At 33.7% G+C, this 61,295-nt stretch overlaps 7 protein-coding genes and 1 long non-coding RNA gene across 13 annotated transcripts; 6 read left to right on the top strand and 2 right to left on the bottom strand.

Annotated features, from left to right (window-relative positions):
* The first annotated feature begins 8,910 nt into the window (after positions 1–8,910).
* Positions 8,911–10,056, top strand: LOC106310094 (probable inactive receptor kinase At1g27190). The gene has a single exon (XM_013747298.1). It carries the CDS (start codon positions 9,036–9,038, stop codon positions 9,864–9,866), a length of 831 nt encoding a protein of 276 aa, XP_013602752.1. The 5' UTR covers positions 8,911–9,035; the 3' UTR covers positions 9,867–10,056.
* A 3,835-nt stretch (positions 10,057–13,891) lies between these two features.
* Positions 13,892–15,578, top strand: LOC106309046. Its single transcript, XM_013746129.1, has 3 exons — positions 13,892–14,473; positions 14,537–14,832; positions 15,026–15,578. Exons 1-3 carry the CDS (start codon positions 13,892–13,894, stop codon positions 15,576–15,578), a joined length of 1,431 nt encoding a protein of 476 aa, XP_013601583.1.
* A 3,915-nt stretch (positions 15,579–19,493) lies between these two features.
* On the top strand, positions 19,494–25,250 carry LOC106309045 (pentatricopeptide repeat-containing protein At3g49730-like). Its single transcript, XM_013746128.1, has 14 exons — positions 19,494–21,423; positions 22,309–22,729; positions 22,847–22,911; positions 23,012–23,074; positions 23,165–23,254; positions 23,334–23,446; positions 23,546–23,617; positions 23,702–23,846; positions 23,932–23,987; positions 24,064–24,114; positions 24,200–24,254; positions 24,341–24,397; positions 24,491–24,610; positions 24,692–25,250. The coding sequence occupies exons 1-14, from the start codon at positions 19,510–19,512 to the stop codon at positions 25,163–25,165; spliced, it is 3,696 nt and encodes a 1,231-aa protein (XP_013601582.1). The 5' UTR covers positions 19,494–19,509; the 3' UTR covers positions 25,166–25,250.
* A 2,344-nt stretch (positions 25,251–27,594) lies between these two features.
* Positions 27,595–29,613, top strand: LOC106312142 (uncharacterized protein At3g49720). The gene is made up of 7 exons (XM_013749541.1): positions 27,595–27,723; positions 28,093–28,244; positions 28,345–28,384; positions 28,467–28,505; positions 28,616–28,990; positions 29,081–29,136; positions 29,271–29,613. Exons 2-7 carry the CDS (start codon positions 28,122–28,124, stop codon positions 29,421–29,423), a joined length of 786 nt encoding a protein of 261 aa, XP_013604995.1. The 5' UTR covers positions 27,595–27,723; positions 28,093–28,121; the 3' UTR covers positions 29,424–29,613.
* LOC106312141 (pentatricopeptide repeat-containing protein At3g49710) lies at positions 29,529–31,965 on the bottom strand. Its single transcript, XM_013749540.1, has one exon. The coding sequence runs from the start codon at positions 31,770–31,772 to the stop codon at positions 29,607–29,609; it is 2,166 nt and encodes a 721-aa protein (XP_013604994.1). The 5' UTR covers positions 31,773–31,965; the 3' UTR covers positions 29,529–29,606.
* Positions 31,966–38,294: 6,329 nt separating this feature from the next.
* On the top strand, positions 38,295–40,037 carry LOC106310902 (1-aminocyclopropane-1-carboxylate synthase 9). The gene is made up of 4 exons (XM_013748129.1): positions 38,295–38,516; positions 38,603–38,734; positions 38,811–38,971; positions 39,065–40,037. The coding sequence occupies exons 1-4, from the start codon at positions 38,370–38,372 to the stop codon at positions 40,035–40,037; spliced, it is 1,413 nt and encodes a 470-aa protein (XP_013603583.1). The 5' UTR covers positions 38,295–38,369.
* A 1,427-nt stretch (positions 40,038–41,464) lies between these two features.
* Positions 41,465–43,581, top strand: LOC106308305. Of its 6 annotated transcripts, XR_001263557.1 has the most exons (5): positions 41,465–41,799; positions 42,117–42,208; positions 42,285–42,543; positions 42,631–43,018; positions 43,108–43,581. It is a non-coding gene; the product is annotated as an uncharacterized LOC106308305 (long non-coding RNA). The 6 variants fall into 6 exon arrangements; XR_001263558.1 differs by lacking the exon at positions 42,117–42,208 and having other exon boundaries at positions 41,466–41,814; positions 43,108–43,536; XR_001263559.1 differs by lacking the exon at positions 42,117–42,208 and having other exon boundaries at positions 41,467–41,799; positions 43,113–43,536.
* A 6,338-nt stretch (positions 43,582–49,919) lies between these two features.
* On the bottom strand, positions 49,920–51,485 carry LOC106309044. The gene is made up of 3 exons (XM_013746127.1): positions 51,464–51,485; positions 50,633–51,351; positions 49,920–50,537 (listed from the first exon to the last, which is right to left on the bottom strand). Exons 1-3 carry the CDS (start codon positions 51,483–51,485, stop codon positions 49,920–49,922), a joined length of 1,359 nt encoding a protein of 452 aa, XP_013601581.1.
* Positions 51,486–61,295: the final 9,810 nt, after the last annotated feature.

Genomic DNA, 61,295 nt, shown 5'->3' with positions numbered 1-61,295 from the left:
AATTTGATAGAAGATACATTTTTTTATCAGATCTTTGTTATTCAAAATTATTAATTGTCATATATACTTTATCCACATTAGGCAATTCCGTAGTCTTTATTTAAGGAAATAATAAATGACATTAATAATGAATTTATGGTTAGTTTAATAAAAAGCTTATTATATAATTAGATGGACCAACCTATTTCTCTAATAATTCTAAGAATCATCCTAACGATGACATGTGGATACAAAAAAAAGTCGTAATGTTTAACAAATAATATATAGGGGATAGTTAAGGTTTTCGTATGCATTGAATTTAGGGGAGAAAAAGGCCTTATCATGTTGCTACATATGTATAATTTAGCAACGTGCATGAAACAAAAAAATCAATACGCAAAGATTAAATGGTTTTTAGAACAAGTACAAATGTAGTTCAAACGATCATCCATAATCAACAGAAACATAATACATACAACAACAGTTTAACTGCAACTGTTGAGTCAGGCCCGTCTTACTATAACGCAAGTAAACCACATGCTTTAGGCCACAAGATATATAACAAATTTTAGGATCACATTTTTATTACAGATTCAGCCATATTCAATGATTTTAAGCACTTTTGTGTTGTTTGCATTACTATTTTTCATTAGTATTTATATAAAAGACCACATAATTTTTATTGTGCTTTAGCCCACATCAAATTTTGGGACGGCACTGTGTTGAGTGCTGAAGAATCTATCAACAAAAAAGTTTATTTGAGTTTTTCTTTAACTTTGTAATTTTATTGGCCGTCTCTTTTGATCTTTTCTCTTTGGAGGAAGAAAAGAAAGATTAAAAGTGTGAAAAATCTGATTTTGATCTTTAGATATTTTACTTACGACAACTTTGGTACCTTTTTCATGATCTTGTAATTTTATGACAGATGGAAAATCAAAAACTAGAAAATTCATCAATTCGATTTTTTTTAAGTTCATGATAAGATGCTTTATTACGCATGATATAGTCACATATAAGAAACATATAAAAATAGAATAGAAGTGAAATAAACATCTTAGTATTGAATATATATAATAATTGAAAAAAATGTCCCTAACACAATGAGCTTTAAGAAACTAGAGAGTTACACTATGTTTAACGGTGATCCTTAATGGGATCCTTAACATAATTTGGTGATTTAATTAAATGAAAACAAAATTAAAGGGGGAAAGTCGATCCTAATGGATAGTTTTTGTGACCGATTATTAGGATAGTTTTTAGACCACGTGTCCGGCCCACAATTTTTCTATTTTTTTTTTCTTCTTCTTTTATTTCTTTCTTTCGTTTTCTCACCGTTTCGTTTTCTTGTGTTCTCCGTCAGAGGAGAACGATCCAAACCGACGACAGACGCGACTTCATCGGTCCGTCTCGATCCTCACCGTCGTGTTCTCTCGTCTTCTCCGTCACGAGTGAATCGAAACCCACCACAGACGAAGACTCTCTCGTTCCTCACGGCATCTTCTCTCGTCGCGATCGTCCGAAGAAGGATCGAAATCCACGACTTGCGTCTCCTCCGTCGGTCCTAATGGAGACTCCTCCGTCTTCTCTTGTCTCCTCCGTTAGACGAGTGTCTTGGTCCTGTTTGCGTCTCCTCCGTCATCTCTTGTCAAACCCGTTAGAAGAAGGACCGAAACCCACCACAATCGACGAGTCTCTCAGTCCTCACCGCCTCTCCACCTTCGATTCTCGTCTTCTCCGAGTGAAGAATGATGCTAACCCACCACAATCGACGGCGTCTCTTCCGTCGGTATCGATGCCTTCGGTTTGGTGATCACTTCTTCAAGGTAAAGACGATCATTTTTTTGTCTTAGTATAAAAATTTAGACTTTGCCTCTGTAATTTAGCTCTGAATTTAAGCTAAGTGATTGTGTTAATTAGCCATGTGATTTGAGATCTAATTTAGTTCATTGTTTTGTTAAGTGATTGTGTTGAAAAGCTAAGTGATTGTGTTGAAAAGAGATCTAATTTAGTTCATTGTTTTGTTAATTATCCATGTGATTTGAGCTCGCGACTGAAGGTCCTCCTACTGAAGTCACAACCCGAAGGAGTTCATCGAGAAGCAAACACCACTTCACACTGTCGATGAGGTTAGTCTGCAAAACTCGATTAATTTTTTTTGCTTTCGTTGTGGATAGTTGGTAGGTTATTGAATGCGAGTGATGAATGATTTTTAGAGTTAGTGAATGCTTGTTTTAGTTGTTAGAGTTAGTGAATGCTTGTGATGAATGCTTGGTGCAGTGTGTCATTAGGATGTGGTTAGGTAATAAATATGTAGTTACATGTCTACTCAGCTCAACTCTACTCAAATCAAAGAGTAAATACAATTACTCTTCCCTATCTAACAACATCTTCTGCTCTTTTCATCTATAAAACCAGATCTTGTTCTCTTTCTTTTCATCTTCCAACGAAATCTCATTCTGTCTGCTATCTCTTTTCTTCTTCTTTCTCTCTGCTTTTCCGTATTTACATATGGATTCTTCTAATTTTGTTGACCTTCTCAACAAATTTCATTCCTCAACCCTTTCCTTACGAGAGCTTTTCACATGGTGGGAAAATCGGATCATCACAACTCCCTGTGCTCAGTACGCAATGTACACAAATCGGATCATCACAACTCCCTTTTCTTCTTTTTTCTCTATGTTTTAAATGTTATCTTTTAATATGTTTGAATTAATAAATAAATTTTATCTTTAAAAGAAAATTTTAAATTTTTTTTTCTTAAGAACTCCTAATTAAGAAACTCCAATTGGAGCGCTCCAAATGAGAGTTTCTTAACTATGGTTCTTAACCCAACTTAAGTACAATTAAATTATTAAATAATCACTAAGAAACACATGCTCTTAAGGTTATTCTTTCTTGTAGACAGTTAGACACAACCTTGTCATCGTCAATTATTGTTACATCGGCTGAATTATGCTTCTTCTTTTTTTTGATAAATCGGCTGAACGCTTTTTCATCCCAATTAAAAAAAAAGGATGATATTGATCTCTTATTGTATTTCTTGCTTTCTTTTGAAACTTATATTTCTTGTTTTTTTACTATTCATTATTTAAGATTTCACAAACGAGGAAGATCTAACCAGTCGTTTTGATAACGGATATGGTGGTGGCAAATTAGGTAGAAATGGTGGTACCACCATTTTACTATCGATATTTGACGTCATGATGTCTATCTCTAATTCATATTATAGTAAATATGATGATGAATCTTGAGGCGATTGACAAACACCAAATTTAGTGAACGTGGATGGGTCTGGATGGACAATGGAGGAAACGTTCAATTGATGGGGACAAGAAATTACACTCGACGCGAATCAGCTTTGCATTCAGAAGTAGAAGTTCTGCAGTGGGCAATGGAGAACATGCTTCAACACTCAACTTGCTAGAGCTTTGAGACAGACTGTAAGGAGCTTATAGCAATGATAAAGGAACCTCATATCTGGCCAAGCTTTGCGACAGAATTGGAAAGGATAGAGACGCTGCTAATATGCTTTCCGGATTTCAACATCATTCATGTTCCACGAGCGCGCAATCAGTTTTCAGACTTTTTAGCTAAGACTGCTATCCTTCCATAAGGAGTTACGTTTTATTGGTTGTTCTATTTCGGTCTGGTTACCCAGACCACCTCAAGTTTGAGTAATAGAATGGCCGTTTGACGTAAAAAAAAAAAAAAAAAGACAAACACCAACTTTTAAGAGAAAACATGATTGTATTTCATTTTAAAATAGATAATTTGATGAGAAACGATAACAAAATTTTAAATTTTGGAAAAATAGAGAGCTTAGTAGATTTGCAAAATTTATATACCAATAATACCATATATGATAGTTTCAAAAAAAAATACCATATATGATTTCACGGTCTTATTAGGTTTCGAATGGAGGTCTGGTTGAAACATGACAAAAGCATGAACAATATAGCAAAAACAGTTAAGGAAGAGGAGTGGAGGACATGTTTGTTAATTAGCTTTATGCTTATTGAAATAATGTTTCGAATGGAGGTCTGGGTTTCATTGGTTTAAGCTCATCTTCCCAGCATTAGAGTCAGTTGTTAACGTTCTGCCTTCTAGTGGTTGGGCTATTCTGGCTAGCTGTGAGGATGTGGTGTGGAGGTTGCTGCTGCCTTCAGCGCGTTTTGAATAGGTTTTTGGCGTGTAGTTGTTTGGTGGCCGTCCGTCCGAATAATAATGCTTGATTTTGTTGTTGTGGGGGGTGCTAGGCTTCTTGCTTGGATGTCTTTGTGTAGGCAGATGCTAAGGAAGTCTTCTTCGAGCTGTTTTGGCCGGGTCAAGTTTTAAAGAGCGGATCATCGAAGAGGTCAAAATTAATAGATTCTTTTATTGTGGCTGAACTTTTTGTGGCAAACGGTAAGTGGGGATTGGTTGAGGCCTTTCACTAGCGGTTCAGTTGGTTGTGTACATTCATGCTTTGTCTAGATCAAATTATTGTTTAGATTTTATTTTTCCTTGCTCTACTTTTTGTTGTCATCGTATTTCTGTCAAAAATCTTGAAAATGATAATAATATCTTTATATTTTTACAAAAAAAAAATACAGACATGCATGCATGGATAGGGATTTCCTATTCACATCAAAATCATATATTTCCCTAAGTTGAGGCTGACACAATATTAAACTAACTCTTTTTGGGAGAACAGATCAATCTCAACAAAAAATTATATATGCGATCTCTTAGATTCATAATAAGTCATTTAAGAGTTTTATCTATCAAGCCAACTATCATATCATGAGTAAATACACAATTTGTAAAATATAATTAGAAGTACGCCACTGTCAAAGCGAGCAATGCATGTACCAATGAAATGTAAAACATCTACAAATATTTGAAATTGAAAATCTTATTGACCCTTGCGATTAACATGACGGACTGTATATTACTGCAGAGGGATTTAATTGGAAGAATTTCGTGTTTACCACTTTCATGGTACCATTATTCATCTTTATCATCAATAAAGAGATATTTTCAAAAATATCTTATTCATTAAATGACAAAATATTATTATACCATTGTTTTCTGTATATATAATAAATAATTATTTAAATAAAAAATTAATTTATTTTATATTTCGAATTATACTTTTTCAAATTCGAACTTTTCTGAATTTGTTTTTTTTTAATTCGATTTTTTTTTTCAAAATTCTTTTTGAAAAAAAAAATTATGTTTGAAATTGTTTTAATTTTTTTAAAAATATTTTTAAAGTATGTATTTATATATTTATTAGAATTCTAAATTTCACATTCCAAAAATTATACTCACCCCTCAACTTTAAACTTTAAGTTTAGATTAGTTAATAGAAATATAAATATATTTTACCATTTACTAAAAGTGAAAGTAAAAATGGCTAATGTAATTATGTAAATATGAAAAAAAAAGTATTATGAATGCCGTATTCGTGGCAATTTTCCGATTTAATTCCACTCAATTTCCACCAGACCTAATTAGAGAAGAAGAAAAAACGATCGTAGATGTGTGATCAAGAGCTAGGCCCAAATCTCATATGACCTATAAATTTTAACCGAGCTTGATAAAAGCTTTAAATGGGCTAAAAATAGGCCAAGATGAAAAACGATGTTAAGTGGTTCATATACATCTTCAAATACTTGTGTTAATGTCAACCACTGGATATAGGCTATATAACAAATGATTTTTTTTTAAACATAATTTCAACCTACTATTAAATATCATTGGAAACGTTAAACTTGTTAATAAAAATGAAATAGTGTGAACCACTAAAAGGATCACCTGACGCAACAATAGGTGAAAGTGCTTTAGCAGGGCCAATTTCAATTAGCAATCAGGGGCGGATCCGGAAAAAATATTGGTATGTGGCACAAATATTTTTTTTTATCATAATGAAAAATCCAAACTAATAGCTTACTAATACTTCTTTTGTTTCAAAATATATGAAGTTTAGGTTAATGCACAATTATTAAATTTTTGATTTTAACCTAAAAAGTATATTAAAATATAAATTAAAAATTATTTAATCAATTACAAAATAAACTAGAAAATATTATTGGTGACAAAGTTTTTTACAAAGTTAAAAATTATATTAAAATATGAAATCATCATATATTTGAATCACCAAAAACTTTCTTAATTAAATATCATCTATTATAAAACGGATGTAATATATTTTAGAATGTGATTATGGAACAATATCGTTTTGTTAGCGCACAAAAAAAAAGCTTTCAAACTTAAGTATTATTGATTTTTATTTTCAAAAATTATTGTTAATCTACTGGTAATATTGTTAAAGTATGAGTGTCATTCCAGGATTCCAATGTTTTTAATTATAGGATTCCAATGTTTTAATTATTATTTTGATTTTTATGATCATTCAAGGATTTCTATTTCTTGTGGCCTTTATAGAAAAATCTAAACAATAATTGGATACAAAAAATACAGACGAATAAAATACGGCTTACAATCGGTCATAAAGAAAATTAAACACACAACTACTTTACAAAGGAGTAGAAAAGGAAATTAGATATTTTGAGCAATAAATAGACATGGAAAATAAAAAGAAAACGAAAAAGTTAAAATGAAAAAAAGAAGGTGCAGAGAACATCAAAACCATGCATTACCGTAAAAACAGATTACATGGAGCACGATCTATAGGAAGCTTAACAAGTAAATCCATAACACATCAACCAATTAAAAATTTTCTAACATAGTATGGGGCACGTGCCCCACCTACCATGGCCGTAGATCCGCCCCTGTTAGCAATACCTTAACTCTAGTCTTTTTTTTTTGTCCTGGAAAAATTCCATTAAGAAATAAGTCAACCGACTTATGAAGTAACAAAGTCAAGATAGGAAAATAAACATCAGTACGGGAAGCAATTAAAAAACTAGAGAAAGACATCAGTAGCATGTTTTAGTAGGGCCATTTTCAATTAGCAATACCTTAACTCTAGTCTGTACACATGTTTTGAAATCAGTGGACTAAAAACTATAACACAAAATATTTAATAGAAAAACTAAGTGAATGGTTGTCGTGATATTCCTTTCGGGTGATGATTATTTGTGGTTTTTTAGTTTTAGTTTTTTTTTTTGTTCAAAAACCATTTTTTCTACAATTAAGTTTAATTTCTAGTTTTTGTTTTTTTTTGTAGAAACCATTTAATTTACCAATCAAGCTTTTTAACAAATAAATTTCCTAAAATCGAAGGAAACTAGTTTTTCAAAGTTTTAACTAGTTTATGAAGAAAAACCAAAAACCAACTTTAATGGGGTTTTATAGTAAAATGAATTTCGTTTCTTTTTGAAGAAAATATTACAATTTAATTAAATATATTGTATTAAATTTTAAAATAAAAATACCAATTTAAGTTTAAAAAAATAAAAATAATTTATATATAAAAATTTATAAATAGTTTCAAAATTTAGTACTTTAATTTTGTATAATTTATAGATATTTTATTTAATATTTTAATATAATACTTAAAAATAAAACAATTTTAACACATGTTCTAACATATTTTTTATTTTCAAAGAAAAATCACTATAATTTGATATATCTTAATGGTAACTTCTAAATATGTTATTGCTATTTTTGTCTTATTGTTTACAAGAAAGTATCCACTATTTTTTAAGAACAAAAACTATAGCAAAACCAAAAACCAAAAATCAAAATCAAAAAACTAAAAACCAAAATCTAAAAACCAAAAACTAGAAATAAAAACTAGTTCGAACAATCAGTACCACAATCCATTTTAATTATTTATACAACTCTATAATTTAATTTTAATCTATCACTCCAACTTGTCGTGGAAAAAGATACAATCTACTTCAGTATTATTAAACTAATTTTAAAGATATACTTTCATTCTAAGTTCTTTAACAATATACTTACTAAGAGCATCTCTAAAAAAAACTCTATAAATTCAAATATACAGTTTTTTACTCTCCAAAAAAGAACTTCAAATTTGGAGTTCTACAGAGTGAAACTTTAAATTTGAAGTTTCATATTTTATTTGCAATTTAGTCCGTATAATTAATTACACATCACATTTATGATTTTTAAGTATTTTATCATTTATTTTTTTAATCCTTAAAAAATTTATATGTCATAAATATTTCAGATTTATTTTTATAAATTCAAATTCTACACATTAAATTAAATAAAAATTTTAAAATAAGATTTATAATATTTTAAAACTTGAATTAGACAACAAGAATATTACAAAAGAAACTTAATAAAAAAATTTAAAAAAATACACGAAAACAAAATTATTACACAAATTTTAATATTACAACAACACTAATAGTCCAATAAATTTTCTCTGGAACCTCCAAAATCTCTAAATATTGTCCAATAAAATTTTGTGTAACCGAAAATAAAGCATTACGGAAATCATTTTAAGGAATAATATGGTATTTTGCTTGTAGTTTACTATTTAATTATGTATTTTTATTTATAATTTTATATTTTGCTGTAATATTTTATATGTGCTAGTTATTTATATAAGTTTTATGGATTTATATTAATTATGACAATATAAAAACTATAATGTAAAATATAAATAATTTTGAAGTTAGGTTTGAAGTTTTAATTTTGGAGTGGAATACATTGAGACTTTAAATATAGAGTTTTACGAACTCTAAAATAAAGAGTTTTTAGAGATGCTCTAAAGAAGACCCAGAACCATTCTAAAACTCATGAATGAATAATTGTCTATGTTGGTCGGATCTTCACACTATGTAAAGAAGATGGATGGCATGATTAATATTTAAGCATGAGCGTTTGGTATACACATTTAAAGAATAATTAAAGTTGTAATTAACAAAAAAAAGGTTGTAGTTAACATCAGACACCTGAGACTCAACATAAAATTAATTCAATTTAATCCCACAACAAATATTCAACCTCTTAAGCACACAGTTGCTACCACGCGCTGTAACCGTTTCCTTTTTGGTTGCACTTTCTTCTTATTAGTCAGTCTCCGTGAAATCTCTCTGAAGGCGACGGAGGTAGACATAGAGAGAGATTAATCGATGGCGAGGAATCACCGGTTTAGATACCGGTTACTACTCCTTCTTATAGCTTTCGAAACGACACGGCGTTTGACTTCGGCTGATCCAAACGACGAGGCGTGTTTAAAGAATCTCCGACAAAACTTAGAAGATCCAGCGAGTAATCTCCGGAACTGGACGAGCTCCGTCTTCTCCAACCCTTGCTCCGGCTTCACCTCGTATCTCCCTGGTGCTACTTGTAACAATGGCAGAATCTATAAACTCTCTCTCACTAGCCTCTCCCTTCGCGGCTCTATCTCTCCGTTTCTCTCCAACTGCACCAACCTCCAGTCCTTGGACTTATCCTCGAACCAAATCTCCGGCGAAATCCCGCCGGATATTCAGTTTCTCGTGAACCTCGCCGTACTCAACCTCTCGTCTAACCGTCTCTCCGGCGAAATCCCTCCGCAGCTCGCTCTATGCGCCTACCTAAACGTCATCGACCTCCACGATAACCAGCTCTCCGGTCCAATCCCTCAGCAGCTAGGACTCTTGGCGAGGCTATCGGCGTTTGATGTGTCGAACAACAAACTCTCCGGTCAGATTCCGACATACTTGTCGAACAGGACGGGGACTTTTCCGAGGTTTAACGCGAGCTCGTTCGTGGGGAACAGAGGGTTGTATGGTTATCCGTTGCAGGAGATGATGAAGGGCAAGGGGCTGTCGGTGATGGCGATCGTGGGGATAGGGCTTGGAAGTGGAGTGGCGAGCTTGATGATTAGTTTCACAAGTGTTTGTATTTGGTTGAGGATCACTGAGAAGAAGATGGCTGAGGAAGAAGGCAAGATTAGTCAATCGATGCCTGATTATTAAAATTTTAAATTTTAAACTGAATTACGGCTGTTTTTGAGACGAGAAAAGGAAAGATTCAAGGTTCTTGGTTTGTGCGAGTTTTTGGTCTATTCGGATTTTGGGATTAAAAAAAAAATTTACTAATGCTTTTTCATATTGTTAGCTCATTGTATTTCACTTCTAATTTAATACAACAGATTCTGTAAATAGAATATAAAGCAGAAACTAATTTAGCAAATTCAGTTGTTTGAAGAGAAAAGAAAAACAATTGAGAATAATCTACTGTTCTATAAAAATGCATAGGGGATATTATGTTTCATTAGTGTGTAATAATAATATTGAGAAATATTTGTAAGAAACATTTGTAAGGCTTCAAAAAAAGAAATCAGAGTTTAGAAAATAAAATAAAAACAAAAAACAATCTAAAAGAAATCAGGGATACCGCGGTGGCTGGTGACTGGTGAGAGACAAGTGGATCCGATGATCATCATCCCCACACTCTGCATAACACCAGAAGAGTCTCATGATTATGTTTCTTTTTTCAAACATGGTATATATTTAATACTAGATTAAGATCCGCGCCTTGCGCGAGATAAACATTATATATAAAAATTATTTGGATGATATCAAGATCCTGAAAGAGAGTTTCACCCGATCAGAGCTTATCTATGTACCACGAACGCACAATTCAAAGGCGGATAGTCTAGCACGCAGTGCTAGAAAGCAATCGTCTTTCGTCGTTCACATGGATGAAGATTACCCGGTTTGGTTTACAGAGTCAGTATGAGTCTGTATTGTTGATGACAAAAAAAAAGTATTATATGTTCTTACATATTATGAAATAATAAATATATATTGAATAATTAAAAGTCAGTAACTATTACATATATAATTAAATTGGTGCGAACGTATAAATTAATTTTATTAATCCAAACAAATTTAAAAAAATTGATAGGATATGTAATTAAATTTAAATGATATTAACATACATAATATATTGTTACTATTAATGTCTATTAAATGATGCTTTCTACTCATATGTTTTTCTTATCATGCGTATCTTTAATAGCAAAAACTTTAAATTACTAATAACAAAATTTTCATTGTGAGATTAATAATTTTAGTAATTTATAATTTTAAAAAATTTATCAATGTTAGCTCAAAACTTTTATCAAAACAAATTATTCAAAGTAAATTTTGAAATTAAAATATTTATTTATTCAATATGGTTTATAGTTTAATTTAGAATGATACATATACATATATATTTTAAATCTTAATGATTAATTAAATTAGACTTTTATTTAAATGATTTTGTAATCATTTGTATTTTGTCATAACAAAAATTTTAAACCATGGATCAAAAATTTTGAATGTGAGACTTTTAACAGTTTTAGTAATTTATAGTCGTTTTTTAAAATTCAAAATATAACATATACAGAAAAATCTAAATTTTTATAATATGGTTATATTGATTTTTTAAATTATTTTAATAGTTTAAAATTAAACAAATTTGATAGAAGATACATTATTTTTTTATCAGATCTTTATTATTCAAAATCATTAATTGTCATATATATTTTAGCACATTAGGAAATTCCGTAATCTTTATTTAAGGAAATAATAAATGACATTAATAATGAATTTATGGTTAGTTTAATAAAAAAACTTATAATATAATTAGATGGACCAACATATTTCTCTAATAATTCTAAGAATCATCCTAGTGATGACACGTGGCTACAAAAAGAAGTTAATGTTTCACAAATAATATATAGGGGATACTATATTAACCGCCTACTATATTTATTCAAATACAAAATCATACAAATTAATAAACCGGGTCGACCGGTTACCACATAACCTTTTACAAGAATAAACCGGATTCGATCAAAAGCTCATCCAGCTGCAACCTCGTTGCTTTATAATTCAAGAGATTTTGTTTTATAGTCCGGCACAGTGCCGGTGTGGACTCAGATGGCGCCTAAAACTTGCCTTGTGCAAGTACTAGAGTTTTTTGACTTGTACTGATTCCATCAAGTACTTAGCTAGTCAAGTACTTATCTATATTTTAAATACTTGCCAGTTACTTGGTAATACTTGAAACTTGTTTATTTAGGTATAAAATTTTAAAACAAATGTATCCAAACTTATAAGTACAGTTAAACGTGAAACAAATACATTTGTTTTTCATATACTTGTTATTCTATTTAATCCGTTCAAGTCATTTGATTTAGTACGTGTATATGACTCATTTGAAATAAGTACATATTAAATCAAATACCTAAAAACTAATATACTTTTTGATTTTTATTAAATATTAGTAGTAAGACAAGTATTTAACTGGTAATACAATATTTTTAGAACCAATAACAAGTAATCAAATAAGTAATGGATCGTGTATTAAAAAAAATCATGATGTGTTAATTTGACTTGTACTTGCAAGCAATAAAAATTGCATACTTATTACTTGACTTGACAACGCTAAATACTCGACTTTTCAAATCGAGTACGAGTCAAATAGCAAGTATTGACCGAGTAACAAGTATCAATGCCCAGTCCGTCTTAAAACGTATAAAAAATGATGCCCTTATTAATGAATGTTTAATCACGTTTAAAATACATAATGAAAATATAAAATATTTAAATTTTTGACAAATGTAGTAAAAATATAGATGATTCTTTATAGATTTCAATTTAATAAAAAACAGCAACTAAAATAGAACTCTTCGTAATAAAGAATCAAGCATCTTTTTGTTTAGATAATAAATATTATTTTTTTAGAAAATATAATATTTTAACCGTCTCGTAATTTTCTCTGGCAACATTCTTAACTATTAAAGTTCTATAAAAAGATGCTTTCATCCATTTCTGAAGAACAATTATATATATTTTAAATTAGCTTAACTTTAACTTGTAAACAAGTACTAATTATTATATTGAAATACATTGTAATGAGAGCATTCAAAATAGATAATGCAACCAAACATCCAGCTTTCATGACAACCGAGGGCACTTGCTTACCAAAATCCAAAGAACCAAGGTAAGTTGGTAACACATACTCAAAACAGTAGCGAATCCAAACCTGTCATGTCGAACACTACATTTGTGCATTTCTTGAAACAACTAGATACTCGTTCCATGATAAGTTGATAACCACTTTCTTTGCAACCAGTGATCATTGTTGGATAACCAGTGATCATTGTTGGATAATTTCAAACTCGTGGAAATTTAACATATTATTAGATGTTTAATATGTTAAGATAAACACAATAAGAAAACCTAGAAATAGGAAAATAAAATTTCTATTTAGGTTAGGTTTGTGTTTTCCATATCTCACATGTTAAAGGGAATTGTCTTTCATATAAATAGAGATCTTATGGAGAGGTGTTCCATAAGGGATCTAAGAGAAACATTGAGAGCTTTAGTTTTGAGTAGTTTCTAAAGCTAATAAAGAAAAAGTGTTCTTTATAATTCTTTTGTTTCTAGAGATCTTTGAGATTTGAATTGGTATCAGAGCCTCAGGTAGGAGACTCGATCTAAGTTTAAGTTATAGCTTAAGATCCTGGTGCTTGTGAACAAGAGATCGCGTAAGCAAGATGGCGGACGTGACTAGGGCTCCACACACAAAGGACTTTGGATCTACATCCATCCAATGTCAGATGTTGACTTCGACAAACTACACAGTTTGGTCAATGAGGATGAAGGTTCTACTACGTGTTCATGAAGTGTGGGACACGATCGAACCCGGTTCAGATGATCAAAAGAAGAACGATGTTGCGATAGCTCTTTTGTTTCAATCTGTTCCAGAGACTTTGATTCTCTAGGTGGGAGAACAAACCGCATCAAAAGAGATCTGGAAGGAATGCCATCAAGTCGCGACACCTAGGAGCTGATCGTGTAAGGGAGACGAGACTTCAGATGTTGATGACAAAGTTTGATATGTTGAAGATGGATGATAACGATACAGTCGATGACTTCGCGGGGAAGATATCGGCCTATCATCCAAAGCAACCTCATTGGGAGAGAACATAGAAGAATCCAAGATGGTCAAGAAGTTCTTGAAGGGTCTTCCGAGACACAAGTATATCCAGATCGTAGCATCACTTGAGCAAGTCCTAGATCTCAACCCGACGGGGTTTGAAGACATAGTTGGAAGGTTTAAGGCGTACGAGGAGCGTGTAGGAGAAGAAACTCAGAAAGAAGACCAAGGGAAGCTGATGTTTTCGAACAATGAAGAGCATAGTCAGAGGGGCTATGAGAATTCCTGTGGTAGAGGAAGAGGACGGAACGGTAGAGGCAGAGGTCAAGGTATGTCACACAACCAAAATTTTGCGTCACACACTGAAGATAATAACTCAAAGAAGAATCGTTCAAAGCTGATATGTTGGAGATGTGACAAGCTTGGTCACTACGCAACTGTCTATCCCGAGAAGACAAAGAAGAATCAAGAAACCAACCTAAACGAGACAGAAGAGGCTGATGCACTCTATGTACATGAGGTGGTGTTTTTGAACGAGGATAAGGTGATTCCGAAGAATCTTGATATCGACAAAGGCAATGCAAGTGTCTGGTATTTGGATAATGGAGCGAGTAATCACACGACGGGAACAAGGAGTTCTTTTCGAGTTTGAATCTCAACACCAAAGGGTAGGTGAAGTTTGGTGATGGATCGTGTGTTGAAATTGTAGGAAGGGGTGTGGTTACCTTTGTGTGCAAGACTGGAGAGAAGAATGCACTCAAAGACATACTACATACTCGACCTGAAGCACAATATATTGAGTCTTGGGCAAGCAACAGAGAACGGATGTGATGTTAACATGAAAGATGTCTACTTAACACTCACAGATTCACATGGAAGGTTGCTAGTTCGTGTGACAATATCTGGACATAAATGCTACATGGAGGTGGCATGCTCGGCTAGGACATATAAGCTATGGAGTGATGAACAACATGGTAAGGAAGGAGATGGTCGTAGGAATGTCGTGTGTAACACACGAAGAAAGCGTGTGTGACGCATGTCTCGCAGGGAAGAAGATCAGACAGTCATTCCCGACCAAAGCCTTGTTTCGTGCGACAAAGCCATTAGAGTTATTGCATTGAGATTTGTGTGGACCAATCACACCACCAACGCTAGCAAATAATAAGTATGTCTTTGTCTTGTTTGATGACTTCTCTAGGTATATGTGGCTTATGCTATTGAAGGAGAAGTTTGAGGTATTCAATCGATTCAAAAGGTTTAAAGAGAGTGTAGAGAAGCAGACAGGCTCAACCATCAAAACCTTTCGCACCGATAGAGGAGGAGAGTTTACCTCAGCTGAGTTCAATCTATTCTGTGAAGAGAATGGAGTTAAAAGGCACCTAACCGCGCCTTACACACCTCAACAAAACAGTGTTGTGGAGAGGAGAAACCGAACCTTGATGGGAATGACAAGAAGTATGCTGAAGGCAATGAAGATGCCGAACTACTTGTGGAGTGAAGCTGTACGACATTCAACTTACCTCATCAATAGAGTTCCTACAAAAGCCTTGGAGAATCAGACGCCATACGAGTGCCTCACGTCAAAGAAACCAAATATCAAGAACTTGAGGATATTCGGTTGTGTAGCTCATGCGAAAATTATTGGGCCATATCTGAAAAGTTGGATGAGAGATCAAAGAGTATGGTCAATCTTGGAACTGAGCCGGGTTCCAAAGCCTATAGACTCTATGATCCAGACACATGGAAGGTGATGGTGAGTAGAGATGTGATTTTTGATGAGGAGAAAGCTTGGGACTGGTCGTCTACAACAAACCAAGCTGATTGTGAACCGAGCATGCTTAAGCTTCCACATGAGGGTGATATAAAAGAAGGTAATGATCAAGGTGATGATCATGGACATGAAGCTATAAACCAAGATGATGAAGAAGAAGAAGATGCAGATCACAATGCAAACCAAGACGGTGGAGGACAACCGTTGGTGACTAGACAAGGCCGAACCATAACAAAACCAAGACATCTCGATGATTATGTGTTACTTGCATATCAAGAAAGTGTAATGCTGTTGCTCACAGTGGATGACGAGCCAGAGAACTATTTTGAAGCTGAACACGTACGAGAATGGGTTGAAGCGATGGTGTCCGAGTTGGAGTCTATCACAAGAAACAAGACATGGGAGCTTGTGGATAGACCGACTGGAGTGAAACCTATAGGGTTAAAGTGGATCTACAAGATAAAGAGAAAGGTGGATGGTACAGTGAGCAAGTATAAGGCGAGACTTGTGACAAAAGGCTATGTACAAAGAGAAGGAATAAATTTCGATGAAGTGTTTGCACCAGTGGCACGACTTGAAACTATTCGGCTCTTAATAGCACCCGCAACAACAAACAGTTGGGAGATACACATGGACGTGAAGACCGCTTTCTTGAATGGAGATCTAAAGGAGTTAGTGTATGTAACTCAACCCGAAGGTTTCGAAAAGAAAGGACAAGAGGATCGAGTTTATGTGTTACACAAGGCTTTGTATGGGTTACGCCAGACACCCATGGCATGGAATGTGAAACTCGATCAGGTTCTCAAGGAGATGAGATTTGAGAAGTGCACGAAGGAACCATCAGTGTACCGCAAGACTGAAGGAAAAGACGTCTTGATCATAGCCATCTACGTTGATGATCTATTTGTGACAGGAACTTCGCTTAAGGTGATTAGAAAATTCAAGGAGGAGATGTCTAAGAAGTTCGAGATGTCAGATCAAGGTAACCTAATGTACTACCTTGGCATAGAGGTGATTCAAGGAGCAGACAGAATCAGAATAAAACAAGAGAGGTATGCTCAAGGAATCTTGCGTGACACAAAGATGGAAGCGTGTAACACAACTCAAATTCCAATGTAGGCGAATTTGAAGATCTCAAAAGCTGAAGATGAACGAGAGATAGATGCTACAGAGTTCAGAAGAATCATAGGATGTTTGAGGTATCTGCTTCACACAAGACCCGACCTGTGTTACGCAGTAGGTCTTCTTAGCAGATACATGCACAATCCGAAAGACTCTCACGGACAAGCCATCAAACACATATTGAGGTATGTGAAAGGAACATCAAACTTCGGTCTGTTCTTCAAGAGAGATGGGTCAAGGAGTGTCGTTGGTTATAGTGACAACAGTCACAACGTTGATCTCGATGACGGGAGGAGCACGTCAGGACCTGCATTCTACTACGGTTCATCACTGATCACTTAGACATCGCAGAAGCAGCAGACGGGCATTGTCATCATGCAAAGCAGAGTTCATGGCAGCAACAAAAGCAGCGAAGCAAGCTATATGGATCAAGGAGTTGTTGAGTGAGATACTAAGCAAAGAAGGTGAGAAGGTTAAGCTTAGGATTGACAACAAATCAGCTATTTGTCTAACAAAGAATTCAGTTTTCCATGGAAGGAGTAAGCACGTACTCAAGAAGTATCACTTCATTCGTGAGTGTGTGGAGAACGGGCAGATCGAAGTGGAGCATGTGCTGGGTGTTGAGCACAAGGCCGACATCCTTACCAAGCCATTAGCAAGGATTATGTTCAAGCAAGTGAGGAGCTTAATCGGAGTTCAAAAAATTGATCTCCCTAATTCAAGTTGGAATTAAGGGGCTGAATGTTGGATAATTCCAAGCTCGTGGAAACTTAACATATTATTATATGTTTAATATGTTAAGATAAACACAATAAGGAAACCTATAAATAGGAAAATGAAGTTTCTATTTAGGTTAGGTTTGTGTTTTCCATATCCTACATGTTAAAGATAATTGTCTTTCATATAAATAGAGATCTTACGGAGAGGTGTTCCATAAGGGATCTAAGAGAAACATTGAGAGCTTTAGTTTTGAGTAGTTTCTAAAGCTAATAAAGAAAAGTTATTCTTTATAATTCTTGTGTTTCTAGAGATCTTTGAGATTTGAATCATAGCGTTCAAAACCGCTACATCATCTCTCTCTCAATCATTTTATCAAACAACTCAAAGGCATACCCGGTTCAGTCATCGATACGCTTCTTTGTCCAAGAATTGTTTTATTTAGTGTGAACTCATTAAGAAAAGGAGAAAGCCTTATAAGAAGAGAAGTAGAGGTGGACTTTCGGGTTCGGATTGGGTATTTTGGATATTCGGGTATTTTGGTATAGGAGTATAAAACCCGTTCGGGTATTTTCTAACTTCGGATCGGGTTCGGATATTTTCACTTCGGGTTCAGGTAATTTCGTATATATCCGAACTCGAGACATAAAAAAATTGAAATGAATGTTTTGTTATGTCTTCAAATCATTCCTAATAATAGAAATCCCTGTTCAAAAACGCGGCCGCCTAGCCGCCTAGGCGGCCGCTTAGGCGCAATTCGGACATCAGCCGCAGCGACTTTACCACAATCGGCCAACAAAATCGGAGACCAATTATGCGGCCCATTTAAACGATTAATCGGCCCATTAACCGATTAATCGGTCCATTAACCGATTAATCGGCCCAGTTGAGGATTAAACATGCCAAAAATTTTACTTATGAAAGTATTTATCGGGCTTCCAAAGATCAGGCAGCCCAACTACTTTACCTTTCTCCTACATGTTTGTATTCTATATATAGAGTGATATTTGGCCTCTCTTGTTGCATCTAAGCGATGTGGGACTTTTGTCTATTTTGATAGTAAGAAACGTAAGAAGGAGACGTCGAACCCGTGGGTTATTCAAAGAAACTGACATGCTTTGGCCACTAGGAGACATTGAATGCTTTGTACTTTTGCGCATATGTTAATATATATACATATATACGTATAATAAAAATTTAAAATCTAGATTAATTTGTGTTTTAATTGTATTGCTAACAATTAAATTTTTAAAATCAATAATTAATTTCAATAATAACATACAAAAACTATTAAATTCTAATATATTTATATTTTATATTTAGTTTAAATATTATAATAAAATAAAATAATAATTAAACTAGGCCCCGCGTATACTCCGATTAATCCCCGATTGTTTAGTAACTCGCTAGGTCCAGGGTTGCCGCCCGACTAGCGCCTAACGTAGTTTCGAACATGGATAGAAATAGTCTTAAAACACATGAAATGAGAACAAAACAACACTAATCTGTCCAAAAACATAGTGAAAACATCAACAAAGTTCATAGATTAAGCAAATAAACCGAAACAAGCTAAAAGAGTTTCTACTTCCAAACATAGCTAATAAATTAAATGATTAATAGATTTAAATATAAATTTAAAACTAAAAGAAAAGACACTAATTTGATTATTGTTTTGAAATTTTGAATACAATTTTTGTTAATGCACAAAACAAGAAGCTTGAAAAGTTTTTTAAGTGAGTAACAATCCATAATTATATGTATTTTATCTGATATTAAGCTATGTATAGCATTAATATAAATATTTTGAATACAATGAGAGAAGTAAACTAAAAATACAAGATTAATTATACATATGTTCGGTTATCTTCGGATATCCATTCGAATTCGGATATTACCCGTTTGGATTCGGATATCCAAACTTTCCCAACTCAATATCCGTTCGGATATTTTGCTACTTTGGTTCGGATTTTGGTTCGGGTTTTTCGGATCGGGTTCGGGTGCGGCCCAGGCCTAAAGAGAAGGAAGAAAGTGGATAAGACCGAACGACACAGTTTAGAGTGAGAAACAGAGAGATGCGTAGATTCTCAACCATACTCGATCTTTGCCTCAGCAGACGCCGTCTTCTCTTACCATTTTCTCAAGCACATTCGCGAATCGATCTCATCACCAAAAGGTTTCACATTTCCAGAGTTCTCAGACATGACTCTGGATTGGTTTCTCTAAAGAATAACCAATACGAAGGTAAGCACGAGGATGAACTCGCTGGAGACGTCGAGAAAATCTATAGAATATTACGAAACTACCATTCTAGGGTTCCGAAGTTGGAGCTTGCTCTCAACGAATCAAGTATCGATCTTCAACCCGGGCTAATCGCCCAAGTGCTGAATCGTTGCGGCGATGCTGGGAATCTAGGTTACAGATTCTTTATCTGGGCATCGAAGCAACCTGATTATCGCCACAGCTACCAAGTGTGCAAATCGATGGTGAAGATTCTCAGTAAAATGCGTCAATTCGGAGCTGTCTGGGCTTTGCTCGAAGAGATGAAGAACGAGAATCCTCACTTGATCGAGGCGGAGCTCTTCGTTGTACTGATGCGGAGGTTTGCTTCAGCTAACATGGCGAAGAAAGCAGTCGAGGTGCTCGACGAAATGCCCAAGTACGGGATTGAGCCTGATGAGTTCGTTTTCGGAAGCTTGTTAGATGCCTTGTGCAAGAACGGTAGTGTCAAGGATGCCTCGAAGCTGTGTGAAGATATGAAAGAGAGGTTTCCTCCGAATCTAAGGTGTTTCACTTCGTTGTTGTACGGTTGGTGTAGGGAAGGGAAGTTGATTGAAGCTAAGAATGTTTTGGTTCAGATGAAGGAAGCAGGGCTTGAGCCTGACATTGTTGTTTTCACTAACTTGCTTAGTGGCTATGCTCACGCTGGTAAAATGGCGGATGCGTATGATCTTATGAAGGATATGAGGAGGAGAGGGTTTGAGCCTAACGCGAATTGTTATACGGTTTTGATCCAGGCGTTGTGTAAGATGGAGAAGAGGATGGATGAGGCGATGCGGGTTTTTGTTGAGATGGAGAGGTATGGATGCGAGGCTGATATAGTGACTTACACTGCGTTGATTAGTGGGTTTTGTAAGTGGGGGATGATTGATAAGGGTTATAGTGTTTTAGATGATATGGGAAAGAAAGGAGTTGTGCCGTCGCAGGTAACGTATATGCAGATAATGGTGGCTCATGAGAAGAAGGAACAGTTTGAGGAGTGTTTGGAGTTGATTGAGAAGATGAAGGAGAGAGGTTGTCATCCTGATCTTCTTATCTACAATGTAGTGATCAGATTGGCGTGTAAGTTAGGAGAAGTGAAAGAAGCGGTTAGGTTATGGAATGAAATGGAAGCTACTAATGGTTTAAGCCCTGGAGCTGATACGTTTGTTATTATGATCAACGGGTTTACAAGCCAAGGTTATCTTGTTGAAGCATGCGATCACTTCAAAGAAATGGTAAGCCGAGGGATATTCTCTGCGCCTCAGTATGGAACGTTGAAGACACTGCTGAACACTCTTGTTAGAGATGATAGGGTGGAAATAGCGAAAGATGTTTGGAGTTGCATATCGAACAAAAGCTCTTCTTGTGAGCTGAATGTAGCGGCGTGGACAATATGGATCCATGCTTTGTTGGCGAGAGGTCACGTGAAGGAGGCGTGTTCGTATTGTCTGGATATGATGGAGATGGACTTGATGCCGCAGCCTGATACTTATGTGAAGCTCATGAAAGGGTTGAATAAACTGTACAATAGGACGATCGCGGCAGAGATAACAGAGAAGGTGATGAAGATGGCAAGTGAGAGAGAGATGAGTTTTAAGATGTATAAGAGGAGAGGTGAGGAGGATTTGATAGAGAAAGCTAAACCTAAAGGGAGTAAAGAAGGGAAGAAGAAAGGAACAGGTGATCGTCATAAGCATAAGTGGGGAGGTGAACGAAGTAGAGCTAAAGCATTTTGACATTATTACTTCAAGTTTCAAACGCAGTTCATGTTTATTTGCTTTGTTTCATTACATTACTTCGATTTTGTGCTTGTTTTGGTCTCTTTGCTAAGATATAAAGTTGCAGGTCTCTTTCTCCATAAACCTGAGTCAACACCGTTTTTAGTTTCTCGAGATGATCTAAGGCTTGACTGGTGAAGAGGTAGGGCTGGGATTCGACCGAACCAAACCAAATTTCGGTTTTTGGTTCATGTTCGTTTATTATGTTTGGTAGATTAAAAATGGTTTAGTTTGGTTTGGAAATCAGTTAATTTGGTTTTCCATAGTCTGAAGGATAATACCCATTTTAAGAAAAATTCAAATTGAACTTGCCAAATTTTAAACCAAAATAATGAAGTTCAATAAATTCAATAAAAGATCCTAAAATTTTAACGAAGATTAAACTGAAAACAAAACTTCCGTTAGTTTAATAAATTTTTAGTTAACAAATTAACCAAATACCAAACCCATTCTAACCGGATCCGCAAGCTGGGCAACCAAACGGAGATGACTAATTCATAGCCAAACCGAAATAAGTGTATATATAGCCCGGTCCGGTAAGTTTTGACCGAACCACTTGCAGTTATGTCATATGTCATGTGTGTAACGAGTAAACCGAAATCTTTGGTTTTATATGGATAAACAAAAAAGGGGAAAATATGAAGACAAACCAAATAACCGGCAGACGAGAAGAGAAGCACGGTTCTGTTCCGGCGACGATCAGATTTGATACTTCTGAATTAAGATAAAACACAGTAAGGTCTGTTTTTGAAATCGGTTAAGCTAGAGAAATTTCAAAAGCGTCAAAAATCTCCTTTTGCTTATTCTCTCTAATAACGTACCTTCTCCAGTTAACACAAGAGTATCGTCGTTTGGATCGCCTCTTTCTTGATGTTGAGGACACTGTCTCTAGCTCGGGACCGTCTTAGGTCCAACGCGCAAGTAACGTCGTCTCCTTCTACCATTCGTGTCCTCTCTTCTCCATTTTCTTTGAAGCGGCATGCGCCTAAGGCTACCGAAGAAGAAGCACCGGGTCTAAAAGAGTCCGTTCTGCTGTACCCGAAAGATCCGTCGAGCACACCCAAGCTATTCCTTGTCCAGCCTCGTCTAACTCCGCCTAAGTTTCTTCAGGCAAAGCTTAACGAAGCACTCTGCCTCGCGAACTCGCTTGAAGAACAGCGATATGGCTACTTCGAATCTGATTTCTTCGACAAGGAACTGCCTTCTCACGTTGTTGTCCAAAACCCTATTGCCAGGTCGTCTAAACCTCGCGTAGGTCCGTTTTAATTTTTCTTTTTGAAGCTTTCTAGATGTGTCATTCAAGAATAATGCCTTCCAAGTGTTCGATGATTTTCCTGTGAGACTGATGAGTAATGTGGTTTTCAATTGTTAGATACTTATTTCGGGCGTGGGACTGTAGACAACATCCAATGCCATCTTAATGCTGAAGATTCCAAGGCACTCAGCTAAATATCTCAATTGTTATCAGTCTCTGTTTTATTGCTTTATGTAATGAAAAGTTGGATCATGTTGTTACAATCTCTTGATGCTTGCTCAGGAAGAAGTTGATGCCGTTTTCATTAACGCCATTTTGTCAGCAATTCAGCAACGGAACTTGGAGGTAACCCCACCCCACAAGACCTCAAGTTTTTCTTTGTTTGTTTTCCTTCAGTTCAAGCTAATTGTTGTTTCTTTGTCTTTGATTCTTCAGAGAATATGGGGAAAACCAGTACTAGATCGTGTAGGCCTTATTATAGAAATATTCAACGCTCATGCGCATACCAAGGAAGCAAAACTCCAGGTACTTGTGACAATAAAGATCCTTCTTTTTACATACTAGGGTAGTTTGATTAACAACTATTTTTTTCGTCCATTCACAGGCTGAGTTAGCAGCTCTGATGTACAAAAAGAGCAGGCTGGTTCGAGTTCGTGGCACTGATGGACGTCAGACTTTTGGGCAGTTTGGGGAAGCTGAAGTTGTTAGTGCACGAGGGTGAGTTTTTTTAACTTGCTATTTTGTGTATCCCCTCTGCTTTTTTTTTTTGATTGTTGGTACGTTGATGAGATTGTTTTTTATGAAATCACTCTGCAGGAGAGCGGCAAGTAAGGGAACTGGTTTCGTCGGTGGTGCAGGAGAAACTGAGCTTCAGCTCCAACGCCGAAGGTTAACCGAACTCATATTACATTTATAATGTTTATGGCTCTCTGTTCTTACATTTATGGTCCTCACATAATCTTGATCTACCAGAATAGCAGACCGGAGGCTTCGCTTGTTATCCCAAATCAAAGAAGCCCAACGAACACGGCTATTGCAACGTGCTGCACGTAAGAGACAAAGTGGTCTAGAGGGTAAAAGTTTAGCCACCATTGCTGTCGTTGGTTACACAAATGCTGTAAGTGCTTTAATATTAAGGAATCTCAGCCACGACCTAACTGTTTTTAACGTACTTCCTAATCTTTTTTTTTCTTGCTTGTTAGGGAAAATCGACATTGACAAGTGCTTTAACAAGGACTGCTCTCTACTGCAATGAGCGGTATAATACAAATGCCTTCAAACTATCTTTTGAAACTGAACTCTTAGCTTTTGAATGTTTGGTCTGGCTTCTGCAGCTTGTTTGCAACTTTAGATCCGACACTCAAGAATGCCATCCTTCCTTCTGGGTAAGTTGGTTGATATGCGTCAAGGATCTTGTCTTTACGGTAATACTTGAACTACTACTGAAACGTATGAGTTGATATTATTCAGAAGGAAAGTGCTTTTTAGTGACACTGTTGGATTCATATCGGATCTGCCTATACAGGTAATAGATAGATACATACTTAAATTCCATCTTTCAGTTTAGAGTACTTTAACTTCTCTTTTCTTGGTCGTGCCTTTTTTTCGTAGTTGGTGGAAGCATTTCAGTCGACTCTGGAAGAAGTTGTAGAAGCTGATCTACTTCTGGTAAAAACTTGTTAAATAAATGTGGTCTTGAATTACATTTAAAAGTGGAGAACGGTAGAAATCTTGGCCTTAATGAACATTTGTTCCTTGCAGCATGTAGTTGATTCAACAGCTCCAAATATCGAGGAGCATCGTTCAACAGTCTTTCATGTCCTTAATCAAATTGGAGTACCAGAAGAGAAGCTTAAGAATATGATTGAAGTCTGGAACAAAGTAAGCTTTTTTTTCAATAAACCATCCATCTTAAGTATAAGGAAGCAACCGCCATTATTCACGCGGATTTTTTTTTGTCAGATTGATTATGAAGAAGAAGAAGAGGAAGACATGCATTATCTAGATGATGGTAAGGGAGAAGAAGAAGAAGAAGAAGAAGAAGAAGAAGAAGAAGCTGAGTTAAGCGAAGATTCAATAGCTGAAGAAACTTTGGAAGCATCTTCTGAAGCAACTGTCGATGAAGACCAAATCCAAAACCAAGAAGATGACTCTGATGAATGGCTACTGTCTGAAGATGAAAATGTCAGCGACTCTGAGTTATGGAAAGTTCCGGAAGAGGCTAAAGAAGATGCTGCACAGAAGAGTGGACCTGATGTCAGAGTTTCTGCATTGACAGGAGTCGGTCTGAAGGAGTTGATGTATCTCATTGATGAAAAATTGAGTGGTGAAGATGAGAAGCGCAAGTCTGGGACAATAGTCGAAAGGAACGATTTTCAGAGCCGTAAATGGAGACCATCTTTTAAAGATGGCGAAGAGTTTGCCGCTGGACAATAGTTTTGTCTGCGTCTCAAATTGTTCTGTGTTTTGCCTGGTTTCATAATACAATGGAAACTATGTAATAGAAACTTTATAATACAATTAATATTTTTAATAATAAAAAAAATTAGTCCTAAATTAGGCCAACTTGAAATATAATATGACATTCCCTCCGTTTCATAATAGATACGTTTTAGAAGATTTTTGTTGTTTCAAAATAGATGATTTTTTTGATATTTTTATGTCATTTTTAACTTTATTGAAAACTGTGTAACCAATTAGATGTTGTCGTCATTTTTGTAATTGGTTGGATGATTTTTAAATTATATTTTTAAAACTATTTTTAAAAAAAAAATAAATTTCTTAATGTTTGTGCACTAAATAACATCATGTATTGTGAAAAAGAGCGAGTACTAAATTTTGATATGTGCTTTCAAAATGCAGATATTTTCTGCTGAATTTATAACATTTATCAATAAAAAAAATTGTTTTGAATTTCAAGCATTGTTTCCATATCCGGTTCAGATCTGTGGTTGAACAGAAAACCCGACAATTCATATATAACCTGTATATAGTATATGTTAACATATATAATTTGTATATATTATAAATTTTCTAAATTTATATAAAGTTTTATATAAATATACATATATAAGAATAAAAATAGTATAATTTGTTTATTTAGACCCGTCTTCTATTAATTTAAAATGATTTTTAATATCTTAAACATGTATATAGTTTTTAATGATAAAAATATATTTGACTATTTTTCTTCAAATATAATTGTGTTCTCACAAATTTCCCAAAATTTTCTTGATGTGTTTAGTTAAAGGATTTTATAAAAATTAATAGATTTTTTATTGAGGTATTGTTTTTACTTATTCTGGTATTTATGACATCTTTATAATATCAATTATACATACTAAATTTTCATTTTCAAACATTTTAAACTTAATATTTTTTATTATTTTTAATAAAAATATATAATGTCATCAAAAACTTTAAATTGAAAAACAATATTATATAAAAAGTTATAGTGAATAAGTTTTTTTTTAAATACTGTAAATAATTTTTAGGATAATAAATATAGTGGTACATTTTAAAAAGACAATAATAAAAGAGAGAGAGAATTTAATTAATTTAATTGGTTTTTAAGTTTTGGAATATTTTCTAAATTAATTGGTTGATATTGACTAGTTAAGATATGCATAAATTTAGTAGTGGCATTCTCTTGTAAATAACTCTAAAAACTAAGGACAAAATCTTATTAGAATTTTGCTTTAATAGTGTAGATTTCCTTAAAACAATAAAATAATATTCCCTCCGTTTCCGAAAGTAAGATTTTCTAGAGTTTATTCTTGTTTCACAAAAATAGATTTTCTGTATTTTTAAGGTATTTTTTAGAAACATTAACTGTGAATATTTGAATTGATTAAATTTTATTGGTGGATGGTTATTTGAAAGTGTATTGAAAAATAAATTTTAAATTAAATTGTGAATATTTATTATATTTTTAATAAACGTGAAAACTCTAGAAAAATTTACTTTCGAAAACGGGGGGAGTAGATATTTAAAAGTTTTATATATAGTCATATTTGAGAATATAGATATAAATTATATATAATGTCACAAAACAGTACTAAAATATTTTAAAATAATAAAAATTTAAGATAAATTTTATTTTAAATAAAAATAAAATAAACAAAATAATATTTTATATATTTGCACTATTAATATATGGACAAATCTCCAAAATAGCACATTTCTAAGTTTATATCATAAAAATAGCACTCAAAAACTAAAATGACCAAAATAGCACCTTTCTAAGTTTATCCTTTGAAAATTTTAATTTTTTTATTTTTCAAAATTTGAAATCTTATCCCCAAAACCTCATTTCTCAACTCTAAACCCTAAACCCTAAACTCTAAACCCTAAACCCTAAACCTTAAACCCCACCCTTTAACTCTAAACCCTAAATTTGTGACTTTTGATAAAACATTAAGTGATATTTTTGTGACTTTTGACCTTGAGTGCTAGTTTGGGAACAAAAACTTGATTTAGTGCTATTTTTGTTTTTTTCTCTTAATATATTATGGTAAAAATATTGGAACAAAGAATTTCAATACACAAAACCACTAAATAATATGAAAAAAAATTCAAAATAATAATTTTAGAAAATAAAGAAAATTTTGAAATATTTTTTTTTTAAAATATAAATATTAAAAAAACACAATTTTATAAATAAATAAATAAAACTGTAGAGTTTCTCCATAAATGCAGAAGCGTGTGTGGTTTATGTCGTTTATGCATTGGAAAACAGCAAGAGGTTGGGTTAAAAGCTTTGTTAAATGGCCGTGACTACGACGTCGTTTTCAAGACAGCGCGTCATAGCCGTACGCGCTTTGAAGATGCGAGTATATATAAGTAGATAGCGAGATAGCAGTGACAATGTCACTTGCGAAGGTTCTTCTCCTCCTTCGGTAAATTGCAGTGAGGTGTTAAAGACGCATTTTCTCGGATCTGAGATCTTAGATCCCAAACACCATTGTTCGTCCTCTAACATATTGATCCAAGAGGTAGATTCATTTCTCCTTCTTCTTTGTAATCCTATTGATTTTCGTTCGTCTCGCGTTAATTCATTTTTTTTCCGTGCGAGTTGTTTGATGGATCTATCGGTAATTTGATTTGTTTCTATTCAAATTCGTTGTTTCTAAAAATGGGCAGCTAATTTTGTGGTGGAATCTGATGGATTTCAAGGTTATGTGTTGTTTTTTTTCTGTTTTGTTTGATGGATCTGTTCCTGCGTTGATACTTGTATCGGATCTCGAATTAGCTTAGATTGACTATTCGATTTCTGTGTGTGGGGTTGCTTATGCTATTCAATGTTGGAGATTGAGACTTGTTTCTATGTATTTTATTTATAGATTTTCTGTGTGCTTTTGTAGATTGAATAGCTTGAGCTTGCTAGCTAGTAATGGCGAGAAGGCAAGTAGGTTCAACACGGCGTGTAGGGGATGGTGGAAGCTTCCCTTTTGCCGGAGCTTTGCACTCCAAGTCTAGATCTTCTCCGTTACTATCTATTTGCCTTGTTCTTGTGGTATACTTCTCTTAATGCTTCATTCAAGTTCTTAAATGGAATTGTATACATTTTCTTAAATCTAAAAATCAATTCTTGTTCATCATTTGTCGATTTCCAGGGGGCTTGCCTACTCATAGGTTATGCTTACAGTGGTCCAGGTATCTGTATGATCATCTTAGTGTATAGATAAGTCTTTTTTTTTTTGCAGCTTGATTTTTCTCATTTTTTATTTAAATACAGGAATCTTTAAAAGTATCAAAGAAGTCAGCAAGGTTACAGGTAACCCTTGTTCTCATTTTTATTACATTTGCTTCGAGATGTTCTAAATGCCTTAGCGATCTTATCAGCTTTCTAAACCTGTGCACTCTGTTTTGTTATAAAATTCTCAGGTGACTATTCTTGCACAGCAGAAGTCCAAAGAGCCGTTTCTGTTCTGAAGATGGCTTATGGAGATGGGATGCGCAAGGTCTTGCACGTAGGCCCTGAGACGTGCTCTGTGGTTTCCACTCTCTTGAAAGAAGATGAGACTGAAGCATGGGGTGTCGAACCCTACGACATCGAGGATGCTGATTCTCACTGCAAGAGTCTTGTCAGCAAAGGCCTTGTACGTGTCGCTGATATCAAGTTCCCTCTGCCTTACCGCCCAAAATCCTTCTCTCTTGTTATCGTCTCAGATGCTCTGGATTATCTCTCTCCCAAGTACCTTAACAAGACCGTTCCTGAACTCGCAAGGGTTGCTTCAGATGGTGTCCTTCTTTTTGCAGGTATTGTAGCCTCAAAACTTGATTGAGAATAACTAATGTTTTCATTCTGAGTTTTTGTTTCTAACTCTTTTGAACTTACACTGTTTCTAGGTCTCCCTGGTCAGCAGAGAGCTAAAGTTGCCGAACTATCTAAATTCGGTCGTCCCGTAAGTTTACTTTACCCTGTTCTCCTTCCTCGTCTGTTTATAAGTACTATTAGCATAGTTCAAACACATTGACTTTGAAAGTTGCATTCAACAAGTATACAAACTTTATACCGGCACTATTTTTCCTACTACAGGCTAAAATGCGTAGCGCATCGTGGTGGAATCGGTTCTTCGTCCAGACATCCTTGGAAGAAAACGAAGGACCAAGCAAGAAGTTTGAACAGGCTGTTTCCAAAGGATTATACAAACCAGCCTGCCAAGTCTTCCACCTCAAGCCATTACATTAACCAAGCCACCACCAAGCTCCCACACTACAGCACATTCACACGTAGAGCCACTCCCGAAACAAGAACAACAAAAAATAGCGTAAGCGATATTCTCCTTGTATTTTGTAACAAGTCAGTTTTTTTTTTTGTCATGTTGTATCCATCAACACAGTTTTTTTTTTATTGAGTTTAAATCAATCATTATTACCAATAATCCCCACATGAACACTTGCCATCTTTAAAGCAATGGAACCTAAGGTTATCCCTTACAATGATCTCTCTACCCGCAACCTCCGACATGAACTTGATCGCATTGTGACAATCCCCACATATCCTCAGATTCTTCTTCACAACTATCTCCTCTCCATGTCCTGTCGACATCAACCCGAACGCCACGGCTAGCTTCTCGCTGTGATGTCCTAACCTCATCTCTTCTTCTCCTTCTCCCGCCTCATCCACCTTCACCATTGCCCATTTCTTATCCATCACATACCCAAGCTCCTTCATCTTCTTCATCATCTCCTCTAGGTACTCACACACATCACGTATCATTGGGTGAGACCAATCTTCCGCCACGAATACATGCTCCTTCTTCTTCACCTCTATCCAACTACACCCTGGTTTCTTCCTTATCCTTCTCGACCTCATTAGTTTCCTCACGGCCGCCATCTCTTCCCATCTTCCCGCATCCGTGTACATGTTTGCTAGCATCACATACGGCGTGTCAGCGTTAGGTTTCATCGCCATAAGCTCCTTAGCTGCTCTCTCGGCAAGCGCTATGTTTTTGTGTTTTCTACAAGCGTTGAGCAACGCGGCCCAAGCAACAGGGCCTGCCTTAAACGGCATCGAGTCTATGAATCTCTCCGCCTCTTCTAGCTTCCCTGCTCTTCCCAAAAGATCAATCATGCAAGAATAGTGCTCAGCCTCTGGCTCGATCTTAAACCTCTCCTTCATGGTGTTGAAATAGTTCTGACCCTCAGCGACTTTACCAGAGTGTACACAAGCTGAAAGAACGGCTACAAAGGTTATATTGTTAGGCGCAATACGCGAGTCCAGCATCCGTTGGTACAAGAGCAAAGCCTCTGTTACACGCCCGTGCTGTGCATAGCCTTTGATCATACAGTTGTACGTTACAGCATTAAGCTCTGGCATACGATCAAACACTCGCCTCGCGTCTTGAAGGTTCCCGTTCTCGTAATACATGGAGATCAACGAGTTGTTCACAGAGATTCGATTCGAAGGAATGTGTGACTTGACCGCCAAGCCATGTATCTGTTTACCTTGAGAAGTGGAGCAGAGATTCGAGCAAGCGCTTGTGACACAGACAAAACTGCAGTCGTCAGGTCTATGTCCTATACGTTGCATCTGTCTGAAACTCCTCACAGCTTCTTCAGCGAGTTCCTCGTTCATTGAATACCCTGAGATCATCGTGTTCCAGATAACTAAATCCGGCGATAGAATCTCTTGGAACACCTTCTCTGCATCAGACATACCGTTACGACCTCCACATTTCGAGTAGAAATCGATCAAACCACTTCCCACGTGTGAGTTTTGGTGAAATCCAGCCTTGATTAGCTTACCATGGAACTGACGTCCACCGATCAGATCATTCAAGCTCGTGAGAGCATTTAAAACACTTGCTAATGTGTACATATCGATCTTGAACCCTTTCAAGATCATGTCTCTATACAAAGCTAAGGCCTTTGCTCCTTCCTTGTGCTGCCCGTAAGCCACAATCATCGAGTTCCATGAAACTTCATCTCTTAACTCACCCATCCCATAAAACACCGACACCGCCTCTCTCAAAAGCCCTCCTTTACTGTAATACGAGACGAAAGCATTGTTCACAGAAGAGTAAGAATCAAACCCTCCCGACACAGCGAAACAATGAAGCTGCATTATCAACTCAACGCGGTCACAACAAGCTGCTATCAACCCTGATAAGGTAAAACCATCAACCTCAAAACCCAGCTCTCTCATCCTCTTGAACAAGATCATAGCCGGGACAGTTTCTCTAGCATCAGCGTACCCAGAGATTAGGGTGTTGTAAGAGACTGTATCTGGTTGAGGAATTTCGTCGAACAACTGTCGTGCAATGTGGATTTTCGAGTCTTTCGCGTAAGCTTTGACGATTACGTTGTAAGAGAAGACGTTGGGTTGTTCCGTGGAGTCGAAAGCGGCTCGTGCGGAGGTGAGGCGTCCACATTTGGAGTAGAGGTTTACGAAGTGGTTTGAGAGGTAAGTGGAAGAAGCTACGAGGGATTTCACGTAACGCGCGTGTAGGGTTTTCCCTGTGAAGAGATCTCTCTCCGCAACGCATTTCAGAAGAAGGTCTCGAAAAGATTTGAACGTCCATAGTGTCTGGTTCATCTAGTGATTACAAACTGAATCCCAGATATTGTATGTCTCTGTTCCTTGCATTTGCAGGTTCTGTGTTTTGTCTGAAGAAGTCAGCTACATAAGTCAAAGTTATCGTCTCTTATTTTCGGAATTGATTTGGGCTTGATCTTTATTTAAAGCCCACTTATATGTTTTCTGGACTCACTTAGGTATTTGATTGGTAGAGTTAATATAAAGCAGTTGCGATACGCCGTAGAAACTGTATATTTTTATTAATATATTTAACAAATTGATTGGTAAAGTAATAAATAATTATGTATAACACATTATCATAAAAATAGTATATGATGTATCATTTTTTATTTCTCAGTAATATAAATATATTTATTATATAAATTTTGTATTTTGTTATTGAAAATAATGAATAATTTTTAATTATTTTTTGGTTATTTTGTTTATTTTTAATGTATTTTGTATTTTGGTTATTTTTTTCCTCGATATCTATTTTTGTGACAAAAACTTAAAAATGCTATTTGAGAGAATTGTCCTTTTTTTATTTTAAAATTTTTCATTTTTTTTTATTTTAAAAAATTTGAAACCTTATTCCCAAAACTCCATCTCTTAATTCTAAACCCTAAGTTTAGATTACATTTTTACCCTTTAATAAAATTGATTTTGGTCATTTTTTACGAAAACTATTTTTGTGAAGATATTTTAAAAAGGAGTATCCTAGAGAACTTCTATATTTTCAATGTGAAATATATTTTAAGGTTAAAAATATTTCATGATAAACTTTATTTTTTTTTTAATTTTTGCATATAATATCAAATTTTATACTGGTAAATAAAATAAATAAAATATATATAATTATTTGCAATTTTATATATTTTAAATATAAATTCTCTACCAAAAACTCTATATAAAACCATTGAACAAAGGGGGTGATTGGTTGGGCCGTAGAAAGTGATTTTAACTTTAATTTTCATCTATAGCCTTAAATGCTACCATCATGTTTTATTTTGGTTTTTAAATCTACAACAAAAAAAAATGGTTGTAAAAATCTTATTTTCTAAAGTTATATCTTTTTAGCTGTAGAAAATTTTAAAGATACATCTCTTAAAGCTAAATAAAAAAATCCTACAGACAAAATAATAAAGTAAATTTTCTACGGTTACAGCCCAACCAATCACACCCAATGAATCTTCGAAGAATAGTTATATTATAAATGTTTTTTTTTAAATCTTTTAATAATTGTTTATGAATAATAAAAAAAACATCTATTCTATTTAAACAACAACCTAACCGGTTGATAAAATGTCATGTCCAACTATATAATTTCATATAACTGAAGCTAAAATTAATTATAAGTTCCATAATTTTTCTACAGGAAGCAGACCAATTGCATTTTATTTGTAACTGGCAGGACCCACTTTATTTTTTCTTTTCCTATTAATAGTCAAAATATCAATTATATTTTTTGTAACTGGCGGTACCCACTAGACCTGAGACTTTTATCCGAGATCCGGATTCGATCTGAGATTCGATCCGGATCCGATCTGAAAATCTGGATATCCGGAGAGGCCGAATCCGGATCCGAATAGTAAAATGTTGGATCCGTCAAAGCCAGATCCGGATCCGGATATCTTAATTTTTAAGTCCGGATATCCGGATCCGTAAGTTTTATAAATAAATATTTCAAAAATAGTAATATCTATATATAAAAATTAATTTTATTTAATATATTTTCATTTTTATAATAGTATATATAAATTTTATGTAAATTTTGTAATATTATACATAGAAATAATTAAAGACATTATATATATTTTTATTTTAAATTTATTGTTAATATTTTATATATATATTAATATTATTTTTTATTTATTTAAGGATCCAAATCCGGATCTGGATATCCGCCGGATATTACAATTTTTAGAAGGATATCCGACACCCGGATATCCGAGAACCCCGGATCCGGATAAGGATAGTAAAATTACGGATTCGCCGGATAAGGATCCGAATCTGGATACCTTAAAATTGCCCGGATACCCGATCCGTCTCAGGCCTAGTACCCACTGCACTCTAAGTATAAAATTTAATTATTATATTATACACACTTTATATTTGTTAATAAATACAAAATAAAACACTTATAGTAATTTCACTTTTTATTTTCAACCCTAATATTATGAAAGAAAATATATATTATTTTCACCGACTATTACATTATAATATTTAATTATAATAAACTTTGATATTTCTTTTCAAAAATCATTAGCACACTACAACAACATAACTTACATCTCAGCTTAAGAAATTAGAATTTATTCAACTATATATTAATTTATTCAAATTTGAATATTTTACATAGACATTATATTTATCAAGTAACAAAGCACATGATGTTAAAATAGGGTTTAACAAAGCAAAGTGGGCTTTTAATAGAAATAAATATTCATACAAACTCATTTAGGTTAACGGGTTTTAAATAATTTATTCGATCAAAAAATATTTATTAAATGTGATTTTACTTAAAGTCACGAAGACCATATTAACCTATTTGGTTGATGAACTAAATAGTTCATCATGTAGTTCAGAGTCAAATGAAAAGAATATCTATGTCCTCACTAAACATCAAGAATTACAACTTGAAATATTAAATTCCATTATATATATATATATATATATATATATATATTTAACAGAATATATTAAATTTATATTTTAAAATATTTTTCTAAAAATTGTTCGGTTTTTGGTGCGGGTTGAGTTTGATATTGGTTTTCGGATATAACACTTTAAGTGAGGGTTATTGGTTGTTGTATTTTAATGGATTAGAAAATCCGAACTAAATCTAGTGTTATTGGTTCTATGATTTCAAATTTGTATTAAAATCATGTGTTATTGGTTTAATGATTTATAAATTCTATATCAAATCAAGTGTTATTCAATCATACGAATTTACTATTAAATTTGATTTTACAATGGATTTGAATGGATTTGAATGGATTTTTTGGATTTTTATGTTAAAATACAAATACTCAAATCCGAGAGAAAACCTCCGGATTTGTAAATACTAACCCGAAAAATTTTAAAAATCTGCATATTTTACTTGGATTTATAAATACTACATGAATTTCTAAATCAATCAAAATATATAAACTAATAACACCTCCTTAGAACCGTTCGAATATATAAGCCATGTCTAATAGAGTATGAGATTTTGATTTTCGGGTCGATTCTGAAACAAGTTTTTTGGATACAGATAGTCTTGACTAATTATGTTAAGTATTAAAAAATATAATTTGTCACAACCTTTAGGAATAAATTTTAAAAATAATTTTCGAAATACATATGACATAAGTGTATTTCATCAAAATATATAATTCAATATATGTTTATTTAATATAGTTACAAAATATTATATTAAATTAAATTAATATTAAACACAAATATGATTACAAGAAAAATACAAATATAAAAATTAAATTTTTCAAAAAATGTTTTAAATAAAAAATATACCCGCCCTTGAAAGGACGGGTCAGAACCTAGTAATACGCATTTAGAATGCTAAGTAGCATATAGTATTAAACCATAAATTTTGAAAACTCAAAAGAATGATATTTTATATTTTATATTATATTTATATATGTACTAAATTATTATATTTTTAAATATTCATCTGATGCTAAATTAAAAAAAAAATCCTAGTAGCATCATCTACGGATCCCCATCATCTATTCAATAAAAATTAAAATTAAAATTTTATCTTTATATAGTAACAAGGAATACAAAAGATGCATTGGTAACTTTTCTGATGGCATTGCTATTCAACGGATAAACTATCTACCGCTGATTTTCTTCAAGTGTACATCACACGTAAAGACAATGAATAAGAAGAGGCTCTGATGGATCAGAGCTTGCATACACCATTCTAATCTTTTATTGTTAAAGTTATATACCAAAAAGCTATAATGGAATTCTAGTACTGTATAATAAACATGGATCATTCTATTTATTTTTATTTAATTACGAGCTAGAAGCACATAAAATTTAACATCATACCCGCATGGCTGTGGCCAAGTAATAGATAAAATCTATGAATGTGCTGCCACACTCTTCCGGAGTTCAAATTTTTTTAAAACAAAGTTACAACCACGGAAAATTTGAGTTTGAATTTGGTCCAAACAATTTACACAGTATTTGGGTAACAAATGATTTGGCTATCCCTATTATTAATTTGAATGCATTCTAGATCAAACAATGTGATAGTTAGTTTATTTTCTAGCAATAAGTGCGTTTTTCTCAGAACCAATCAGATCATATGATATACAAATCCATTTTTTTAACATCATATCAAGACTTATTTTGTTAACTTTGGCCCGAGAGTGATACCAACACGGTCTTGCAACTTACTGCCTCAATTGTTTTAGCATCCTTACAATTCGAAGATGCAAGGGTCCAAATTCACCTAAGAAAAGATTAGAAGCGCCCCCAAACAAAGTGCATGAATCAAACCAAAACAATGCCAATTTTCTTATAATGATTTTCTTTTTTACATTTTCATATGGATAATCAAATTATATGAATTTGTTTGTGTTAATAATTATAACGTCTTTTTGCTATAAATTTCAAATAATTTGTATTTACAAATTGATATCATGTTCCATAATGCTTTTACGGCTGTTCCCATAGGTTATGTATAAATATTGTTAATTTTTTTCAGATTTATATATTTTTAAAAATTAACATGTGGACATTCCGAATCTCAAAGAGATGCAGCACATATGAATGTTCATCATATGAAACCAATGTATGTGTTTTTATAAATTATAACTCTCCAACTAAGTAAATAAAATAAAATTCCTACACTAAATAAAATTCGATGATTAACTCCAACTATACATATCTTTTTGTAAGTAAAAGAAGAGTTTTCGTTGCAGATATGGATGAAATCTCATAATATTAACAACTTTTTTGTTCTTTAAATTGTTTCAATTTCTCTATGTCTGGCAGGAATAGTAATAATGAATATTCGCATCATTTAGTTATTTGACTAATCAAACTTAGGAACGAACTACGACCCCTGAAAATCTGGACATCCAGCGGCTATAGATATTGATTTCAACTTTCAAGATCTTTCACCTTATTTTCTTGTTATGTTATATATATTTAGCTTGATTATTATAGTCTATCATCATACATTATATGTGATATGCGTTGAGCAAATTCCTTTTCTGTCGGTAAATATGGTTTACGTTTTCTTCGGCTTATCAATTATTTAAGGTAGCAAATTTTAAAATAAGAAGGGACGAGGTAGCTCACTTGGTAAGAATCGTGTGGGCCAATTGTCATGCTCACAGGTTCGACGCCAGGCAGAGGCGAACTGCCCATTCTGTCATCAAATGCGGTACTGGGTGTTGGGCCTTGTCCCCAGCCCAGGTACAGCCCTTCCGGGTGAAGTGGACCGCTGCCTAACCGGACCCAGTGGAATGATCCACGTAAGTGGGGAACCCCTGGATTACAAAAAAAAAAAAAGAATTTAAAAATATCCAACTCAGTCTTGCTATAGTAATCTGTTTCCAGCAACTAATTTAGATATGGATTTTATAAACAAATAAAAAATTTAGATACGAATATGGATAATGACATTTGCATATTAGTGAGTTCTGAAAAACTTAATTAACATTATTATATTGATTGTGCCATAATCATATCTTACATATTAAGCTCTATCCTAGATTTTTATTAATACATTTTCGAAGGTCTGAAAAAATCAGTTCAAAACGTTTTTTAACCGTAACTATCATTAACATTTCTGCCAAAAAACTACTCAGAGTATAAAATACTACACATTCCAGACAACTCGCCAAATACTAGGTGTACCCCCAACACATCGTCATGACATTCGATCTACAAATATATTTGGTCGCTAATCCGGTGTCATGTCAGATTGTCCGGTATGGGCGGTGACGGAAAACGCGTTTATTGGACCAAATGTAAAACTTACAAAATTTTAGTCTTAACTTTTACCATTTTTATCCGGTGTCATTTTTAGCGTTTTTATTAGCCGGTGTATTATTTTCTACTCCTAATTTTATGACATTTTAGTCTACTTCTTCCTTTTTTAATAGGCCATTCTATAAATCTAAAAATGGAATATTTGATGTCTTTGCAATTTGAACGTCATACAGAAAGACACTTAAAGATCTGTTTAGATTCAAAAACACATTTAGATTCAAAAAGATATGTTCAGACTTGTATAACATAAGCAAAATGTCAGTTTATATAATAATTCATATAACTAAAACAACAAAGTGAAGAAAATTTGAATATTCTTTAAGACCAAATCTTGAATATTTAAGTTCATAAAGACAATAAATGATAGCTGATAAATTATTAGATTAGTCAAGTAAAAACGGAAGTTGTCTCTCACATGGCGAGACAATTTTTCAAAGAGAAAACAATATATATACCTCCCACATACCTCAAGCATCTACATTCCACATCTCACTCTTCACCAACTAACTAAACCCTAATACATCATTTCTCTTTAACAACCGATTTCTTATATATCTTCATTGTTCATCTTTCATTCAACCCAAAAATTATTTTTGTAATTTAAAAATGAAACAGCTGTCGACAAAAGTGACAAGCAATGCTCATGGACAAGACTCATCTTACTTCTTGGGATGGGAAGAATACGAGAAGAACCCATACGACGAAATCAAGAACCCTAATGGGATTGTTCAAATGGGTCTTGCTGAAAATCAGGTAAATATATAAGTTTGGTTTTTCGACCAATGGCAAAAATCTAGTCTACCGTTTCTGGTACTTAATATGATGTTCTTAATATGCAGCTATGTTTTGATCTCATAGAGACATGGTTAGCTAAGAATCCAGACGCAGCCGGACTCAAGAAGGACGGCCAATCTATTTTCAAAGAGCTTGCTCTCTTCCAAGATTATCATGGCCTACCCGAATTCAAGAAAGTAAGCAATTAAAAACAATTTCTCCTTCATAGTTCAAGACGCAAGTAAAACTAATGGGGTCTTCCTGTCCATATAGGCTTTGGCAGAGTTTATGGAGGAAATAAGAGGGAGTAGAGTAACATTTGACCCACGAAAGATTGTTCTAGCTGCTGGTTCAACATCTGCCAACGAAACTCTCATGTTTTGTCTAGCAGAACCTGGAGATGCTTTCCTTTTACCCACTCCTTACTATCCAGGGTAATTTCTACACCATAATTTTTCATATTTGATATTTTATTTTCTTGTCTCCCAAGAAACCTGAGTTGACATTTGTTTCCCTTATGTGTACAGATTCGACAGAGATTTGAAATGGAGAACCGGTGCAGAGATCGTACCGATTCACTGCTCCAGCTCTAATGGATTCCAAATAACAGAGTCAGCTCTTCAACAAGCTTATCAACAAGCTCAAAAGCTTGATCTTAACGTCAAAGGGATTCTTGTTACCAACCCATCTAACCCACTTGGCACAATGTTGACCAGAAGAGAACTTCACCTTCTCGTTGACTTCATCACCTCCAAAAACATTCATCTCATAAGCGACGAGATCTATTCAGGTACCGTGTTTGGGTTTGAACAGTTCGTTAGCGTCATGGATGTCTTAAAAGACAAGAAACTCGAGGACAGCGAAGTCTCCAAAAGAGTTCATGTCGTTTACAGTCTTTCCAAAGATCTCGGTTTACCCGGTTTTCGCGTTGGAGCAATATACTCCAACGACGAAATGGTTGTTTCGGCTGCGACGAAAATGTCGAGTTTCGGCCTCGTTTCTTCCCAAACACAATACCTTCTCTCTGCATTGCTTTCAGACAAGAAGTTCACAGGTACATACCTCAACGAAAACAAGAAAAGACTCAAGATTCGTCAAAAGCAACTCGTGTCCGGTCTTGAAGCCGCAGGAGTTACTTGCCTTAAAAGCAACGCTGGTTTGTTTTGTTGGGTCGACATGAGGCATCTCTTGGACACAAACACTTTCGAAGCAGAGCTTGAGCTATGGAAGAAGATTGTGTACGAAGTGAAACTAAATATTTCACCCGGTTCATCGTGCCATTGTACTGAACCGGGTTGGTTTAGGGTTTGTTTCGCCAATATGAGTGAAGAGACACTCGATTTGGCGATGAAAAGGCTCAAAGAATACGTAGAGTCAACAGATAGTAACAGACTGATTTCAAAAAGCAGTCATGAAAGGATCAAGCGTTTGAGGAAGAGGACTGTCTCTAACTGGGTTTTCCGGGTTTCATGGACCGACCGTGTACCTGATGAACGATGAAACTAATTCTTCGTCCCAAGTTTGAGACACAACAAATCTTCACATTTATATAAATAATCCGTTTTTTTAATATTTTAGAAAACGTACCAACATTTTCCAAAATATTTATATCACTATATTTGTGTTTCCATATAACTATGTTTTATTTAATTATTCATATTTGTGCTGTTGCAATTTTTTTTGTTTGGGTAAAGTGTTACTAGTTAAGTGCACTCTGTCCAAATTTTGATTTGCAATAGCTACTATATACATAGATATAAAAATATATCATCTTGTAATGTCAATGAAAACTGCATGTGTTCCATACAAATGTAAGAGTTAATTTTATCCGTAAATCTGTACATCTCATAAATTAAGTTTGACAATTCTTTTGTAGTATACAAAAATATTAACCATGGATACACACGCAGCTTTCACTGAAAGTTTTTTTTTAGCTTTCACTGAAAGTTAATGAATGTTGAAAATGTTTGATGTTTACAGATTTACGAAAATATTCAAATTTGGATTTGCAATGAACATACTATCCAAATATCCAAAAATATTTGAGAGTTTTTGAATGAACAAAAAATCTGGTACAAAAGTTATCTCTCTCCAAAATAATTTATATATTTACATCACTCCGAGCTAAGTAAAAGATTGATTTCAATTGCAATATTCAGCACCGTAATTTCTCATCTCTTCATCAAACATGTGTTTCTTGTTAGAAGAAAAAAGAGAAAACAAATGGGTTTTCATCTGTTGAAAATGTCGACAAAAAGAAAATCGGATTTCGTTCAGGTAGTGCTCAATATTCAAAACACAGTTCTTAGGCTTCATTCGGATATTTCTCTAATACAATTCTTATCATATTTTGGGTTTTGAGTCGAATACGGATTCATATTTCAGGTTCAATTATAAACGCACATGCTTATGCTATAATGTGGGCAAGATTGTAGGTGTATTACATTATGAGCCATGTCATATGATGCAACGATTGTTAGAAATCTGCATACATTAGTCATTTTATTTCTTTCGATTGGAGAAATCTATAATAGTCCAATCATTTTGAAAGAATGTATACTTTAGCAGTAGTAGTATTTTGTTTTTGTCAACTTCTCAATAGTAGCAATTTAAAATCCAAAAAATGTCCTCAACTGAGAAACTATCAATTGTCATTTTATAATTATCATAGACATATTCAATCTATTGTTACTGGTTTATCATATACCGGTCCTAGATTATTATCTTAAATAGGTACATGTAGATATGATATCTATAACTATAAAGTTGAAATATCTGTTTTTTTAGGCTTTCATGTTAGTCTGGAGAGGGGAGGCTTTGTTGCCACGTGGCAGCTCCAATTTTTTACCCTATTCGAAATCTAATTGCTTATGGATCTGGGTTATTATACTTTTCTTGGCCCAAACCGAATCTAAATATCTTTTCACCGTATTGCTAAAAAAAAGACCCTTTCACCGTCTTCTGCTACCGTTCTCTTAAAAACCTTTTTTTTTTGTAACTCCTAAGATCCAAATTTATGGTTTCGTTACTCTCATCTCCACTTCAATATCATTCTCAGTTTAAGTCTCTGTTCCAATTCTTTTTTTGAAGGAGGTTCGATTTCTCAACAAACTGAAGCTAACAATAATGGAGATTTCCCAATTGTACCTTTCCAACTTGAAGACCGGTCGTTTTAAGGACGTGGTGGTGACACGTCTTCTTCGATTCTGGGGAGTCGGTACTTTGAAGAAAGGAGGCGAGCTTATGGGGGAGGGTGGACATGGTATTGCTTAAGAAAGTACTGATAATCTGAATTTATTTTATGAAAAAACTTGATTTGACAAACACATGATTTTTATTTACTCGACTTGGTAAAAAACACGAAAGTTATTTTAAATAAAATATTTTCACCTAATATAAAAAAAAGATGGAATTCGATAAGAAAATATTGTTTGCTTCTTACAACAAAGAAATATTTGTTTAGGGCTTTAGTTTTTATAGTTTAGTTATCATTTTTTAGTCGTAAAACAAGTAACGAGTAATATCAAGGCGAGTCGTAACTTTTTTTGTGATACTTGTTACTTGTCTTGTACTTGCAAGTACCAAAACTCATCGACTTGATACTTGACTTGACAACGACGAGTACTTGAAAAAACGAGGCGAGTACGGGTCAAGTAGCGGGTATAAGACAAGTAACGAGTATTCTTGCCCAGCCCTATGATTCGGTCTGCTCGGTCTGCCTAAAATCCCCATTGTTTTCATTTGCAGTCGACGTTAATACAAAGTACTATCACCGCACCTCGGCTCTACACTTTTAAAAATCTACTCAGTGAAGGCGCTGTCTACGAGCTTAGTATTTTCTATATTGCTAGAAGCAATAACCACTTCAAACTGTGCGCCTCTCCTGTCTCTATTCGATTTACCGAGCATTCCAGCTTTGTCGAGGTTGTCGACCCTGCGGAAATAATCAGGTTTTGCAATTATGAGCAGCTAAGGGCTCTCACTGACACCAACATAGATTTGTCCGGTATGTGGTTAATCTTCATCTTTCAATTATCCACTTCCATTATACTACCTCGGTTTCGGATGTATGTTAAAATTATATACATTTCAGATATTTTGGTCAGGACAGGAGTATAAACACCATCTACAATGACGAAAACGAGTCGATACAGCGTGTTATGATCACTATCCAGCTGGACAGTTTCGTAGCCGTCCCCTACACAAGCACCATTAAGTTTCAAGTTTTTAAAGTTTTATTTAACTTGATAGATGTTTCTTACTGATAAACCTCATCAACCTCTGCAGGTCAACCACTGTGTGTCAATGTGTTTGATAGGTTGCATGACAAGTTAGTCCTCTTGGATGTGGAGACAAAGGTCATGATTGCAACCAACATAAATCCCAAATTATTGTGCAGGTCATTTATTCCTCAAAGCCACATTAAGGACACACTTCTACTTTTATCATGAAAGCCAAACCATTCAGTGTTTCTTAAAAGAGTCAGTTATTTCTTCCTATAATTAGTTACTATTTCACGATTACTACGGCGTCAGTTCCCACATTAAACATACAAATGCATGCTCTGTAGAGTAGAGAGTGATTCCTCTGGTATATCTTCCAAATATGATGGAGTTTCTTATATAGCACCACCCAAGTGATGATATGGCTGTAGCTGTTAAACTTTCTATGGTCCCAAATCCAGTGGTGAAAAGCATTTGTTCGGATCACACAAACGGGCCAGATGATGTTCCAATTATTAAAGGATGTCCAGCCAGCACCGACCCAGAGCCTGCACATACTGATTCAGTCATGACCTCCACCGAGACTCCAGTTGATGATGAAAAGGCCCCCAGTTCAAAGTAAGCTCGCAAATACTGATCACTCCAACTATGGAGACTTGGAATTTGCAAAGTACAGTTCCATTGTTTGTTTCAAAGTTTTATGTTTTCCTTCAATAATGCTGTAATCCACATACTTTTACTTGGCACCAAAATGTTTTTATGTACTTTATCTTTTATTTGGTACAATGCCATTTAAATAGTTGAGTTTGTTATGAGCATTATTCAATTTAAATTATTTTTAAATTATGGACGTCATCTACGGCACTAAACCTAACAAAGTAATCCCCTGAATTTTTTGGGTACACCTCATTTAGGTTATGTATATTTAAGGTTTTGAGCTGTGTAAACCTTCGCATTAGCTGTAATTATTTTAGTGGCTTAATCACTTCAGATTGGTAAGATAAGTTATGTCAGTGTTTATGCGTAGTAAAAATTTAATCTTTTATTGGTTACCAAACCTAAAATTAGAGAAAATTAAAATTTATAGAAAACCACAATAAAAATAGTCAGGGAAACAAAAACAGCATATAAACCAAAAAAAATAATAACTACAAATAGATAATATAATCCAAAACATAAATTTCAAGAATATATAGTTTAATTTCATAAAAGAAGATAATATAATAATTCATTCGCAATGTACTTTTTACAAGTTTCATTAAAACCAGGACAAACAAAAATAAAATTAAAAACAGTTAGCCTGATCGATTTTTATTTTAAATCATGAAATTCAAGTTAAGTGAAATTAATAAGATATTGATACAAAATCATAATGAAAATTTAATAGTTAATCAAAACAAGATTTTAAAAAATTATAGTTAGAAAAACAAAATGGAACAAGAGATATACTTTTATGATATAAACAAGAGATTTTGGAATATTCTATCTAAATAAACGGATAATTATTTTTTAAAATTATGTCATGATTTCCAAAAAAATTTAAACCTAAATCCACAACTGCTATAAAAATAAAAGCATAGAGTCATACAACTTAAACAAGGGATATCATATAAATAAAACATATATTAATCATAGTATTAGAAAATAAATAATTTTTTCGCACAAAGCACGGACCAACGACTAGATAGGAAGGTATTATTGGTTCAATGGATCAACAAATCCTTTAACAACTTATTAGACAACAAATCCTTTAACAACTTATTAGACAATAAAGCATACGAACCCGACGCGTAGCGTCGGAATACCCCTAGTATATATATATATAACTAATATTCTCAAGATAATAATTTGAAAATGCCATGTGCTTTGTTGGTAGTATACGAACGAAATAATTGAAACTATACAAAATTTATAATGTTACTCGTCAATTAACTATAAAAACTAGGTAATAACCCGCGCTTTGCGCGGAATGTGATTATTATTTTTTAATAAGGAGACATTAATCGGTTTAATCTGGTTATATGTTCGGTTTTAGGTTGTTTTTTTCTTTTTAATCTCCTAAAATATAACTATCATTTTAAATCAATATTTATTTGGTTTGCTCGGTTAAAATGTTTGATGTTTTTTTTTTTTTTTTTCTGTGATAATCAAAAATTACTATTCTTTGTTTGTTTTCATGTTATGAATCTTAGATAGTCGTGATGTCAAACCAATGGTTTCATATTATAGTTTCTAAACGGATAATAGTTCAAAAAAGAAAAGAAAATTATTAAGACAAATCATTTTACTACATTTTGGTCGATAGTGAAAGAAGCATTAAGAAAAAGAATATTTTAACTTCCAAAAAAATTAGATATTTCAGTTGTGGTAAATCCTTAGTTATATGGTGCTCACGTCAATGTGCACATGTATATGTATGTAAAAGTATATAAAGATTGTTTATAAATATATAAAGATACTATTAATTAATATTAAATTACATTTTTTCAAAATAATACATGAAAAATAAAGTTCTTAAAATGAAATTATTTAAAAACAAAAATATTGTAAAATTTATATAAACTATAATACATAACTTATATATTATTCTTTAAATATATGTATATATATATGCATATAACAGATCAAATTGGATATCCGTTCATATAAATATTGATATTTGTGATTTGTTTTTTTAAAGGATATTGCAGTTTAGTATTTGACTAGATGATAACCCGCGCGCATGCGTGGAGTGAGTTGTTATAATAATGTTTGTTTATTAAATGGTTTTAACATTTTACAACACTACAATCTTTATCGATTATAAAATGACGAATACAAATTTTGGTCTCTTAAATATATCATAGTTGTTGAAGAGTTAACGTATTACATCTTATTTTAATTATTTGTAAGACTTCTTCATATGCACAAAATGAAATTAAGTTTTTCGGCTAACACAAATCACCAAAACCAAATAGGCAACATCGATTGTATAATGACGAATTACTTACTATTGACTCTCCATAAGTGATTTCATTTTCTACCTCTATAGAATTTTGCTTTCGTTCTCGTCTTTGTTTCATTGATATAAATTAAGTTTCTTTTTTTTTAACTTCTTTTATGAATTCAATGAATTACATAAGTTTCAATTAAAAAAAATGGACATCTGTAAAAATTAGCTTCACTCCATATACATATCTAAGAATCAAAATTTTGAAAAAAAATCACCGGAAAACTATATTAATAGGTTAGTGTTCAAATCTAATATATCAAACTATTATAGAATATAAGTGCAGACTCGAAATATAAATGTCTGTCTAGTATATATTCACCAACTCGGTGTATAAATCATCTAATTAGAACAACAAAACAAATTACTTATTTCACCAGTTCGGGTAATATTTGAATCCGAACGGGTAATACCCGAACCCGAATGGATATCCGAAGATAACCAAACATAAGTATAGTTAACTCTATATTTCTAGTTCATTTCTCTCCTTTTATTCAGAATATTTATATATATTAATGATGCTTATTTTTCAAAATTAGATAATATACATATAATTATTGACAAAATCATTTGCTACTCACTTAAAATACATATGAAGCTCTTGTTTGTTGCATTGACAAAAGTTGCATCTAAAATTTCAAAACAACAACTAAATTAGTGTCTTTCTATTTTTATAGTTTAATCTTTTAAAAATTAGAAAACTAGTTAAGTTAAAATATATTTTAAATACAAAAACTTAAAACAAAAATTTATTTACTTTTTCTTCAAAATTTAAATATCCGAACCCGACCCAAAATATCCGAACCCGAACATAAAATATCGAACGGGTTCTATAAATTTATACTGAAATATCCGATACAAACCCGAACGCCCACCCCTATGCAATATTATCATTTATATCTTTCTTGAAAAAAAAAGTTAAACCATTGATCACAAAATTTTCAATGCGGGACTTTTACCATTTTTTGTAATTTATAGTCGTTTTAAAAAATTTTAAATATAACATATAAGAAAAAATCTAATTTTTTTTATTATATGCTTAATGTGATTGTTTAATTTAATTTAATAGTATAAAATTAAACAAAAAAAGAGGTTAGAATTTTTTTATCAGAAATGTATTATTGATAATCATTAATTGTCATATAAGGAAAAAAATATTATTTTGTACACTATTAATTAATTTGATAGTTAGTTTAATGAAAAGCATAGTATATGTTTATATGGACCAACTTATTCTTCTAACATTTCTAAGAATCTTTCTCGTGATGATACGTGGCTACGAAAACATGTTGTAATATTCCAGGATTAATATATAGGGGATTTGCTTCGTAGAATAACTGATATCCGGATTTTTCGGTTTGAATCAAAACGGATAACGAATCGAATCAAAATTTATGAATAATTTGTCCAGCTCTATTCGTAGACAATAAAAATAACATAAAGAAGAACCATTCATGTGAGTTTTATTTTAAAAAAACGTAAAGTACATAGTGTGAACATATTTATGTAGAGTTTGGCTGAGAAGTTCTATATATGGGACATGTGTCCATTTTATTGTGAACGCATTTATTACAATGCGTCTACACGTGACATGTATCCGGTTTAGTATGAACGCATTTATTACAATGCTTCTACACGTGACATGTATCCGGTTTAGTATGAACGCATTTATTACAATGCTTCTACACGTGACATGTGTCCGGTTTAGTGTGAACGCATTTATTATAATGTTTCTCTTTACTATATAAGAGATATATCTAACAGCACATCTTTTGTTTCTTTTTTTTGCATAATATCGATCTTGTTCCCTTATTTGTATGAAACGCGGAAAACCCGCCCGTAGCGACAGAGAAATCCTTACATGTGAGGAGCAATGTTTTGGTCGTCGGCTTGTATAAAATATGGTATACTCCTAGTAAAAATAATAAAATCGACACATACAAATGATTTTGAGAATTTTAGTTGATATTCATGTGTTCAGAGATTTTTAATTTGCAATCAATGGTGTTCTTAGTTGCATACGACCCAGCCAGAACTTGTCGTCTTTACCATCGACCATATATATGCAATATGCTCTTACTCAAGAAAGAAATTATTAGATTTTGAGATTTATGAGTTGATCTCGATAAGATTTAGATCACCAATATCTATAACAATTAGCAACCTTGTCGGTTGTTTATATAATGCTAGAACGGATGGTAGCTTCACTAATAGGGGATTATATCCCCCGTTGTTTGGTATGGGTCCAGATCCTTATTATACTTCATTTTCCTAGAAAGTAAGAAAGAACACACATTATCTTTCTTTGATAAAAAAAAAAAATCTTTCTCAAAAAAAAAAAAGAAACACATTAACAATTTAACATGTCATATTTGAACAAAGAATGCAGTCACGTGGGCTTCACGAGCCCATGCCATAACTTCCACATGCGATGCCATAACGCATACTGTAGCGCTGGGCAAAAAAAAGCCTGAACCGAAAAACCGAACTGGAACCGAATTACCCGTAACTGAAACCGGACCAAAACCTTTAAATACCCGAATGGTTCCTATATTTATATATCCGAATAACCAAACCGAGAACCAAACGGATACCTGAATATCCAAAAAACAAGATTTAACTTTTTTGATATAATGTAAATTGTCATCAACTCCACTCGAACCCGGGTTGGATAGAAAATGTGAGAACATTGTTACCACCTGACCACATTATCATTTATATACTCTCTTATATTATACATATATATTTGGTATTTCTATATTAAAATATAGTAAATATTGCAAAACTAGCACTTTAACTCTGGTTGGGTTGACGAATACGCAAGTGCGTAACCAATATACCACTTAGATTAACATGTTAACTACAATAGAACCTCTATATATTAATACTCGATAAATTAATAATCTTTATAAATCAATAAATTTCACCGGTCCTAACTTGGTCCAGTTCAAAATTTGACACAAATCGATAAAATAATAAGATAATATTTATATAGAAAATTCTATATAAATATAGAGTCCCCTTAAAATTATAAATTAATAATTTATATGTATACACATTTTATATAAGTAAGAACCTATTATTATATGGTTTATTTTATATTAACAATGAAATTACCTTTATACTTTCTTAACACTTAATATATTTTCGATGAGATTTAGTAATCTTATATCTAAAACCACATTTAAGTTCTATGCAATATATATTATATACACCAAATAGTATAATAAAATTAATATAAATTTCAAATTTCAAAAAATAACAATTAATGTCTATACACTTTTTCTTATCTTAGAATAAATATATCTTAAAAATAAGAAATCTAAATAATTAAATTTTTATAAATTAATATCTCTATAAATTAATAAAATTTCAAAGTTCCAACATTATTAATTTATAAACATTCTACTGTAATATATATATATATATATATATATATTATTTTTTGTAAAAGGCTTTCATATTAAAACAAAAAAGAAATAAAATCATACAAGTCCCTAGACTTTAGTTTTGTTCGAGTTTGGCCCAGTATGATTAAGAGAGGAAAACACATATTAAAGAACTAAGGAGGCCCATCATAGACCAGTAACCAAGCCCTGCGTAGTAGGAAGATTTTTTTGTCTTCCTTGCAACGACTGAAGTCGGAGAGACACCGAGAGAGGGAGGAGATCATTCTGTTGAGAACCATAGTTGCATCAAAAGAGAAGCTTGGTGAGGCCTTGATTCCCTAAAGCTCTGAATTTGGTTTCTAATCAGCCTGTCCAAGAGAATGATGATAGCATCAGTTGATCGGAACACCTGTTGATGGATTCACATGTTCCTCCTCTCTTTCCAAATAGAATAGATCGACGACTGCCATGCCAGGAGCAACAGTCTACGCAAGTTCTTGTTCCCTCTGAAGTTTTGTAGACCAAATACCGTTTCATCCCAGTTAGATCTCGCTTGGAAGCCACAACGAGCAGCCATCACAGACTATATTTGGAAACTGAACGAGCAGTCAAAGAAGAGATGGTTACGAGATTCCTGACCCACGCTGCACAATGGGCAGAGAGGATCGACTTGAAGTCCCCAACTGAGAAGTATGTCCTTTGTTGGGCATCGATTTTGAATGACTAACCAAGTGAGGAAATTTTGGCGTGGAATCCCATAGGAGCTCCAAACCAGTGAAGACTAGGCCACAGTAGCTACATCACCCTTGAGGTAAGCGTAGACCGATCCAGTGGAGAACTTGTCCCTTGATTTTCCATTAATTACCCACTCATATGAATCTTCTTCTTGTGATAGGGTGACAGTTGTGAGATGAATCTGAACTTCCAAAAGCTCTTCTGTTCTGGCAGGAGGCAGTGACCAATTTCCATCAGAGTATAGAGAGGCCAGAGTAGCAGTTTTCCGAATTCCCAATCGCGAGACATCACCATTGAGGTACACGTTAAGGCAACCATACGGGGACCAGTTGTCAAACCAGAAGCTCGTTGAGAAACCGTTACCTAGCCGATGTTTAATCAGAGGATAACAGATGTTTCTAGTCTTGATAAGCTTATTCACCAACCATGAATATGATGAACTGGTTTTGATTGTCCAGAAGTTGCTAATATTTCCTTTTAAAATGATCTCTTTGAAATAGGAAAACCATACCGAAGAAGGGCGAAAGAAGAGCAGCCACACCAACTTCAGGGAGCAAGCTCGGTTCCAAACAAGTAAGTCTTTAACTCCCAACCCACCCTGCTCCTTAATTAACGTGACTCTGTCCCAAGCTACTCTTGCGGAGTGATGCCCCTCAATTTTTCCCTTCCATAAGAATAACCCACAAAGGGAATTTATTTGTTAATACAGGCTTTTGGAAGGATGAAAGAGGAACACCAGAAGGTTGTGATTCCAGATACCACAGTTTTGATCAAGAGCAATCTCCCAGCAAAGGACAAGGCTTTGGCCGACCAAGAGGAGAAGCACGCTTTTACTTGCTGGATCAGGGGCTCGCAATTGGCGAGAGTAAGCTTCTTAGCACAAAGCGGCACACCAATATACTTCATAGGTAGAGTACCACATTTCATTCCAGTTGAGACTTGAATAGCTGATATTTCTGCTTCCGATAGGCCTGATGCAAAGAAACTTGTTTTTTGATAACTAACTGCTAGGCCGGATCTGAGCTCGAATTCATGGAGGGTTTGTAGTACCGCTTGGACATATTCAATGGAGCCTTCAATGAAAATGAGGAGATCATCAGCGAAGGAGAGATGGGTAAGTTTGATCTTTCTACAGTTATGATGATACTCCATATACCCATCCGTTGCCATTTTGTTGAGCATTAAAGAGAGACAGTTCATAGCAATTACAAAGAGGTAAGAAGATAATGAGTCTCCCTGCCTTAGTCCTCTTCTTCCTTTGAAATACGCATTGACAGTCCCATTGTATCCTAAAGTGTAGTTTGTTGTACATACACAAGCCCTTAGCCAGCCAACAAAGAGGGGAGGGAGATCTAAGCCATCCAAGCAAGTGAGAAGGAAGTCCCATGAGAGCGTATCGAAAACTTTTGCAATGTCCACTTTTAGGGTAACCTTCTTCTTCCCCTTGTCTTTATGATACCCATTCACCAACTCACTCGCTAGCACAGTGTTTTCAATTAGTAGTCTATTCTTAACAAAAGTAGTCTGTTTTGGTAGAATTAGATCGGGTAAAATAGGTTTGAGGCGAGCTACCAACAGTCTAGAGATCACCTTCTAAATGGTTTTGAGACATGCGATAGGCTTGTAATCTACAATCCGAGACGCTCCAGGAAACTTTGGCACTAGCGATAGTATAGTTGAATTACTGTAATATAATTTGTGTATATATATTTGATTCATATATTAAACGTGTACCCGAAACCAAAACGAAATCTCATAAGTACCTACTAGATATAAAAATAATTTATCCGATATATCTGGAACCGAATGGTTCCTATCTGGAACCGAACCGAATATCTGAATGCCCAGAGCTACGCATGCTATTAACGTACAGTAAACAAACAAGAGTCGATGAGAATCAAACGCCTCTAGTGACTGTGGTCAATATATATTTAAACATCTTTTATAAAGTTTCAAAAAAAAAAGTATATAAATTTTGAATTTATATTTAATTCATGATAAATTACACAGTGTTAAATAGTTTGTGAGAAAGAAAAAGAAATACTACATAAGAAGTTCAGTATGTCTGAAATAAATGTTCTTTTCCTCTACGTATTAGTGTAACTAACTTTCCAAAAACACACGTCTAAAGGAATTACAACTTTAAGGCGAAAGCAGCGAGCCTATTTCAGTACACACGCCCTTCATGTATCCATGATGGGCCATAAACAATCAAACTTCGGCCTCAAAAGGAAATTTGATATAAGTATTGTTCTAAGAGGAAACCATATTTTTGCTAGAACAAGAGGGGGATAATACATTATATAAAATTTGACTTTTCAAAATTGTAAGTTAACATAATTGTAAAACATTTCATTAAGACGATTAGCGAATTTTGAAAGAAATATTTAATTTCAGTTTACAAAGCATAATTTTAAAATGATTTAACGTAAAATGTAATCTAAATTAAATATTCAAATCATACTTATGCAGATTATCGATTTACATAGTTAATTTTGTTTTTGTATGTGTGTCTGTAAATTTTAATCTAAAATAAATCAATATATACATAGAAAATTTCCGAACCCTTAATCTAATAAGCTTTATAAAATTATAGCCAGTCTATATTAGGGGTGTCAATTCGGGCTGGCCCGGTCCGGCCCGGCCCAAACCCGCTAAGCCCGTAAATATTTGAGCCCGGCCCGGCCCGGCCCGAAAATAATTTGGGCCTAGAATTCAAAGCCCGGCCCGGCCCTTATAGGGCTATAGGGCTTTTCAGGCTTTTGTGGGCTTTTCGAAAAATAATTTGTCATTGTCACTTCCATCGTTTTAATACATGTGAATTTTCATTAAAAAAAGAGTTTCATTTTAAAAAAATAAAAAATATATAAAGTGAGTTTAAAATTTTCTTGTCTATCACAAATTTTTTATTTTTTCGTATGCTTTAAAAACATTTTATACACAAACCAAATTTAATAAGATTTAAATAATCAAATATCAATTAAAACAAAAAATATAAGAGAACAAAATTTATGATAAACATGGTCAAACGTTTTATACTTTATATTTTGAAAATAAAAACATGTTGTACATGAAAGAAGAAGGTACTTTTGTAAAATTTAAAATGTAACACTTGTAATGATGAAACAATAAAGTGCATTAACAACTTTTATATTTGTTTTATTAGAGTTTGGATAAAAATATTAAAATAATATATCAATACTAATAATAGTTTCGATTACAAGAAAGAAGGATAATATTTACGCTAAAATATAAATTTCGGGTTTTCGGGCCGGCCCTAGCCCAAACGGACTTAAGCCCAAAATACCCAAAGCCCAAATGGGCTTAGTCCGAAAGGCCCAATTTTTTTTGGGTTTATAAAGCTAAGCCCAAGCCCGGTAATTTTTAGGGCTGGGCGGGCTCGGGCTACGGGCTTCGACCCTAATTGACATGTCTAGTCTATATATTTTTTTCTTTTTTTGATAATTTTGGTGTGATCCCAAAGGTTTTCTAGGCCCAAAAACTATTCACCAAGAGGTCTATAGAAATCTAGGTTTTCTTACTATTTAAAGCGTCTATGGATGGCCAAAGGGAATCGAACCCATGACAGAAGCTCCAGCTGGAACTCTTTTGCCACTAGGCCAAGACCACTTGGTTACCCCAATATAATTTGAGCTATATTCTGTTTCCACACCAAAATATTTCTTTATGTAATGCACGAAACAGATTTTCATTAATTTATGACATTGATTTCTCTTTTAACGAAAACTTTGGATAAAGAATTAATGACGTGCTATTTGGGTGTCGGCACCGATTGGATCACTGGATAAAAACTGTGTAGAAAATTTGAATAAATTTCATTTTTATATGTCGCGGAGAGTGACGGAGACAGTCAAAGTTTTATATGGCTTTTGTTTATATCGTCTAGGGCTTTTGATATAGAATGTACAATCAATTTTCTATAACTAAGACCATTTTATCTAATCTGTAGTTTTGTAACTACTGGTTTTGTTCCTATATTCTTGATGTTTTATTCTTGATCTCTTCTTTCCGGTATTATTCTCAATTCCTACTTTATAGCTTTATATCTTAAGAATTTTTTACTCCCCGAGACACTTTACCACTTTGAAATTTCAACCCAAGACACTTTCGACACGTAACATACTTTCAAGCAAGTGAAAGTCATATATGCCCTCTTTCCATAGAAAACGTGAAAAAACCAAACCATGATACTGGTTCTATTGATACCGGTTTAATTTATGTACCAAACCCATTTTTATCAATTCCCTACCCTAATTTCAAATCCAAAAACTCACAGCCTCTCGCGGAGCTCCTCTTGCGGTGATTTTCAAAAACCCTAGATCCCCTTTCAAAAATCGTTCTTCACATCCTCCTCTCCTTCGCTGAATTTTGGTTTTGCCTTTAGAACACGCCGCATATTTCAGACTTCCGAATCACACTGTCGCTGTCATCATTTTGTTCTTCGAGTTCAAGACATGCAAGGTTTGTCTTGTTGTGGTCAGATTGGCTTTAGTATCGAGTTTCAAAAACGCGTATGGGACATGAGATTACACAGCGTTAAAGATTTCCACGGTGGGTAAGCATTTTGATCCGGCCAAAAAACCGGGTTCTTAAATTGTTTTTCAGATTTAGTGTTTAAAATCGAATGTAACCGAATAGATCTATCAATTTAACTCAAAAATTACATGAACAACATGATATTTTGATGTATTGTGTCAATATTCTATGGTCGTCCATGAAAGTATTGCAGGCGAAGGAAACAATTTGGAAGAAGAAGATAACTATAATTATGATTTTGCCATTATTGTAGAAACAAAAAAAACAGCAAAAATAACAAATCAGTTGAACATTGGATATGTACGGGTTTTCAAATATGCTGCTCAACTCCACAGACATGTCTTCAACGGTCCTCCTGTCCATGCCTTTGTCGAAGGCATCAACGTACACACATCCCTTGTCCACAACTCTTCTATCCCCAACTCCCCCTGTCCACACCTCCCTTGTCCACACACCTATACGAGAACCAACCTACACTTCCACATACACACCATCCATAACTCATTCTTTCAAATTGCACCGCCCATAACACATTCTTTCAAATTGCACCGTCCACAACACATTGTCCATGACACCGTGTCCACTTAATTTAGTTTTAAATTTTATAAAAATTAATATATGAATAAGTTCAAATTACACCGTCCACAACATATTGTCCACAATAGTGTGTCCACATAATTCAATTTTAAAATTTAGAAAATTAAAATATCAAAATAAATATATACATATGGATCTCAAAACATAGAAGAAAAAAGAATTATAATTTACTATATATATCATATATCAAATTTACATATCATAATACTAGATAATAACAAAAAAAAACTATTGAAGAAAACCAAAATACTTTAAAAAAAAAATCAAATTAAATATTTTTTTGTTTCTCATTCTTTTAATATTTATATATCCACAAACTTATGTCAACAAATAACAAATAAAATCTATTGATGGAAACCAAAAACTTTTGACAAAGACACAAAACTGATGTCGTATGCTCAGTTCCTCCATACCCACTTTTAATTTCGGCCTTCGGATTGTACGCATTCATGTGCCATCCAACGGTAAACAATAAATCATTTCTATTAATAAACTTAACATATTAATGCATTCTAGGAAACAAAGACCAAACCGAACCGGTTTCTTATATTGGAATACAAACTGACGAAACTCTCAACAGGGGCATTGTTGTCCAACCATGTACTACGCGACAAGGAAAAGTGTCCCAAATGTCAAATATGCCTCTGAATGAAAAACAAACTAGCCTATGGTGTAACAAACTCTTATCTTAATCCAGTATGGATATGATATAATAGATTTCCTTTAAATATATATGTCCATACAGACCATAGCCATGGCACATTCTACAATCCACTAAATCACTAATTCAATAGTGCAAGCGGCTTACGTGCAAGATTTTCACCACTAAGTCATTTTTCTGAATCACGATTAATAATATACTACTAATTACAGAAAATACTTAGATACCTATATCATATATACGATAAGCATTTTTTCCACGCGTCCTAAATTGATAATTGCTGGAGGTACATGTATTGAAAATTTGAATTATACTCAGAAACTTTCAGTTATGATACACGCATATAAATACAATAAGATTCTTGATATATAGTATTTGCCACAAATAAAAAAAATTCATGATATATTAATGTATCCACAATTTTTTTTCTCTTTTTGACAGAATATATTGCAACATCAGAATTTTATTTAGGACAGACTGCTATATGATATTTAATTGATTAACTAGATTTTCACCAGCATATTTTCAAATTGAATTGAGCAAATTGTAAGCTATGTCGGTTGCGTATTTTGGTTTTGCATGGTGAAACAGTCAAATTGATATGTTGGATAAGTAATTTGTAATTTGATAATTCTATACAAAGTAGAAAATTTTCTAGTGTTTTTGTTTGTAGAACATATTCACTTTTTTTTAGAACATATTCACTTTGTTTTTAATATAGAACATTTTAGAGAATTTTTTTCATTTCAAATTAGATGATATTTTTAATTTTTAATGCAAGTTTATTCATTTTTATATAACTTTTTTTATTCTCCGGTTAGCATTTTTATTGGTTGAATTATGATAAGTGAATAGTTAATGATGTTTTTGGTTAGATAAAATAGAAAATTATTATTTTTCTTTAATTTGTGTGAACAAAAATGAATTTCAAAGTAAGAAAAATGAAAATAGTGTCATTTAGTTTATTATATATATATTAGTACATCTATATTTGTAAATACATTTTTTTGACATCAACATATACAGACTCATACTGACTCTGTAAACCAGACTGGTAACTCTGCATCCATGTGAATGACGAAAGACAGTTGTTTCCTAACACTGCGTGCTAGGCTATCTGCTCTTAAATTTTATGTCTGAGGTACATGAACGATTTTTGAGTTGAGGAAGATTCTTTTCAAAATCTTTATATCTTCCAGGTAAATGTCAAACGATGACCATTCTTCTGCTTCCGAAACCATATTTAGCAATTGAGAACAATCCGTCGCAAATGTGACCTGAAACTGCCTTAATTTTCTCGTACATTTCATTGCCCAAATTATCGCTTTCACTTCCGAGTGGAGAGGTGAAAGACTTGCCCTCACATTCCTTGCTCCTAGCAGTCCATCAAAACCCTCTAAAATGTTGTATCAACCTTGTCCTGAATAAAGTTCCTTATCTTTCCAGGAACCGTATGTGAAACACCATCTTCCTGGGATTGCTGGTATGGACCTATCATGTACTTGATGTACAACCCTCGGGATGTTCATTACATGTGTCTCAGCCTAAAATGTTGATTCTAGTTCTGCTAATTTGAGCGTTCTCTGGGATCAACATCCAAATTACTAAAAACTTTGTTATTCCGTTCTTTCCAAATATACCATAATATCCATGCAAATTGGTGGTCATCCATCTTTGAGGTAACTCTCCAAAAAAGATGGTCCATTTTTGCGAAAAAAGAACTGATGGGAAAAATATAACGATTCGATGGTATCTTTGAAAGTGCCCACACTTGACATGCTGGAGGACATTCAAAGAACACACGGTTTATTGATTCCTCTGGAGCTTCGCACCTTGGACAACAAATATCCCCTTGTATCACTCTTGCTTTCAGATTTTTCATTACAGCTACACACCCTGATACAAGTTGCCATAAGAAATGCTTAATATTCGGAAGGCACCGCACCTTCCAGCAGAACACTTTCAGTATATCCACTGTGGGCCCATAAAATTCTGGTAGTTTTTCCTTATCAGGGTAGACTTGTTCTACTTGGTACCCTGATTTTACCGTATAATTCTCGTTGTTAGTGAAATGCCATCCTTCCCTATCCGCCAACTAATTTCTACTCAGTGAAATACTTTCGATAATTTTAACATCATGAAGATCCACCAAAACCCGAATTGCCTGCAAATTCCATGTTCGGGATTCTAAGGGGGTGTTATTCAATATGGTAATTTAATGGAATTAGATATACTTTAATTCCCAAACAAAATCATGTGTTATTCAATTGTGTATTTGTAAAAGTGAATTAAAATCCCCTGTTATTCAATGTTCAACTGATTTTGTTAGAATTCAGTTGTTTTAGATTTTAATGGACTTTTATGTTTAAAGCAAAGAGTAAAACAATTACGTACTTTTCCTCTGGTTTTAGGAAGGATTTCAAATATACTCTGTCATTTCTTCTTGTCTCTATTTTATGTCTCTCTCTCTGCAAAAACTAATCCTAAAAATTATAATTGAAAGAAAAAGACATGTGTATTCGATTAACATTTTTGTGTGCAAACTCAAGAACATAATTTGATTCTTCATCCAAAAGGACAAACATAGAAATATCATTTTAGTGCAACTCAAAATCAAAACAAGAGAAAACAACGTGTGTATGACAGTTTTGAAAGACATTCTGATGTTTTCATATTGCAAATGTTATTAATCGAAAAGTTCTCTAGAAATATATATTTTCTGAAACTTGGGTAGTTTTAAAATTCAAAAATTCCATAGCAATGAATTACAATGAAACCGTTTGGAACTGATTTTTTTTTCCATTTGAATTACAATAAACTCCACTAAAATTCATCTTTATCTTGTAAAGAATCCAATCAAATCCACTGAGAGACTCCTAATTACAGTTACATTGAATTCTTAATTCAGTAAGACCCCCTAAATTAGTGAGAGAATCCACTATGAAGTTCGGGTAAGTGGTATGAAGGTTTTTGTTTGCTGGTCTCGGGCGAGTGGTTGAGAGCCAAGGGTCATCCCACACAGAGATAAATGAACATGTTACCACCCTTTTAATTAGTCACTTACTAACCAGAGATCTAGCAGATACAATACTCCTCCAGCCATATGACGGAGAATATGAGCGGATCGGTTCCAGGGGTGAGGCATTCATGTAGTACCGTCCTTTGAAAACTCTAGAAAATAGAGTATTTGGCTTCTCTATCAGACGCCACAGCTGCTTTCCAAGCATTTCCGTGTTAAAATCAGTAAGATCCTTTTTTTTTTTTTTTTGTAACACATACAATCAGTAAGATCCTTAAACCCAGTCCTCCATCATCTTTATGCACTCATAATTTGTCTCATGATTTCAAGTGCATGCCTTTTGTGTTTCCTTCTGGACTCCACCAATAATGTGCTACTGCGCTCGTCAAATTCTTTTCCATTGCCTTTGGTAGCCGATAACAAGACATCACATGATATTGTAAAGTTGTAACACCGATTTAATGATCACCTCCTTTCTTCCTGTAGTAAAAAACTTAAAGGTCCACCATTAACCCTATTGTTCAAACGATCTTGTACAAAACTAAACACATGTATCTTGGATCCTCCAAGGCTTTCTAGCAACCCCAAATAAGATACCATTCCTCCTAAATTTTGGATTCCCAGAATATCCCTCAATTCATTTTGACTGAATTCGTCGATCTTGTGTCCAAATTGAATTGAGGCTTTTTGAAAATTAATTTATTGACCTGATACAGCCTCATATTCCTTCAAGATCCTGAGAATTGTTTGACATTCTTCTTTTTGTGCCTTATAAAAGAAAAGACTATCATCTGCAAATAGCAGATGAGAGATTGCTGGACAAGCTCTTGCTACCTTCATACCCGTTAATTGTTTCACTCGCTCCGCCTTTTTAATATTTACAATCAATGCCTCCGTGCACATAATAAATAAATAAGAAGATAAAACATCCCCTTGACGTAAATCCCGATGTGGAATTATGAGGCCCCGTGGTTGACCATTAAGGAGTACCCTATATTGAACCGAAGATATGCACTCCAGCATCAATTTTATCCAATGAGGATCAAACCCCATTTTGTGGAGAAGAGCCTCAAGAAAGATCCACTTCACCCTATTATACGCTTTGTTCATGTCTGTTTTGATTGCCATAAACTTGTTTTGACAAGACTTATTGGTAAATACATTTGTTTCACATACAAAAAATATAGCACATACAAAAATATGCTATATTTTTCTCTATTATATAGATTACAATTTATTTTATATGTCAAATTATTTTTCAATTTAGATTTAACGTTTGAACAAAATTATAGAGAATGGTATCACATATATATTATTAAATATATTTAAATTTAGTTATATGATTATAAACAAATTCTATTATATTTTTTAGAATGGTATTAATTTGATAAAAATTGTTAATAATATTAAAGAACAATCACATGTCGTGATACTTTTTGACATCATCAAAAGAATAACATTAATCATATGTTGTGGTTGCATTACATAACATTAAAAATAATATACACGATCATATGTATATACTAGGGCCGGCCCGCCCTACGGGCGGGATGATAATTTGAAAATAATGTAAGCCATATTTTGATCCGCGTTTTGCAAGACCTGAATAATTTATGATGACAAATTCTACATCTTAATAAATATTTTATTAATTTTTAAGAATTTTTGTATTTAAAATATTTTTGCATTTAAATCAGTGTTTTTAAATTTGATCCGAACCCACGGTCAAACCGATTAATCCGGTGGTTCGATAATTCAATTTAGGTTTTTAAAAATATCCATATTTAAAAAATCACGAAAACCCGAAACTAAATCGATTGAACCGATAGATGACCAATATGTAATATAATTTGATTTAAATGTTAAACATAAATATTAACATCTAACTAATACACTAAATACATATTAGGAACTCTGTATTTGAAACCAATTATTAAATAACAGAGTAAAGGGTCTCAAACTTTTAGTATTTGTATTTCTGAAAACGATGTCTTCGTATAAAGCTCAGAAGGGTTGGACATCAGATTGGCTGTTGTTCCTGCGGTGAAAGTGATTTAGTCAATGTATTTTTTTTTTAAATCGGACCAGAGATAGCAGAAGAACGTATCCAAATTGATACTAACCATATGTGTCTCTGAGGCCCTGTATATATGCTGGTTGCTGTCACTGTGAGTCATGAGGTGTTCTAAGTCAGTAGTGCAGAGCAATGGTGTGGTTAGTTTCTGTAAACGAAATCAGAATGATATTTAGTGAATTTATGACTGATATCTAACTCTGAAACTCCGCATGAAGCATTAGCAGATGCTGCATATCCTAACTTCCTCCAGAACTATAGAAGCAAGTAGTATTTAAAAGAGAGAGTTTTGTTGACACCTACAAATAATACTGTGCATGAGGTGAACGCCTATCTTCTCTCCAAAGTCCCATCAAATGCTAAAGTGTATTTAAGCTCTGATTCCATTGAGTTAGAAGCTACACCAGATGATGACAAAACACTAAAGATGATGAATCTTGAAATCTCAGTTAAAAATATAACTCACTAATCAGTGTCATGTTGCTCATATAACCTATAAAACTGGTACCCGAAG

Source organism: Brassica oleracea, chromosome C8 (genome assembly GCF_000695525.1).
Source record: "Brassica oleracea var. oleracea cultivar TO1000 chromosome C8, BOL, whole genome shotgun sequence".
Lineage (NCBI taxonomy): Eukaryota > Viridiplantae > Streptophyta > Magnoliopsida > Brassicales > Brassicaceae > Brassica > Brassica oleracea.
The sequence above is the reverse complement of the archived record's forward strand: the minus strand, read 5'-3'. Positions and strand labels throughout refer to the sequence as shown.

What these genes read in the sequence shown, in the direction of transcription:
- LOC106310094 (XM_013747298.1), top strand. Translation starts at nt 9,036, where the DNA reads ATGGCGAGGAATCACCGGTTTAGATACCGGTTACTACTCCTTCTTATA.
- LOC106309046 (XM_013746129.1), top strand. Translation starts at nt 13,892, where the DNA reads ATGGTCAAGAAGTTCTTGAAGGGTCTTCCGAGACACAAGTATATCCAG. An exon ending in GAACAAGGAGTTCTTTTCGA is followed by an intron (nt 14,474 to 14,536) that starts GTTTGAATCTCA and finishes TTGAAATTGTAG; the next exon opens with GAAGGGGTGTGGTTACCTTT. An exon ending in GATGGTCGTAGGAATGTCGT is followed by an intron (nt 14,833 to 15,025) that starts GTGTAACACACG and finishes TGACTTCTCTAG; the next exon opens with GTATATGTGGCTTATGCTAT.
- LOC106309045 (XM_013746128.1), top strand. Translation starts at nt 19,510, where the DNA reads ATGCGTAGATTCTCAACCATACTCGATCTTTGCCTCAGCAGACGCCGT. An exon ending in CCAAGGAAGCAAAACTCCAG is followed by an intron (nt 23,255 to 23,333) that starts GTACTTGTGACA and finishes GTCCATTCACAG; the next exon opens with GCTGAGTTAGCAGCTCTGAT. An exon ending in CTTCAGCTCCAACGCCGAAG is followed by an intron (nt 23,618 to 23,701) that starts GTTAACCGAACT and finishes TTGATCTACCAG; the next exon opens with AATAGCAGACCGGAGGCTTC.
- LOC106312142 (XM_013749541.1), top strand. Translation starts at nt 28,122, where the DNA reads ATGGCGAGAAGGCAAGTAGGTTCAACACGGCGTGTAGGGGATGGTGGA. An exon ending in TTATGCTTACAGTGGTCCAG is followed by an intron (nt 28,385 to 28,466) that starts GTATCTGTATGA and finishes ATTTAAATACAG; the next exon opens with GAATCTTTAAAAGTATCAAA. An exon ending in TATCTAAATTCGGTCGTCCC is followed by an intron (nt 29,137 to 29,270) that starts GTAAGTTTACTT and finishes TTCCTACTACAG; the next exon opens with GCTAAAATGCGTAGCGCATC.
- LOC106312141 (XM_013749540.1), bottom strand. Translation starts at nt 31,772, where the DNA reads ATGAACCAGACACTATGGACGTTCAAATCTTTTCGAGACCTTCTTCTG.
- LOC106310902 (XM_013748129.1), top strand. Translation starts at nt 38,370, where the DNA reads ATGAAACAGCTGTCGACAAAAGTGACAAGCAATGCTCATGGACAAGAC. An exon ending in TGGGTCTTGCTGAAAATCAG is followed by an intron (nt 38,517 to 38,602) that starts GTAAATATATAA and finishes CTTAATATGCAG; the next exon opens with CTATGTTTTGATCTCATAGA. An exon ending in CCCACTCCTTACTATCCAGG is followed by an intron (nt 38,972 to 39,064) that starts GTAATTTCTACA and finishes TTATGTGTACAG; the next exon opens with ATTCGACAGAGATTTGAAAT.
- LOC106309044 (XM_013746127.1), bottom strand. Translation starts at nt 51,485, where the DNA reads ATGTCTCAAAACCATTTAGAAG. An exon ending in GTCTCAAAACCATTTAGAAG is followed by an intron (nt 51,352 to 51,463) that starts GTGATCTCTAGA and finishes ACACTGTGCTAG; the next exon opens with CGAGTGAGTTGGTGAATGGG. An exon ending in TGCTCTTGATCAAAACTGTG is followed by an intron (nt 50,538 to 50,632) that starts GTATCTGGAATC and finishes TTCTTATGGAAG; the next exon opens with GGAAAAATTGAGGGGCATCA.